The 61,311-nt window shown below is 36.7% G+C and overlaps 3 protein-coding genes and 2 pseudogenes across 5 annotated transcripts; 4 read left to right on the forward strand and 1 right to left on the reverse strand.

Annotated features, from left to right (window-relative positions):
• Nucleotides 1–13,780: 13,780 nt before the first annotated feature.
• Nucleotides 13,781–14,284, forward strand: LOC143569914 (uncharacterized). Its single transcript, XM_077055710.1, has one exon. It carries the CDS (start codon nt 13,781–13,783, stop codon nt 14,282–14,284), a length of 504 nt encoding a protein of 167 aa, XP_076911825.1.
• A 9,664-nt stretch (nt 14,285–23,948) lies between these two features.
• On the forward strand, nt 23,949–28,036 carry LOC143569907 (E3 ubiquitin-protein ligase SINAT2-like). Of its 3 annotated transcripts, none has more exons than XR_013141825.1 (5): nt 23,949–24,171; nt 26,023–26,313; nt 26,967–27,353; nt 27,482–27,866; nt 27,903–28,036. XR_013141825.1 is itself a non-coding variant. In XM_077055704.1 (4 exons), exons 2-4 carry the CDS (start codon nt 26,113–26,115, stop codon nt 27,800–27,802), a joined length of 909 nt encoding a protein of 302 aa, XP_076911819.1. In that variant the 5' UTR covers nt 23,950–24,171; nt 26,026–26,112; the 3' UTR covers nt 27,803–27,882. The 3 variants fall into 3 exon arrangements, 1 of the variants encoding a protein (XP_076911819.1); XR_013141824.1 differs by having other exon boundaries at nt 23,950–24,171; nt 26,026–26,313; XM_077055704.1 differs by lacking the exon at nt 27,903–28,036 and having other exon boundaries at nt 23,950–24,171; nt 26,026–26,313; nt 27,482–27,882.
• A 1,739-nt stretch (nt 28,037–29,775) lies between these two features.
• LOC143569904 (putative protein kinase At2g41970) lies at nt 29,776–30,984 on the forward strand. Its single transcript, XM_077055701.1, has 4 exons — nt 29,776–29,974; nt 30,066–30,328; nt 30,497–30,623; nt 30,707–30,984. Exons 1-4 carry the CDS (start codon nt 29,881–29,883, stop codon nt 30,982–30,984), a joined length of 762 nt encoding a protein of 253 aa, XP_076911816.1. The 5' UTR covers nt 29,776–29,880.
• Nucleotides 30,985–31,477: 493 nt separating this feature from the next.
• On the reverse strand, nt 31,478–47,248 carry LOC143569915 (carbon catabolite repressor protein 4 homolog 1-like; annotated as a pseudogene).
• Nucleotides 47,249–53,521: 6,273 nt separating this feature from the next.
• LOC143569908 (putative disease resistance RPP13-like protein 1) lies at nt 53,522–57,395 on the forward strand (annotated as a pseudogene).
• The last annotated feature ends 3,916 nt before the right edge of the window (nt 57,396–61,311 follow it).

The raw sequence follows: 61,311 nt of genomic DNA on the forward strand, positions 1-61,311 counted from the left end.
AAGAATTATCAAATGGCTTTAAAGGACAGCTCGTGGGTCGAAGCCATGCAAGAAGAGTTGGCTCAGTTCGAAAAAATGGAAGTTTGGACTTTGGTTGAAAAACCAAAGAATGTGCATGCTATAGGCACGAAATGGGTGTTCAAGTGCAAGAGAGATGAAAAGGGGATTATCGTGAGAAATAAGGCGAGGCTGGTTGTTAAAGGTTTTAATCAGCAAGAGGGTATTGACTACAATGAGGTGTTCGCTCCTGTTGCCCGGTTAGAAGCGATTAGATTGTTTTTGGCGTTTGCTGCATCTAAAAAGATGAAGGTGTTTCAGTTGGATGTGAAGAGCGCGTTTCTTAACGGGAAAGTTGATGAGGTTGTATTTGTTGAGCAACCTCCGGGTTTTCCTGACCCAGACTTTCCGGATCACGTATACAGGTTGAGCAAGGCGTTATATGGGTTACATCAGGCACCTCGTGCCTGGTATTCAACGTTATCAGACTACTTGCTGGAAAATGGTTTTGAAAGAGGATTGATTGACAGTACGTTGTTTGTGAAGAGAGAAGGATGTGACTTCCTACTGGTTCAAGTCTACGTGGATGATATCATTTTTGCTGCATCAAGAGTATCCATGTGTCAGGATTTTGAAGCTGTCATGAAGAAACGATTCGAGATGAGTGCTATGGGTGAACTAACCTTCTTTCTAGGATTGCAGGTTGATCAGAAGAAGGATGGGATGTTCATTCATCAAACAAAGTACGTTCATGATGTGCTGAAGAGATTCAAGATGGAGGACAGTTCTCCATATGACACCCCAATCTGCGTCAATCACAAATTGGGCGCTGAATCAGATGGTGACGCAGATGTGGACCCTACTATGTATCGGGCGATAATAGGTTCATTAATGTATTTAACTGCTTCTAGGCCCGATATAATGTTTTCTGTTTGTCTTTGTGCTCGTTTTCTGGCAAACCCAAAGGAATCTCACATGAAAGGTGTGAAGAGGATTTTGCGGTATCTTAAGGGCAAGCCGAAACTAGGGTTGTGGTACCCAAAGGGAGGAGACGTTGAACTGGTGGCATATACAGATTCTGATTATGGTGGATGTAATCAGAGTCGGAAGTCAACAACAGGAGGCTGTCAGTTTCTTGGAGGAAGATTAGTTTCCTGGCAGTGCAAGAAACAGACATCAGTTGCAATTTCAACATGCGAAGCTGAATACATGGCAGCATCCAACTGCTGCTCTCAGGTTTTGTGGATTCAGCAACAATTGCGCGACTATGGTCTGAATTTCTTACTTACTCCTATTTTAATTGATAACACTGCCGCCATCTCAGTAATTAACAATCCCGTGAAGCACAGTAAAACTAAGCATATTGACATTCGTCATCACTTCATACGGGATTGTGCTGAGAAGAAACTGATAAAGATCGAAAAAGTTGATACACTTGAAAATTTTGCTGACTTGTTTACAAAAGCGTTTGATAAATCCAGATTTCAAAACCTAATTGAGCTAAACGGGATGATCAATCCCGAGTAACCATGTCTTTGTTTAAAAAAAAAAAAAAAAAAAAAAAAAAAAAAAAAAAAAAAAAGGGTCATTTTTGCTTAAAATTAGTCGGTTACCTCAGTTTGATGGACATATCCTCGGACATGTTTTGGTCCTCGTTTTTCGACTTAGAAAATAATGATAGCCATTAACCGGAAGACTGAAAGTAACCGGGGCAGCTATGACGTGTGTTCTTTCAGTTGCTGAAAATTAGTCGGTCATTCTTAGTAAGAAGGACACATACTTGTATGTGGTCGGTCCAGTTGATCCATTGGATATTCAGGATAGCCGTTTACCTGACGACTTTGACGTGATCGGGGCGATTGAAATCAAATTTTTTTTAAACGGGAAATGAAATTACTTTTCAAGTCTGTTACTTCGTAAGAAGTTCTATGCTGTGTTTAACAGAAAATTGATCCAACCTTGGAAAATGATATATATACTGATTGTGTGTGCTTAACTAGTGAAGTTATTAGGCTTAAAAGGCTTTAGAACAGTCATTGTATGTCATGGTAATTTTTATGGTGCGTAAAAGTGTATGTGATACTAACTTAAATTTACTCGAATTTACGTGGAAACTCCTTAAGAGTTTTGTATGTCCTCATACATATCTTTTCGAAGGATAGGCAGAAAAGCGACTACCCAGTCATACACGAGCCCGTGAGTGTTCTGATTCCCGTGAAGAAAGCATTTCAAGATACTGCAGTGATCCAGATTCGGGACTTGCAGTGGTTTAGTACTCCGAAGTCGATAAAAATGTTGATTTAAAAAAAAAATATATATATATATATATATATATATACATATATATATACGTGTATATTTTTAAATACTTATGAGACATAGTAACAATCAAGACTTCTCAAGTCTGGAGTTAGAAGAAAACGGGAGGCAGACATCGTGTATCTACAAGATAATCAGACATTATGGGTCGAAGTCAATTCGGGGTGACTTGGGTATAGCCAAATACGCTTTGAGAATAGATAGAAGACATCATTATCTCTGAGTTGTTGCCAACTTAAAAGTTTGAGCTTAACTGAACCTTAATCCGTATCACAGAAACGATGAAAACCATTTAAGTTATTTACATGCTTGCAACCTGTTTCTCTATGTCATAATACAGCTAAAACACGGATCCAAGTGACAGTCACATAGTTAGTATGATTCCTGTTGGGATCTTTTCTAAAACGTAGTGGTCCCTGACTAGACAGAAATTTGATCCCTTATTTCGTTAAAATTTTTTATAAGTTGTGTTATTGTAAAACTGGTTACTTGGACATGATCATTTTTGTTTAACTCTTTTTGGAAACTTCTAATGTTAAGTGCAAGATTATTCAAACTTAAAGGGCTGATTTTGAAAATACGGGCGAAGTTGTTGAATTTGGCGAAGTTGTGCTTAACTTCGCCTAGGCGAAGTTAAGCGTAACTTCGCCTAACTTCGCCTGAACCAACTCAGCCCTATATAAGGACTTTCAAACGGAAACAGTAACATATATTGCAAATTTTTCCGGCGAACATAATATCAAATCCATATTATCCGATATCGTGTTTTCATTCCGTTTTCGATCCTTGATTTCAGTTTCTTGTGCTCATTGACGGTATGTGTGGTCAATATCATTCACATACTTACTCGTTCGGTATAGTTTTACCCGGTTCGAGACCTCGGGTCGTCGAACCTTCAAAACCATGATTTTCACCGTTGTGTTACGTGTTCATGGACGTCCTTTACGTCTAAATATCATTAATCCATGCCGTTATTCACTGATGGATCGTCAAATCGGTCCGAAAACATCGGATCTAACCCTTTGAATCTGAACAGTCGCCGTTTCGGATTCAGGCGAAGTTAAGGTTTAGGCGAAGTTATCCACAACTTCGCCAAGAGATTAATTTCGCCTGTGGCGAAGTTATCCGTAACTTCGCCTTGAAGCTTAAGTTCGCCAGTGGCGAAGTTATCCGTAACTTCGCTTTGAACTCAAGTTCGCCTATGCCATTTTACTTAACAGTTTTTAGACGAAATTATAGTTGAAGCGAAGTTGTTCCCAACTTCGCCTCCCCTATAAGTTCGCCTGTACAGGTTTAATCACAACTTCGCTCGTTGTACTTAGCGAACTTGTGAGCTGCTTACACACTGTCTAACTTGTTTTGTTTGGTGCAGATATGGCTGCTATTGGTGGTGCTGGTGGTGATGATGGTGATGAGCAACGACAATTCTTTCCAGCCCATAACCAATACATCACTTTGGATCCAGACGCACGAGGCGTTGAAGACTATAGGGAGATTATCACATTTCTCCAACGATCACGAGTTTTTCACGCGATCACAAATACACTGCCTATTTCTCTGCCTAACATTGAAGACTTTTGGCAGACAGTGTACTACGATTGCAGGCCTGAGCCTCCGGTGATGCGAGCAACCGTAAATGGTCACAACATACAGTTTTCCTCGGAAGACATACGGTTGGCTCTGCAGTTCGGTGAAGAAACTAGAGATGACCCAACGGAGTTCGTAGCTCCTTTCCGGGATGGAGCTTATTTGAGGATGGGTTATTCGGGTCCGCTGGGGGACTCACAGAGGAGGAAAGGGTTTCTGCTAGATCAGTGGCGCTTCCTGATGCATGTTTTAATAGTATGCATGTCCGGCAGGAAGGCAGGAACAGACGGGATGGGCGCGACAATGCAGTCGGCCATGATAGCGCTGACTTACAACCGCAGATATTCATTCAGTCAGCTAATCTTTTACGAGATTGATCGTCAGCGAAGGGCTGTGGCGCGCGAGCGATTCACTATGTATCCTCGTTTCTTACAGATGATTTTAAATCATGTCGCTCCGTCGCTGCCACAGAGACGCCCAATAAGATACGTAGAATGCGTGACGAAACGTATCTTTGCTCAGTGCCGCACCTCGAGCACTCGTAGCAAGCCTGAGCTGTGTCCCAGGCATACTCCTTTATTCGGGTATCTCATCAACCCGGAGTATGTTCCTGCAGGAGGGGACGAGTTCAGAGACCCCCAACCACATCAGGCGGCAGCACCTCATGCTGTATCAGCTGCGCCTGTGGTTTCTACTGTTGCCTCTGCTGCTGTGCCAGCTACTGTATCTCATGCTGTGTCTACTGCTGAAGACGTTGATCTTAATGCTGCCTTTGGCGTACATGGTGTGTTTGATATGGATGTCTCGGGTCCTCAATTTATGGATGTTACCAGAGCAGCTACTTCGGTAGTTGACTCTGATCTAGACGAGACGTTTGCTGAGGCAAGAAGACTTATGGTGTCTCGGAAACGGACTACGGGAAAGAGACCGAGAACGGAAAACGAGGATGAGGAAGAAGTTTATGAAGAGGAGGCAGTGCAGATTGTGCTTAGACGTTCAAGAAGAGAACAGAGAGGTATAGGTTCGGGAGCTGGAGAATCTTCAAGACTAGTACGTTTTGCTCCACCTGCCTTGTCTGGTATGTCTCTTATTACTACTACAGCACAGGTTACAGCGGTCGAGACGTCGGCCCCAGCAATTGTGTCCCTACCACCCCAACCGCTTAATCCACCGGTGGTAGTTGCACGATTTGTGGAGTCGACAATCACTTCTACTGCAGTGTTACCAAGTGTACCACCTGCGGTCACTTCTGCTGATGTCCCGCCAACTCCAACGCCTACTTCAGATTCCGAGAGGATTACATCACTAGAGCGGATTGTTGCTGATCAGACAAAGACCATTCAAAGCCTAGTGGAATCCAATCGACTACAAGCTGCCCTCCTGGTTGAACATGGAAGAATAATAGATGCCTTCAAGGATTACTTGGCATCTCAGGGGGAGAATACTTGTAGGGGCGATGAGTTGAGAACGAAAAGACGAGAAGATCATGACGATGATCCCAATGCACCTTCCGGTGCAGGTGATGAGCTGCCAAGAACCTCTCAGGCTCTTGAGGCTTCCACAACTGAGGGGGAGTCTACAAATGCAGCTGGTGATGAGGTTGTAGTTGTGGATGACGACGCTGATGTTGAAGACGTTATCGATGCTTTGAAGGAGTTGGATGAGGAGGAGGATGATGAGTTGATGGATGATGACGACGTGTTGCCTATGGATGAGATTGAGAGGATTGGAGAACAGATTAATGTGGAAGATGTATTAGAAGAAGGTGAGATTGTGGATGATTCAGTGGAACATGAGATTCCAGCTGTTGAGAGATCAGAATTGGGGGATGAGAGCGTGATAGAAGATACAGTATGGGAGGAGCAGCCGAACTGGAAAGAAGGCTGTGCTCAGTGGTTTGTTAAAACCAAGAAGCCTGCAGTGCCAACGATGTTCAGAAAGACTTATAATATAAAGGGCTATGCAGAGTCAAAGAAGGGAATCATATGCTGGTTGTACGACAAAGAGCTGAAACTATTTGTGATCAAACGGTACGACGGCATTCAGTACTTTAAGAGATTGTTGAGATCTCTGAATTCCTTACCAGAATGTGAGGTGAAAGATTTAGCGAGATTGGGGCTGATCAATAGAAACAATGATGATATGGCAAGAATCATTGAGAAGATCGTATGGAAAGAATCCATTAAAGACAAAAAGTTTGAACTGCTAAAGCCTCAAAAAGGAAAGTTGATAGAAGACAAAGATCGTGGAATGAGGGCTGACGGCAAACCATGGATGGTTATGAAGTATAAACCAGTCCGTCATTTGAAAGAAGTACCGATGAAAGTTATGCCCAAGAACGTCCTAAAAGATTTAAAATGGTGGTACGTAGATTGCGAGACAACTGAGGCGGTAATGGAAGATGAGGATGAACAAGAAGTACTTCGGGTTTACGACCCGATGCATCTTGTTAATCTATCGAAGGCTGATCTGAAGGCGCTAAACGAGAAGAAGATCTTCTACATTCCTGCTTGGAAGGATCAAGCTAGGAAATATCAAGGGGTAGTGTCGGTATGTGTGAGAGAAGGGGCGCACGCGTAGAGGTGAAGATTACAAGACTCAAAGATTTGAAGATCAAGATATGAAGCTACTGCCAAGGGGGAGTCTGTTGGTACATGTGTGTCAGTAGTTCATAGTCTAGCATTTGTAATCGAGTCTGTAATGTAATTATGTTTTGTTTATGATTGTTTTGTAATACGCGAAGTTGTCAACAAGTTCGCTATGGCGAACTTGTTGAATCAGCGAAGTTATGGACAACTTCGCCAATGGCGAAGTTGTCGTGTATAAAACTGTTTCGCTGAAACAGTTTGAGTGGTTGTTCGTTTTAGGGTTTGTTGCAGTTGTTCAGTGAACGTGTTCGTGTCATATTCTGTAACAGTGACCGTGAGTCACGTGTTCGGTTATCAATATAACGTGGTTGAGTTATTGCTTGTGTGATTCTATCTCTACACTCGTAACTACCTGCGCAGGGATTCCGCACCTGCGTTGTTAGCGATATCCCGTGTACGATCCGTCCAGGAACCTTCAATGACTATGGTCCCCACATCTTTGACAGTTACAGGGCCGATCACCTCGGGTGTTCCCGTGTTGACTACCTCATCTTCCTTTGGCATACCACCCACTACATTCCAACTCTCGGCTCCAGAGATTGTGTCCTTGCCACCTCCAACTCTTACTCCATCGGAGGTCGTTGCAAGATTTGTTGAGTCGACACTGGTTGCCACTGCAGGGTTGTCTGTTACGATACCACCTGCGGTTACTTTTACGCCTATTTCTGATGCGCCGGTTACCTTGGGAATCCCTCCTCCGTACGCTCAAGACATTTCCCATATGAGGTATGATTTTGATGCAACCTTATCTGACTCGGAAAGAATAGCAGCTCTTGAGAGGATCGTGGCGGAACAGTCAAGAATAAATCTGATCCAGACTCACGCTATTCAACACCTTTTTGCAGAGAATCAAATACAGTTGTCTCTCCTGATTGAGCACGGTAAACTTTTTGATGCCTTGAAACAGTTCTTGGCATCTCAGGGGGAGACGAGCTGTAAGGGTGATGAGCTGAGGACGAAGAAGAGTAACGATCGAGACGATGATCCCAATGCATCTAAAGGTGCAGGTGGTGAGTTTCCAAGAACTGAACAAGCTCTTGGGACTTCCACATCTCAGGGGGAGTCTACTGGTGCAACTGGTGAATCGGGGGGTGATGATGTGGTGGTAGTGGATGCTGAGGAGGTGTTGGATGTTGATGTTGCAGGTGACGATGATGTGTTACCGATTGAGGAGATCGAGAAGATTGGGGCTGGTATTGTGATTGACAGTGAGGTTGAAGAAGGAGAGATTGTGGAGGATAACATTGAGCATGAAATTCCTGAAGTTGAAAAGTCAGATTTGGGTCAAGATACGGAATGTGATGAGACTGAATGGGAAGAGCAGCCAAGATGGAAAGAAGGCTACGCTCAGTGGTTCGTAAAGACAAAGAAACCGGCGGTCCCTACTATGTTCAAGAAAAGTTACAACATCAAAGGGTATGCTGAATCGAAAAAGGGGATTATTTGCTGGTTATATGATGAGCAGTTGAGGCTCTTTGTGATTAAACGTTATGATGGGGTTCAGTATTTCAAGAGATTGTTGAGGTCGTTGAATACCTTGCCGGAGTGTGAGGTGAAGGACTTAGCCAAGTTGGGGTTGATAAACAGGAGTGATGATAATATGGCTAGGATTATTGGAAAGATCGTGTGGAAAGAAAGCATAAAAGAGAAAAAGTTCGAGTTATTAAAGCCGCATAAAGGAAAGCTCGTTGAAGATAAAGACAGAGGCATGAGAGCTGATGGCAAGCCTTGGATGATAATGAAGTATAAGCCGATCCGGTGTTTAAAAGAAGTGTCGATGAAACAGATGCCCAAGGATGTCCTGAAGAATCTGAAATGGTGGTACGTAGATAGTGAAACAGCTGAAGCGGTCATGGAGGATGAAGATGAACAAGAGTTGCTGAGAGTGTATGATCCAATGCACTTGGTGAACTTGTCTCACGCTGATTTGCAGATGCTGAACGAGAAAAAGATATTTTATATTCCTGCTTGGAAAGAAGAAGCCAAGAAATATCAGCGAGTAGTTTCGGTTTGTGTCAGAGAAGGAGTACATGCTTAAAGACAGGAGATACAAGATTTTGGGATTACAAGACACGTGATTGAAGATTGGGATATGAAGCTACTGCCAAGGGGGAGTCTGTTGGTACATGATGTCAGTAGTTCAGTATCTAGTGTTTGTAATCGTGTTAGTTGGTTTTGTTATGTGTGAGTTAAGTTGTTTCACAAGTTCGCCCATTATAAGCGAACTTGTGGTTTAAGCGAAGTTATCAACAACTTCGCCTAGTCTGTTAGGCGAAGTTGTCGATAACCATATAAGCTTGGCTACGGCTTATTTTGTAAAGGGGTATTATTTCGAGTACGTGTAATTGTGATCGGTGAATCACGTGTTAAGGTTGCAATACAACGTGTCTTTTGAGTATTGTAACGTGTGCTTGTGTTTGGTATTAACGTATATCGTCTCCTACGCTCGTATCGTCTTACGTAGGGATTCCGCACCTACGTACTACGAGATACTTCCGTGTAGATCCGGCTGGGAACCTACATATCGATTATCGAGAACTCAACAAACTTACTATTAAAAATCGTTATCCATTGCCACGTATCGACGACTTATTCGACCAACTTCAAGGCGCAACTTGTTTCTCCAAAATTGATCTTTGATCGGGTTATCATCAATTGCGTGTTCGCGAAGAAGACATTCCAAAAACCGCTTTCCGTACTCGATATGGACATTTCAAATTTTTGGTTATGCCCTTCGAGGTAACAAATGCACCCGCGGTGTTTATGGACCTCATGAACCGCGTTTGTAAATCATTCCTTGATAAATTCGTTACTGTCTTTATTGATGACATCCTTATCTTCTCTAAATCCAAAGCCGAACATGAACATCATTTGCGTTCCATTCTCGAGCTCCTTAGAAACGAACAACTCTATGCCAAATTCTCCAAATGTGAATTTTGGCTTGAGGAAGTTCAATTTTTGGGACATATCGTAAACGACAAAGGTATTCATGTTGATCCCGCTAAAATTGAGGCTGTTAAGGATTGGAAAACTCCAACGACTCCCACGGAAATTCGATCCTTCCTCGGTTTGGCCGGATATTTCGGCGTTTCATTCGGAATTTTTCCAAGATCTCTTTGCCTCTTACCTCTCTCACCCATAAAGGACAACCCTTCGATTGGGGTTCGAAGCAAGAGGAAGCCTTTTGTACTCTCAAGGACATGCTTTGCAATGCTCCTATTCTAACTCTTCCCGATGGAAACGACGATTTTGTTGTATTTTGTGATGCATCCCATCAAGGACTTGGTTGTGTTCTCATGCAACGAGGTCAAGTCATCGCATACGCATCAAGGAAACTTAAGGTCAACGAGAAGAACTATACGACTCACGATCTCGAACTTGGTGCCGTCGTTTTCGCTCTCAAAATATGGAGACATTACCTTTATGGAACAAAATGTGTGGTTTTTACCGATCATAAAAGCATTCAACACATTTTTGACCAAAAAGATCTCAACATGAGACAACGACGATGGGCCGAATTACTTAGTGATTACGACTGCGAGATTCGCTACCACCCCGGTAAAGCGAATGTTGTCGTCGACGCCCTAAGTCGAAAGGTTAATGTTAAATCCGTTCTGCTTATAAGCGTCATTGTTCAAAACGATCTTCAAATTCGTATCTTTCAAGCTCAACGCACCTCCGTTGAAGAAGGTAACATGTATGAAGAAATGTCATGTGGAGCCGAACTTCAACTCGAAACCAAACCCGATGGTCTTTTGTAATTTCTCAATTGTTTGTGGGTTCCCGATCGCGATGACCTTCGTACTTGTATTCTCGACGAAGCTCATAATTCGCACTATTCCGTTCATCCCGGTGCGGATAAGATGTACTTCGATCTTCGTGCTACCTTTTGGTGGCCGGGTATGAAAAAGGACGTAGCGTTGTTTGTATCTAAATGTCTTAGTTGCTCGAAAGTCAAAGCCGAACATCAAAGACCTTTTGGTCTACTCGAGCAACCACCGATTCCCATTTGGAAATGGGAAGACATTGCTATGGACTTTATCACCAAATTACCCAAAACCCAAAAAGGCAACGATAGCATTTGGGTAATCATCAATCGATTAACCAAATCTGCTCATTTCATTCCGATCCGCGAGAAGTATTTTGTCGAGCAGCTTGCTCAAATCTAGGTTCGGGAAATCGTGTGCCGACACGGTTTACCATTGTCTATCATCTCCGACCGCGATGCCCGTTTTACCTCTCATTTTTGGCGTTTACTTCAAGAAGCTTTGGGAACACGTCTCGATCTTAGCACCGCTTATCATCCTCAAACGGACGGTCAATCCGAACGTACAATCCAAACACTCGAGGATATGCTACGAGCATGTGATCTTGATTTCGGTGGGAATTGGGATTCTCATCTTCCGTTCATCGAGTTCTCCTACAACAATAGCTACCACTCTAGCATTGATGTGGCTCCTTTTCAAGCTCTTTACGGTCGTAAATGTCGTTCCTCGATTTGTTGGAACGAAATCGGTGAAGCTCAAATCACGGGACCCGAAATGGTCCAAGAAGCCACCGACGTCATTGATCAAATCCGTAAAAATCTCCTAACCGCTAGAAATCGTCAAAAGAGTTACGCCGACAAACGGCGAAAACCGATCAAATTTAATGTTGACGATCTTGTCCTTCTAAAAGTATCTCCTTGGAAGGGGTAGTCCGTTTTGGAAAGAAGGGTAAACTAGCTCCTCGTTTCGTTGGTCCTTTTAAAATTCTTGAGCGTGTTGGGAAAGTAGCGTATCGACTTTAACTACCGCAAGAACTTGCCGGTGTTCATCCGACATTTAATGTTTCGAATCTCAAAAAGTGCCTAGGCGAGGGTAATCTTCATATACCCCTCGATGAAGTTCATGTTGATGAGTCTATGATTATGGTTGAACGACCCGTTGAGATTATGGATCGCAACGAGAAGAAAACCAAGCGTAGTCGTATTCGGTTAGTAAAAGTTCGTTGGGAATCACGGCGTGGCGCGTAGTTTACTTGGGAGCGAGAAGACGCAATGAAAGAGAAGTATCCACATTTGTTTGCACCGTCGTCTTCATCTTAATTTCGGGACGAAATTTCCTAAAGTAGGGAATACTGTGACATTCGTCAATTTCGGGTCACTTTTGTTTTGTAAACCCGACCCGTTTGTAACCCGAACATTTCAAATATATAAAATATTTGATCTTGTAATTTAAAATATATAAAATATATAAAATATTGTTTTTTTTATATTATGCATTGTTTGACCATTTAAACATACCCATTTTTATGCAAACCATAAAAGAATCTTTATACTCAACCCTTCAATCCTTCCCTATATATACACACCCATCTTCTTCATTTTACTCTTGCTACATCTCCAAAAAACTCTCTCAAAATTCCATAGATTCAAGGTTGTTATTTCTTATGTATTCTTGAAGTTTTGACTTCTCAAGTCAAACTAACTATAGTCTTTCATTCTAACTTGTTCATCTAACATTACTAACTCTTGAATATGGTGGTACAACATATATATAATACACACCCCTTGTTTCCTTTATTTGTTACTTCACCGACTCTGGTTGGTTAAGTTTCGAATGTCATAAGGCAAGGCTTCATGGAGGACTTCGTGTTCTTGATATATATTTACACACACATAACTTATTATACATATCACTTATGACTAACTTCTAACCCTTTAGTTTGTTCATCTTATTTACAAGTTCCATGGTGTGGGTTTGTATAAGACTAACCTCGGTTTAACCGAAACTAGTCCAAACCGGAAACCGAACTTTTGTTTACTAGTTTTGTTAAAATAGTTGTTTAAACATGTTTATTGATAGATTTGAGTTTCAAAAATCATTTTTACAAGTTCTTTGATATTAAGCGTATGGAATCCATCTATGAACTCGTTGGGAGATGGAAACCGAACTAAACCGAAACTTTTGCTTAAAAGACTTGTAGTTAACTTTTTATGTTGTAAAATTTAAGTTTTCTTCATTTATAAACCAATATACAAGTTCTATGATATTTGGGCATGTAGAAACCATCTATGAACTATTTGTGAGATGGAAACCGAACCAAACCGAACTATACCGACTTTTACTCGCTTAAGACACACAAGTGTGTTTTTAGTTATCAAGACTTGTATATTTCTTTAAAAAAATAGTTTACAAACTGATTTTAATTATTTTCTTAAGTACTTGGAATAGTTGGATCCAACTTGATCTCATAACATAGTTTGGACCGACAAAACCGAACACTAGCTTAACGTGCGTTGTTAGTTCTAAACAATAGATCTACATACTTGGTTAAGTGTTAGTATGTTTTAATGAGTTATCTCATAACAATTAATATTTTGGAAAGTTGACTTTGGGTTCGACCATTTGTCAAGACCCGAACCGACAACCCGAACGCTCGTTAAAAACCCGTTTTAGTATCTTTAGCCTAATGGAACTTGCATTTTAGCATTTTCCCCACCTTATTACTTAACATTGGTTAAGTAAATATTAAGGTTAGATACTTTAACCCGGTTTTGAGCAAACTTACATTTTTTTAAAAGGGTTATTATTATAAATTCTTAAATAGTTACATTTTAAACCTTGAACTTTAATTGATTAGTTTTTGCAACAATTATTTTATTTAAAGATCTTCAAGACAACCTTTCTAAATCCAAGACTTTCTTTTATTTAGGCTTCATACGTTAAACTCGTCGTTCCGAACCGACAAACTTACAACAAAAGAAGGGTATATGTGATTTGCTAATGATATGGTGTTATGCCTTTTATGTAACTAGGAATGAAATAACCGAATATGAAGTACTTGAAGGGTTTGAGGCCTTTTGAGAAGTTAAAAAGCCTCGATATTTCCTATTACAATGGAAAAAATTTTCCTAGTTGGGTCGGGGATGCCTCATTTGTTTGCTTAACTCAACTTACATTAAGTGGTTGTAGAAGTTGTACATCTTTACCAACACTTGGACATCTACCGTCACTTCAAACGTTGCTTGTTCAAAGCATGGATGGGCTAAAGAGACTGGGTTTGGAGTTCCTTAGACCCTCAAACTCTTTTTATGGTGTTGCATTTCCATCACGGCTTGAAGTTTTGAAATTTGATAATATGTTTGGCTGGGAAGAATGGGCAACTAGTGGCGATAACAAAGCCCGGGTGTTTCCTTGCTTCGTGAGATGAATATATTAAATTGTCCGAATCTAAGGGTAGTGGGAATGGACTCAATTCCTTCACTTCATGTTTTACATGTAGCAGAATGTTCTTTCGCGGTGTTAAAAATCATGGTCAGTGTGTCATCATCAATTGCTAGTTTGACAATGCAGAGTATTAAAGGTGTTACTCCACTATGTGGAGAAGTATTACAACATTTTAAGGCACTCAAATATCTTAACATTTCATATTGTGATGAACTATCATACTTGTGGGAATCAGAAGCAACCGCATGCGAGATTCTTGTGAGTTTACAAAAGTTGGAAGTAAATGAGTGTCAAAATCTGATATCATTTGGTGAGAAAGATGTGGATTTGAATGTTAGCATGAAATCTGTTAGAGAAGTGACAATACGAAGTTGTACGAGTTTGGAGAGTTACAACCGCCCAGTTAGCATTGAGAAGTTGGTAATAAGAGGTTGTTATTCGTTTAAATCCTTGACCCTCCCAACAATGGACGGTGTCCCGTCCACTTTGAAGCTTCTTAGGATTGGGTGTGAAGATGTGTAGGTAAGCTGGCTTCGTAGCAACTTCATGTCAGCAGTTGGATCTTTTTACCTTTCATGGATGGTAAATCTGACGTTGCTTCCCGAAGGATGCTTTGTCCATCTCACCAGGTTAACACTTGAAGGTTGTGATGAAATAAACTCCATTCCAAGTAATGGTTATGGTTTTCTTCCATTTCTTTGCTTGAGAGAGCTTTGGATAATCGATTGCAAGAATCTGAAGTCATTTCCTCATGAACATTTGCAATCTCTCACATCTCTTGAAGAAATGGTGATAGATAATTGTCCAAGTCTGGATTATTCTTTTCCATGTGCTTTGTGGCCTCCTAGTTTAAAAATTCTTACAATTGGAGCAAGAAATCTATTTCGAAGTGGGGGCTGCAAAATTTCCCAACCTCGCTTGTTACACTAACCTTACTTGGTGAAAATTCAGAAGTGGTTTCATTTACTTCAAAGGCGGAAGAAAGTATGAATTCATCTAATTTTCTTCTTCCATCATCTCTAACTTTTCTAAGAATCTTCATTTTGTTGAGCTGGAATCACTTTCGGAGGGCCTACAACACCTCACATGCCTTCAAAAACTTAGTGTTGCGTATTGCCCGAAGCTTGGGGATCTTCCCGAGACACTACTATCTTCACTTTTATATTTAGATGTTCCACTACTCTCTTCACTTTTATATTTAGATGTTCACTCTTGTTCACCAGAATTGATTAAAAAGTGTAGAGGAAAAAAAGGCAAGTATTAGCCCATCATCTCCCAAATCCCTGAAGTACATGTAGTCTAAATGATCACCATTAATACATATGTCTTTTCTTTAAACCCATATGTTATTCGGGTTCACAATTACCTCTCAAATCCCTTTACCTTTATGTGAGAAAATGATGTAACATCCTAAAATTTATAATGTTAAATAAAGAAAGTTACGTTTAGTGATTTCGCGTTATTAATTAATTAATGTCGAGTAAAGAACGGATCATGGACTTAGATTAATTAAGATGGGTTAAATGAGAATGGGCCTTAGGTCCATGGGCTTTAAGGGATATAAATATCCCCTAAACCAACCTAAAACCCTAAACCCTCATTTCATTTCCATCATAATCTCTACACACTCAAAAACACACACATACACTACACCATATTCGGCCGAGAGAGAGAGAGAGACATCCGAGACCAAGAATCAAGCCGACCATTATTAGATCTTCAATATACGAGATAACCAAGCAAACCGCGACCACACCGAACGTATAAAAGGTATGTTCTTGACCTTTAAAGTTTACGTAGTATTGAACGTTTTTACCTTAAAGGTCCAAGCTTTATAGTATATACGGGATATATATACGAACGAAAACGGTTAGGGAACGTAGAGGGTGAAGTCGAACCATAACAAGGGTATTAAAATCGCCAAAATGCTTGATAAAAACCAAACCCGTAGCTGACCTGAACAACTTCGCCTGCAAAAGCTTAACTTCGCCTTCAAAGCATAACTTCGCCTTCAAAGCTTAACTTCGCCTACGGCCAAGTTCGCTTAAGGCCAAGTTCGCCTAACTGATAACTTCGCCTAAGGCCAAGTTCGCCTAACTGATAACTTCGCCTAAGGCCAAGTTCGCCTAACTGATAACTTCGCCTACGGCCAAGTTCGCCTAACTGATAACTTCGCCTAAGGCCAAGTTCGCCTAACTGATAACTTCGCCTAAAGCTAAGTTCGCTTAAGGTTTAACTTCGCCTAAAGTTAAGTTCGCTTAGAAAATAAATTAAAAACCTAATGGAAAATGTGTTAAGACAGTTAATGTAAATAAAATTTTTCCAAGCTGACCTGGCAGCTCGACCCCAGCCTGGGGCTCTGCCCCTTGGACCCTGCTAGGGGCTGCCGCCCCTAGACCCCGCTGCCAGGGGCGCTGCCCCCGGACCCCCGTTCATTGTGGGTAGTAGTTAAGACTAGAAAGATGATATGAGTAGTGATAGTTAATTGATATGTATACTTGTTATACAGTCAGCCGTGCACAACTGAAGAAAGGGATTACGATTAACGGTGAACGTAACCGTGTTCAGGTGAGTTTCTAGCCCCAATTATGTGTTATGTTTTCGGGGCTGTGTGCATACTCGATATGTTTGTTAATACGCTTATCCTAAGAGATAAGTGTATGCCTTATGTGAATGATGTGATATGAATGAATGATGGCCTGACGGTACGTGAACGATCTTCGGATATTGCACGTACTGTCAGGTTGTAACGCTAAGTATAAGGTAAGTATGATATGTATGCTTATGTGTATGAATGTGATAAAGTTAATAAAAGAAGGAAAGGATGGTTGTATGGTTACGAAGAGGGTACCGGGCCCTAATAATACTCGAGGTATGATGTGTGGTTGTATGGTAACGAAGAGGGAATCGAACCCTACTAATATTCGAGAACTAGGGAACCGAACCGTACTAATATTCGAAGAAAGAGGGTACCGAGCCCTAATAATACTCGAGGAAAGAGGGTACCGAGCCCTAATAATACTCGAGGAAGGAGGGTACCGAGCCCTAATAATACTCGAGGAATGTAGGGCGTAATGCTCTTTATAACGTAAGATATGAAAGTAAGTTAATACAAAAGAAAGTATGAAAGTATGAATGAAAGAATATAAGTTTATGTGTATTGTATAGTGTGTGATTAACTAGAACTCACTCAGCGTAGCTGACTTTTAGTATGCACGCAGGTGAGTAGGATGAGGCAGCTCGCTTGAGGAGACACGTGGCACTGAATAAGAGGCTGGCATCGGAAGACTCAAGACGTTTAAGTTTAATGTTTCGTTTATTTTGAAAGAAAAAATGATGTTTTAAGACAAGACGTGTTTTGTTATGAAATGTTTTATGAAAGCTTTTATATTCCGCGAATGTTTTAATTAACTCTGATATTTAGAACTGCGTTTATGAGTAAATCCAACACGAAAGTAGGGCTACCGGTAACGGGGCCTTACAAATGAGCAATTGGTCACAGTTAAATGTCTAATCCTTACTCCAGATGTTTTACAAAAGTAACATCTATCGCAAGGCGCAAAGTGTTGTTTTTCTATCTATACCAAACCATGTCCTTACTCTAGCAAGTTTCGACTACCAAAACGTTGTCACTTATATTATCAAGGTTTGTTAAAAATGGCGAAAGGGTTGTAAACTGTAATGCGATACCAGAAAATTTTGTAACTTTGGAAAATAGATGCATTAGAAATTAAACAGTTAAACATTGCATAAAAACCATATTTGTACCCCTCAACTATTTTGGAGACTTATAAAAGAAATATAAGGGGTATCTCATATACATGGGCTTGATCCAGATCCTTTAGATGATGTTTGTATTAACTATATAATCTATATTAATGATTTTGGTGATGGGCTTGTTCTTGAAAGTTTAATAGGGGTGCAAACGAGCCGAGCTGTTCGTGAGCTACTCGGAATCGGCTCGTTAAAAAGCTCGAACGAGCCAAGCTTAATCGAGCTGGAGCTCGAGCTCAAGCCTAAAAGTAAGCTCGTTTAATGAGCGAGCCCGAGCCCAAGCTTCACCTATCGAGCTCGAGCCGGCTCGCGAGCCTAAACGAGCTTGCCCTTTATATATTTTTTTAAAACATATATTTAATAATTATTAATTAATATATATATATAGTGCTATAAAAAATAAATAAAAATAACTTAATATATATATATATATATATATTATTTATACAGAAAATTATAATAGAAAATAATATATAAAAATAATTATATTATTTAAAAAATAATTAATAAATGGTAAACGAGCCAAGCCCGAGCCGAGCTCGAGCTTGAAAATCTACTCACGAGCCGAGCTCGAGCTTTGGAAATAGAGCTCGAAACGAGCCGAGCTCAAGCTCGAGCTCTGTGTAAGTTAAACGAGCCGAGCTCGAGCCTAGTCGAGCTTGGGCTCGGCTCGACTCGTTTGCACCCCTAAAGTTTAATTGAGTCATCTCATTTAACCCCATCAAATCATTAGACCCTAGTTCAGTGGACCAGTAGTCCTACACGGTTCCACCTCCTTAAAAACTAGAAAAGTATATACCATAATATTCACATTTATTTATTTGATTATTTAACAGATAAGATATTTAGTTTAAATGGATATTAGCGAACATAATATTCATATTTATTTATTTTAAAGAAGTGAATGTTAGAAAAATGTGTAGTGTTCTAAGTATTTTACAAAGGGAACAAAAATGAGAAAGATGAAAATGATATGTAATCACAATGAAAAACTCTTTAAAAAATATAATAAAAAAAATCATAACTCAAAATTTAATAAAAACAAAAAAAATGTTTTCATTGTCTTTCTCGTTCTAAAAAAAAAGACACAATTGTGAGTGAAAAAGATTATTGTGTCTTTTTGTTTGTATTGTGTTTTGTGTTTATTTTTGTCATTGATTGTTTCTTTTTTCCTTGACATTGTGTCTTTTTTTCTTAATATTGTGTTATATTTTGTTCTGCATTGTGTTATATTTTGCGATGTATTGTGTCTTTTTTAGTTATAATTGTGTTTTTTGTTTATTTCGTCATTGTGTCTTTGATCTCGGCATCGTGTCTTTTCGTCGATTTTTTTAGCGGGAGTGACTGACAGGGGAAACATTTTGGTTATTAAAATTTTTTTGTTTTTTTATTTATAATTTGAGTTATGATTTTTTTAATTATTTTTTTGAATTTATCCTTAATGAGTTTTTGTATGGTCACAAATATTTCTCACACTTCTTATTTTTGTCTCCCTTTGTATTTAACTTTTCCATTTGAGTTATTACACTAATAACAGAAACTATAATATATTTATGAAAATTTATATTTCCAATCTTAATTTGCTAAAGAAAAAATAATAATAATAATAATAATAATAAAAACACTGCTAATAAAATATTTTATGAGGGGACAAAAATGTGAGGACCTGTCTAGGTAGATACTAATTTTAAAGCTAGGATTCTGAATTTCTAGAACATCTTGATACATCAAGACCCTTGAAACTTTTTGTAAATTGCTTATCTCGGATTGAAGCTGAGGGTCTATTTGAAAATAGCATCTCTATTCTTTCAGATAGATGTATGGTTTATCTATAATCCATCTTCTCAGATCTTGTTAATAGCTTGGCTAGTATTGACGAGATTTTTACTGGGTTGGGTTTTGTTATTGTTGTTGGTTGTTGTTGCTACTTATCTTAGATATGTTTACTTTTGACCTTTTTAGATAGTTTCACCTAGTGCTCTAGATACTGACTTGTAAATATCATGTGTATTTGTGTGAATCATTCTAGATTAGTTGATTATGACTTACGAGTATAAAATGTTGGGTTCATGGGCCTTTTGAGTCAAGTGTAGATCAAGAAAAGAGGTCACGGGAGCCAGCTAGCCCTAGCCTGTTTAAGGTAGAGTGGAAGACGAGTTCATTTGCAAGTCCTCCCACAACCTCACGGGCTCCATGAGCAGGGGCGAATCTTCATTGGGGCCAGGGGTCGTCCCCCCCCCCCCCCCTTTTTTTGCGCAGTAGTGTAAATTTACCAGTTTTCGGCCAAAAAATTTTATACGTAGTGTAAGTTTAGCCTTTTTTGGTCGAAAATTTGAGCCCCCCCTCTCTCGTTTGTGAAATTATGTATACATTTTGAGCTCCCCCCCCCCCCCCGGCGCCACAGTCCATGAGTCATTCGAATTGTTGCCGGAAAACTATATAATGACTTTAAATTAGGGGTGTAAACACCCAAAAGTAAGTTTGTTAATAAACAAGTTTGAGCCCAAGCTTCATTTGTCAAGCTCAAGCCGGCTCACAAGCCAACGAGCTATTATCTATATAAATTGTATTTAATACGAAAACATATATATTCATATAATAATAATAACATACAAATTAGCGAAACCCAAGCCAAACTCGAACATGAAATACTAATTATGAGCCCAACTCACACTTTTATAAAATAGACCATGAGACAAGTTAAGCAAAAGCTCTCGTAAGTCAAACAAATCAAGCTCAAGTTTAGAGTCGGCTCATTCTTACCATGCTAAAAACACAATGGTTGAATTAATGGGCCTTTAAAATAAAAGGCTAGCATTCCTCGCATTATCAAATTTGATAATTTTAAGTTACTTTTCTAATTACCGACTTCTCTACACCAATAAGATTCATTATTATCATATTGAAACCGAGATGACGTAAATAAATAAGTTAATAAATACAAATTTATAATTTATGTACTATGTATTCTTAGATAACAAGAAGCCCAAATCTTTGAAAACAAAAGTAAATTTCTTTACTAGGGTGAGATGGTCATACTCATAATAAATGACAATAAAAGGTTGCACATCATGCTTAAATAGTGATACTGTCTTCTTCAGTTTGACAATTATAACCTTTAGGTTGCATGACATCATGACATGTATTAAGTGTGAATAAATTGATTGTGCTGGTGTGACAAAAAAGTGGTCACTAAAATGGCTGGTCCAATTGATACAGTGTGAAGGACCACCACACACTGTGCAACCAGAAGTTTCTAAATACAACATTAAAAACCGATGAGTTTTACTGTTTTGTATCAGACAGTTTACTTTTTTTAAATTAAATATATTTGTAAATTTTTATTTTTTATTTTTTAAAGTTATATTTGCTACTGTTTGAACTTCAAACAGGTTAAAATTTGATAAAGTGATGTCACACGTGTCCTAATGAAATGGATCTATATGAAATCTATGACAAATTAATAAACATGCATAGTCTATAGTCACATGTATCTAACTTAATGAAAATACATGAAAGAACTTATCGTCAAACGGTCTATAAAATTTTTAGGTTGCTTACATATCTACTTTTAGTCTCTTTCTCTTTTTGTTGCTTTATTCTCAGAGATTTTAAGTTTTAATGGATTTAGGTCTTGAGCTTGAGATTTTGTTGAGTGAACACTTGAACTGAAACAGGAAAACTATGTCATATACTACACTACGAATATAGGTTGTATGATATGCCCCTGCCCACCCTTCTAGAGCCCTATATCCCTCTTTGAGTATGTGACGTTAACCCACAACGCACAGTTTAGAAGGGAAAACGCCTTACCATTAATAAAGTCGTGGTTTTATAAGTTGTAGAATTGTAATTTAGCATTTAAGATCATTATAACCTTTTGAATTCTAGAACAAAAGCCTACAAAAACTTTCATTTTTTGAACATCAAATTTCATAAAATAATTTATAAAAAAGGCTAGCGGGAAACTAGTAAAAACCCCAAAAACAACCAACGAAGCCAAAAGGCGGAAAACACACACCAAACAAACTATTAAAAAACAAAATTACACAAGATCAGCATAGGGCTTTAAGCCATTCTTCTTCTATAGTCTTGCAAACAAGATCTTAATTGCCCTTAAGATTCATCTCTAAGTCACGAACCAACCTAATCGAAGCATCAACCTCCTCCGTTGTATAGTGGCCTATGACAATCCTTAACAACATCCTGTGACTCATAAAGCCCTTCCTCGCTTAGCACATCATCCTGGGGATGCTCTTCAAGCATACGATTATCAACAATCTTCTCCACAGTCATAGGATCCGGATGGTTAGTTTTGAAATCTTCAGCCACTAATTTATTATGTTTAACACTAGCACTAAAGTTAATTACCGAAAAAGACAGGCCCGATTTCTCCACACCCTGATTACAAGAACCGAAGTATATTATAGCTTCTCAATTAAGAATTAATTATATTAAAACTAAAACTCACTAACGTCCTTTTCTTGAGGTTTTTTAAAGGAGAGAAATAAAAGGAAAACTAAGGATAATTAAAAAATGGGTGTTTTTGAGTTTTTTAAGATGAAGAGAAATGGAGTAGGAGGAGTTTGGAGGGATTAAATTGATGTTTTTTTCCAATAAATTATCCTGGGCTGATTACTAAGGATAACTATTTTTATCCTTTCATTTCCTCTAATTTCCTTCCAACTTAAGAACACACCTAATTAAAAAAAAAATTCATTCCCTTCACTTCCATTTCTTATTCTTCCCTCTCCTTTCATTTTCTTTCATTGGTTAAAAAACTCAAAAACAAGTCGTAAAGATACAATTCAAACCTTAAATGCGGGAAATCTCATGACACGTTTTCCCATGTGACCTAAATCAAAAGGCTTAAAACGGATAAAAATCCACGTTTACTTACTTTAACTTATTATTTTATATTATTTCTTTTTGGCACACGAGCAACATGTATTTTATTTTTTAAACGGCGAATATTGTTTTTAACAAGCTGATATATATTGCAGTATGTGTAAATATATGTTATCACAAATATAAAATGATAATAATAATAATAACAATAATAATAATAATAATAAAGAAAAACGCTTACTACAGTCTTGAGCTCGTTACCATTAAAAAACAGGAGAAAAAAAAAGAGAAAAACGCTTATTACAAGTCTCGAAATCATGACATACAATTTAGCAAGAACCAAGTTTACCACCAGAACAATGTAACTTTGAGTTTAATTTGCTTATTATAAGTGTAGGCCTAAAGCCCTTGTTTGTAAGTCTTAATTAAATGTGGGCCTAAAGTCATTGTATAGTTTTGCTGGCCCATGGGCTGCCCCTGTATATGAAAGATTGAGTTTTGAAATAGTTGATTAAGGTTTAAAATGTTTGTAATACTTTGATTTGGGGCTTAATATAAGTAAAAACTTGTAAGAAAAGAGAGAGAGAATTACATAAATAGTTACTTTATTAACTTTTTTTATATCTTAATAGTGAAGTTAGAAAAACAAATTAGTGCAAATTGTAATGTGATACATGACTACACGACTCTAGAGTCATCAGTCATATATATTTTTTTTTTGCAAAAGTATGAAACCTTCATATAATGTATATCAGTTTAAATTTTAAATGCATTTAACATATGGCTTAAATTTTTGTATCATCTTTTTACTCGCATATCATCATCAATCGTCTTTTTCTCTTATAGCGAACGTATTCAATATGCGACCACAACACATCATGTACTATGTTATCCACGTTATCTCCTATTTCTTTAACCTATTCTTTTTTTTAAGAAAAAGCGCCACTGACAAGATTAATTTAAAACCATTGTTTTGAATGCGTTTAAACACTACTAATATACTACAAACATTTTATATATAAAGGAGCAAAACTATACATTTTTCTATTGAGATGACTAACACGCCCTATATAAATATACACCTTTATTTATATAAATTATATAGTTGTTTAAAATGTGTATTATTTTTCATATAAATCAACTTAAAATTTAATCTTTTTTATTTAGTCTATCTTCACTTAATAGAAAACCGAAATCCATATCTTTTTACACCGGACACGCGTTGATATTCTTAGGCCGTGAATCTTTTTCTTGACAACCAGCAAAACCCGACAACCTAAATACATCCATAGAAAAAGGCCATCAACGCCGAAGATCATACACAACATTGGTGACCCAACCCACCACCAATTCTAAAGAAAACTCACTGCCCCAAAGACCCACTATGGTAAACCATGGCTCGCACACGACAATTTTTTGTCACAAACGAGACTTGAACCGTCGACCTAGCCTACCAAAAGTCATCTGGATACCGCTAGAGCATGAAACTATAAATAAATATATAAATAAATTACATACTTCATTAAAATATGTATTCTTTTTCATACAAATCAATTCAAAACATTTATTTATTACTCATTTTCACTTTTATATATTTAAAGAAACGAAATCTATAAACCAATATGTTTTCTTCTGTATGTTTTTACCTCATCAGACGACTTTCAAAATCAAATATCAAAAGTTCAAACCCCTTTCTATACGTTTCATCCATCAATTTCCGAAGCTTCACTTCATTTTTCTTCAATTCAACACCAGATTCAAACAATAAGCTGCATAATCTCATCTGGGTATCTCTCAAACTTGAATCCTGTTATGTTTTTCACCGTAAAAATAGCTGCTTTTTGATTAATTTGTTTAAATTTTGAAATGGGTTTTGTTTAAATCAACTTTTTATTCGAAACCCATGAATCTTTATCTTATTTGGTTGATTTCTCAGATGGGTTTTGAATCTTCTGATCAAATGAATCAGTTAAAAAAAAAAACTATTTTTTTTTAATTTTCTTGAAATTTGATTGCATTTTGATTTTGGGTTCTTGAGTTGTCATTTTCTTGCATTTTGCTATTTAGGGTTTATTTGGTTTGAAAAATGGCTACTTTACACAATTACACACCCATTTTGAGTAAGCATTATGTTTTTAGGGTTTTGACATTTTGACCATTTTTCATCTGATTTAAACTGAAACCCTAATTTTTTCTTGATTATTTGGTAACTATTTGCATAAAGTTATAAGCTTTTGTGAAATTCTTACTTTGATGTCAGATCTTGAATGTTTTAGTCACTTTATACCAAGAATTGGTTTTTGATTAACTTTTTTTTTTTTTTTTATATAATTCAATTCTACCTACTTTTTTGCCAAATGCAGAATATTAGGTTGATTGATGTTAGGAACTTCACATGAATTATAATCTTGTTAGGCAATCACAATTTCTGCTTGTTTGTTTCTGTTTATATATTAGTTTTCAAGTTATTTAGTGTTAATTATTGGTACTAAAAGTAGCTAAAGTGATAGCTGAATTAGATGATCAATTAGTTGTTGGGGCTATATCTGTTTATTTCTCTATAATTAATATCTTCTCAATGATTGAAAGTATGCTTGGATTGATTATTATATGTATAGATCTACTCTTAATTTCCTTGCATTTACTTGAGTTTGGTTGGTGTAAGAATTTTTATATTACTAAATAGTAGTAGTTCAGAGTTTCACCTACCTGTCTTACTGCAATTTTTTTTTTGCTGGTTTTCTTGTTACCAAAGAGTTTTTTAGACATTTAGTTAAGGATATGATATTTGTGGTGTTTGGATGTGCGTTTAACTTATGAGAGCTCGAGGTCAGCTTGTTTCGAGCTCTATATCTAAAGCTCAAGCTCAAGCTCTGCCCGTGACTGGTTTTCCAAGCTCGAGCACGGCTCGTTTATTATTATTTTTAATTAATTTGTATACATTTGAATACATTTTTTAAACATATTTTCATATATAACATGATATATAATTTAGTTATTATTGTCGTAATTATATATATAATAATATTAGTTTTAGTATTTAATATAATTTATGAATTTATATAAATAATAGCTTGGTTTAGGCTCATGAGCCAGCTTGTGTATTATATATTAATTAGTTTATATACATATATAATTACTTTTTATACGTATTTGATTATATTTTTACATATGAACATGTTTTATGTTTAGTTATTTTTATCATAATTTTATATACAATGGTAATTATTACAATATTTAATATATTAAATAAAAGTTATATAAATAGCAGGCTCGTGAGCCAGCTCGAGCCTGATAGGGGCTCGGCTTGTTTATCAAAACTAGCTTATTTTTTGGCTCAAGCTTGATTCGAGCTGTTTGGCTCGCTTACACCCCGAATGGGGACGGGTAGTCGTTCCACTTTACGTATTGTAGACTTGTACTGTACAACATAATACTGCACAAGTTTTTAAAAATAATCGAACCCTTAATTAAATAAGCTATGGTTCTTTGATTCGCCGGCGTCGCATTGGCCAATATATTAATATCATACACATTTGGCCAAAACTCAAAGATTTTGTTATTCAATACTTTAACATCTTTGTAACCTAAACTATCATAGCATGTTCTCATATACCTCTTCACACTTTATGTTTTAGCAGATGCTGCAAGTCTTTCAAGAACACCAATACTCGAGCTAAGTTGCTACTTTTGTATTTTGGATCAAGAAAAATATTATTGGGATTTTAATGGCGCCAGGTGGCGGTGTGTGTAAAGATGTTATTGAGTCTCACCCTAAATCTTTGAAGTATGATGTGGCGACGACAAAAACTGATAAAAGCATTACAAGAATTGCAACCGGAAAACATGTAATGCAATCAACAAATGGTGTTCATGAGCTTCTAGAATGTCCTGTTTGCACTATGTTAATGTATCCTCCAATTCACCAGGTTTGTTTATACATTGTTTATCAATAAATGTGTAAATAATTGAATTCATTTGTTAAGGTTTCTTTCAGATTTAGGGGAACTGACTAATTTTTTAAGTTTTAAAGCAAAATTATATTTTTTTATGTTACGAAGAACTTTACTTTTTTGGCATTTGTTTACGATTTTAACTTTCTAATTATATGTTTAAAAGAAAATTTTGCTTGGTTTAGAGGAAATAAATACTTTTTGCAAATTTTCAAACAAAATTGGATTAAATAAATATTAAAATAACCTTTTTGACTTCGTTTCGGTTATAGAATATATATTATCATGGACATAACTTATTAGATTTTACTTTTAAATTTACATAGTTTTGTAAAAAGTTTATGTTTTCTCGAATTTTTACATCTAAATATGATGTAATGTTATAAAAGACTCTCCTTTAGGCCTTCGTTTACAGTTTTTAACAATCTCGTTGACTGTTTAGAATATTTTGCTTTGCAAATTTGAAACAATGAAATGAAACATCATATACTAAATGAAAGTTCATATCTTTAATCAAAGAAAACCATTATTCAAGATCAAAGTCAACTTTTTTCTTGCTTACAACTTCAAGATTCGCACCAAATTTATTCACCATTTTGCCTTTTATTTCTTGTTTTTTTTTCTTGTAGTGTCCAAATGGGCATACTTTATGCTCAAATTGCAAGCTTCGTGTGCACAATTGTTGTCCATCATGTCATCTTGAAATGGGAAACATTAGATGTTTAGCATTGGAAAAAGTAGCCGAATCTTTAGAACTTCCGTGTAGACATCAAAACCTCGGGTGCCATGATATATTTCCTTATTATAGCAAACTTAAACATGAGCAAAATTGCCGATTCCGCCCCTACAATTGCCCCTATGCGGGGTCCGAGTGTTCAATCACTGGGGATATCCCGTTTCTTATGACACATTTGAAGGATGATCATAATGTTGATATGCATGATGGATGCACGTTTAATCATCGGTATGTGAAGTCTAATCCGCATGAAGTTGAAAATGCCACGTGGATGCTAACGGTAAGTTGTTATGAGTGTTGCTGTCTATAACATATATAAGTCATCTTTTTTAGTTTATGTTTTGAAAATTTAAAAATTGTCGGTCACAAAAGGGTATTTTCGGAAGATAAAGTTTATGTTTTTTACAGGTATTTAACTGTTACGGACGACAATTCTGTTTACACTTCGAGGCGTTTCAGCTTGGAATGGCACCGTTTTACATAACATTCTTACGGTTCATGGGCGAGGATACCGAAGCCAAAAAGTTTAGTTATTCATTAGAAGTTGGAGGGTACGGACGTAAATTCACATGGCAAGGGGTCCCACGAAGCATTCGTGACAGTCACAGAAAAGTTCGTGATAGTCAAGAAGTGCTCATGATTCCAAGAAACTTGGCGTTGTTTTTCTCGGGTGGAGATAGGCAAGAACTTAAGTTAAGGGTTAGCGGACGGATATGGAAAGAACAGTGAGTCAATGAAAGTCAAACCGAGAGACGGGCCAGGTTTGGGTTTGTATAGTTGGGTCGGGTCGAGGGTTGACGGGTTGAGTTATGCGGATACGCGAATCGAGATGTTTATGTTGATTTATGTGGTGTCTTGAAATTTGTGTTTTGTGATAAGTTGGTTGTTTGGAAACATGAAATTTGTGATCTAGTAGTTTGTTATTGTGATGTGATAATTGTCATGGTCCATGTGGTTTGATATTGAATATTTTCTTGGTAATGACGTACAACTAAAGATGTAAAGATAAAAAGGTTTGGAACCAGTTCACTGCGAACCGACCCTGCCTGTTGGTTCTATCATTGGTTCCCCATTTGAACTACCAAGCCGATTTTAAACCGGTTTCAAATTGTACCGAATTGATTTCGACCAGTTCAACCTTTCATGTTTATAAACTGGTTTCTAAACCGAACCAGTTTGAGTCAAACCGGTTTTGACCATGGTTTGACCAAACTGGTTTAGTTTGACAAAGAAAACTGGTTTTGTACACCTCTAGGTACAACTGCATTACTATTTAATTTGACAAAAAAGAAATCAATTCAAACAAGGTAATGTGAGAAGTGTTTAAGCATGCGCAAATTTTTGTTTTTAATTGTGACTCATAAGACGGTTATATAACTGTTTACCCACTCTTTATAACTCACTATTTATACCAAACACCCTTTACAATTACATTATGTAGTTCTTGAAATTTAATGTTTAAAGCCACTTAACTATTTAACACTCCCAATCGTCTTAATGGACTATTTGGCCACCTATGTCGCACCCAAAAACGCCTCTACATGATTACACATCTCCAATAACATGGACGTTGTCTCTCCTAGTGTTATCCAAAGAACGGCATTCTCAACTCTTGAATTACACTTTCTACCAATCACCAGCATACACATACTTTTTTATTATTTTTATTGATTAATGCATTATTTTATATAATGCGGTGAAGTGAAACCCTTAGGCATCTTCATGGGCGAACCTTTAGTCCACCCCCCCCCATGTTTTTTGCTCATCAGTGTCAATTTACTCGTTTTCGTTCAAAAAATTTATTCGTTTTCGCCAAAAAATTTGAGCCCAACCTCTGGTTTATAACACTTTTTTATGCACCTCTTCGTTTTCATCCAAGTTTCATCACCAAGCATCTTCTTTGTGGGTTTTTTTTTATTTTTATGAAACCACTATGGATGCGCAGTTTTAAAACTACAAATTACGCGTCCAATGCATCATGCATGCACAAGGAGACTCATCTTGATATGATTATTTGAGTTTGTGTTAAATGTTATTGATAATAATAATAATAATAATAATGGTATTAGACAACTGGCTTATCACCAACTACTACTATGAATTCAAGATTCCATTCCATGAACGTGCAAGCATGAACAACCCACACATATTACAGATATATATATACTACATCAACATTCAACGTTCACCAAAACACAATCTTGCTTTTGACTTTCGGCGATTTGAGGTATGTAATTGTTACTTTGTTCATCTAGATTAGTTCAAGTTGCAGGGTATTTTGGTGTAATTTTGTTAAGGGCTGCAATGTAGTCGAGTCGTGCCGAGTCAGGGTGTCACCGAGCTCGAGCTAGGCTTGTTTCAAGCTCTTTTTCTCAAGCTCAAGCTCGGATCGTGAGTTGTTTTTTGAAGCTCGAGATTGGCTAATTTATTATTTATTAAATAATTTATATGCATTTTTAATTATTTATATATAGTTTTTAATTGTAGATTTTGTAATTAACATAATGTATATAATTTAGTTATTTTATCATAATTTTATTTATAATGAATTTTACTATTTATTATATAAATATATATTTATTACATTAACAAAAAAAATTATATATATAACGGGCTCATTTAGGCTGGCAAGTCAACTCGAGCTCGATAAGTGAAACTCAGGCTCAAGGGTTCGTTTATTAAACAAGCTTATTTTAAGGATCGAGCTAGGAGCTATCTCGAGTAGCACACCTATAAGTGATTATCATGTTTTAATCATTTCAGGTTAAATCACAGACAAAAGTATATTGTTAAGTATCCTTTCAAGAATGTCTTGTTGTGGAGGTTCTGTAGAAGATGACTATGGCACTGGGCCCACAAACAACGTCACCACAGCACCGCCTCGAGGAACGCCTTACGGAGGTAACTAACAATATACAGAGTTTTTATACATTTTTATAAACTTTTTATAAAAAAATTATAATTTTTTTAAAAAAAGATTTTGTGATTTAAGGGAGTAATAGAGGAGAACCAAGGAGTTCAGTGCCTGCAAGAAGTGGGGCCCAGCAAAAAGTGTTGCCGATCAAAACACCAGCGTTATCGTTAAACGAGTTAAACAAGATTACGGGTAGTTTTGGTACAAAATCTTTGGTTGGCGAAGGTTCATATGGTCGAGTTTTTTATGGAAAGTTAAGTACAGGTGAAGAAGTTGCAGTTAAAAAACTGGATACCAGTTCATCAACTGAGTCTGATAATGAGTTTGCAAACCAGTTTAGAGTTTTGAAAATTTTTATTTTTTCATAATGTTAAATTAATTGAGTTCGCCCCGTTTTGACCGAAAAGATTGACCCGTTACAGCGTTACTCAACCTGCCCGTCTTGCCAACTCTATAAATATACGTAACAACCAACTGTTAACATGCACGTTTCACTCGTTTATTTGCAGTTATCGGTCGTTTCAAGGCTTAAAAACGAGCATTTTGTTGAGTTGCTCGGTTATTGCTTAGAGGCAAACAACCGCATCTTGGTATATCAGTATGCATTGATGGGCTCGTTACACGACGTATTACATGGTACATACATTACATACATGCAACTTGTCTTAATCTTTATTTTTAACTTATAGTTTTAAGTTTTGGGTATTTTGTAATTATAGGGAGAAAGGGTGTAAAGGGGGCGGAACCGGGCCCGGTGCTGAGCTGGACTCAGAGAGTTAAAATCGCGTATGGTGCAGCAAAAGGGCTCGAGTATTTACATGAAAAGGTTCAACCTTCGATTGTGCATCGTGATGTTCGGTCCAGCAATATTTTATTATTTAACGACTGTCATACAAAGATTGCTGATTTTAATTTGAGCAATCAGTCGTCTGATGCTGCAGCTCGGTTACATTCGACTCGAGTTTTGGGAACATTTGGATACCATGCTCCAGAGTAAGTATATGTTAAACATGTTAGTTTTCGCCTTTCAGCCTGTTAGTGATTGGACATATAATATCACGAAAATGAAACTGGTAATATAGAGTGTGTTAGTAATTTGTTAATTTTTCAAAGTTTTGTATCATTTTAGTAATTACATTGTTTGATCTGTGACGGTTTATTTCAATTGTGTTTGCCTATACAGCTACTAAATACACACATGTTTTATGTTCGTGTTTTTTTTAAAGCATTTTTAACAATACGCGAAAATAAAGTAGATACTCAAAATCATTTCACCAATCTTATAATTATAAAAGTATAATATCGTCTACTCCCTCAATTATTAAAAAGTACAAATTGAGTCATTTATGTTTACACCAAACTGCAGGTCTCATCCGGAAACCAAGAATACTATATAAGTTGTCTTTTATTTCAAATGATGTAACACATTAACCAAAAGTTGAAGAAGGTAACGTATTACAACATAAAATAAGTATGTTGGATGATAATGTTTATAAAGGGTGGCAATAAAATATGTAATCAAGGCAAGGGTGCCAATAAAATCCCTAACGGTTCGTTTGTAGCGGGGTCCACTCTCTTCTTTTGTTGCTCATAACCTCCAATTCTTGCAAACGCACTAATACAATTTCATGAAATTAAAATATTAGCTGAATATTTATATTACCAAAGGCAAAGTATTTAGTGATAGGTCCCCGAGTGGATCAACTGCTAAATCCGGATGCATTGGGTCAACTTTCCCCATTGCTAAAACTAAAAGTGCATGAGGAGCACTGCAAAAATCAAAATGGTCGTTTTTAACAATTTATATCATTATGAAATTAAAAAATTATTATAATTGATTAAATACAAAACAAACCTTCCGGGAACCGAATTAAAATCTCCACAAACTAACATTGGTATATCTGCACTCGCGGCTATCTTTTCTAAACCTTTTAATTAAGTATGAACCTGAAATTAATAACATTAACTAGAGTTAACTACACAATTGATCCCTGTAGTTTGCCCATATTGCTGAGTAGTCCCCACTTTTCTACAATTACACAACTATTCACTCAACCGTAACACACATGGTCTCTGGAGTGGATGGAGGCTAGCCTGTAAACGAACCCATCCGACACAGATGGGCTTGTACGTTTTTGTTCATTTATATTTAACCGAACAAACATACAAATTTTCTTGTTCATGTTCATTCCTTTTATAACAAATAAACATGAACACGGTTTTCTGTACATTTAACTAAACAAACGAACATGAATGCGTACCCGTTCGTTTCTATCCATTCATTTATGTCCGTTTGTTTAAATATTGGTTCATATATATATTACTAATATTAATTTATAATCAACTGGAATTTCGTATTTAAAATACCTTTATTTGGATATCTTTGTTTATTTTTGAACCATTGAATGTAATGATCATGGTATTTTAGACTTAAGGAATACGTTTACTTTTGATAGGTGTTCGTTTATGCTCGTTCGTTTTCTTAACGAACAAACACGAACACGGATGAACATTAACAAATCAACATGAACACGTTCATTCATTCATTTTCTAGTTATCACACGTGTCATTTTAGAAAAGTGGGGACTGATCTGCAATATGGGCCAACTAAAGAGACCATTCATGTAATTAACTCTATTAACTAAAACTGTTTAATATCTATAAGTAGAGGTTAAAAGAATAACCTGCCATAATTTAACATCCTTTAGATCTTGTTGAACATTCACATGAGTGTTCGCCTACACACCATAAGAAAAAATATATAAATAAATGTGAAGACTTAAGTGAAATTAAAATAATTAAAAATATACATAAGATGTCATGTCATACCACGCAAACAAGTTGTCGTTTCCCAGGAATATCAACACCATAGTTACTGAACTTTGCTTCTAGAACAACAATTAATGCAACATTATCCTGTTACACGTCATAAAAACAACATAAAAATAAAAACAAGCAAAAATTAAACATGAATTAGAAAAATGATATGAAAAATACCTTAACGAGCCGATTTAGAACGGTTTTCTTCTGAGCACTGGGAACTAGAGCATCTGTTAAAGATTGTGCAACTTTATTAAACTCAACCTGCAAATTTAGACCTATATTTAATTAGTAAATCAATGGTGCTAAAATGTTAATTAATATAATACAAATATATATATTTATACCTCATATTTTTTGACATGTGAAAATCTATCTCGACGGAAAAATGCGCCATCGATGGTCATAACACTGCCATTGAAAACCTGCAACCAAACAACAATCACAAGAATCAATAATGAACCGTTTTTATCTATTTTTAAATTGTTAAAAATATATATGTTAAATATGATTGAAAAAAAATCAATCATTACTACAATAAAAACCCATTTAATGTAGGCCTGTAAACAAAAGCGAACTGTTCAGCGGAAGTTCGTTCATTTACATTTGTTCAGATAGACTCATTTATGTTTGTTTATATATACATTCAAGTTTGTTTATAAATATATTAATTTTGAAATTAATTTAAATTTAATACTTTAAAACCTTTTGTTTCGATATTTTTGTTTACTTTATAAAATGCTGGATGTGAAGATAATGATATTTTAGACTTTAATTTGGATAATAACATTTAGTTTTAATTGATGTTGGTTTATTAACGAACAAACATAAATGAGCACGAACACATTCATTTTCTTAACGAACATTCGTTTCCGTTCGGTTAATATTAAATAAACATGAATAAGCTCTATTTGTGTTCATGTGGTTCGTTTACGGCCTAGTTTCTTAAATGTTTTTATCAATTTGTTAAAATAAAAATATAGACTTGTCACCTATATATCTAAACTACTTATATAATTGAAACAATAATAAAAGGATGAAACATACCTCGGTTGTTTTCTTCTTATATAGAGCCTGATAACCATGTTTGTCGAGTTCAGGTGCAAAAAACTCCTCAAAATGATCACTTTGTATCTGAAAAAAAGCTAAAGCATTTTTAGCTTAGCTTTTTAACCATCAAAATCAACTTAGAAATATGCACATTTAAAATGATTGTCATTATAATGTATCAGAATTAAATAATCAACCGTAAGCATTTGACAAATTCTAAATATTTAGAAAAATATCACCTAAAATGAGCAAAAAAAGCAACATTTTGTGAAAGGGGGACAGCGTGTCTTGTGAGAATGTAAATGGAAAAAAAACACAAATTAAGATCCAAAAGGGGTAAAAACACATTTGTTTCGCTTTTTTTACCCTTCACTAACCAGTTTTGTTGAGTCTAAAACAAGACCAATTTGCTGTTTGAAGTTGGTAATAAATCAACTGTTTTGAGTATCTGAAAATTTTCTGATTATATAAGAAAATAATACCTAAATGAGACATTATCGTAAAGAAAAACCAGTACTTATGAGATGGTACCAAAATAAAATTCTCAAATTAGATTTAACATATTTATTTTACCCCTCAAACCAGTTTTGTTAAGTCTAAAACAAGACAAAACAGCTGTTTAAAATTGGTATAAAAAAAGATAATTGTTTTGAGCATTTCAAAATTTCTGATTATTTGAGAAAATAATACCTAAATGAGCAAAAACAACATTATTGTAAACCAAAGAAATACTACTTGTGAGATAATACAAAAAAGCCTCTCAAATTAGTTTCAAAAACGATTATTAAACTTTAACTCTATAATCAAAATCATCAAATAATCAAAATTCTACCTCTTGAAGACAAAACGATATCCGCTCGATAACCAACAATTTCACGTAACAAATTTTGTCTACGACATGGCCAAGAAAGGGCCCACGAGGGACAATAACCGAACGCATCACCCGTAGCAAACGTATCCGATAGAATATTATACGACAACACAGTAAACGCCACGTCAGCATTACTAACCGGAACCAACCGCCGCCGGGATCACCCGTGACGTCATTACAGTATTCACTGATCCAACAGTTAACTTTGACTCCACATCAACCACCACACATTCAAACTTCAAAACGTGACCGATATCATCAGCGGTTGGTGTGTAGGTTTTTAACCGCCCGACTTCAAACCATGTTTCACCGCTGTTCCTCTGTGTCACAGCTGCAGGATATAACGGTGTGGATGCACCGTTTGTTAAGCTTTGATTAATATTACTATTGCTGTTGTTATTGAATCGGCCAAATATTTCTTCTTCTTCATTTCCGTTTTCGTTAACGGCACTTGCATCTGAAAAACATTTGGGAGAACAGTGGTAACTTTTAGCAGCGGGAATTTTGGCTTTAACGCAACCTAAACATTGTAAAGTAGCTTGTTCCGATGGATGATGCTGCTGCAAATTGTGACCTTTGTATACGGTACCTGCAAAATTAGATAAGGGACTGCTAAAATATGTGTTTTATCTGTTGTGAAAATTTGTAACAATCAGATGATTACTTGTTTAAAAAATCTAGTTAAAAAGAAGAGATGAATTTTATATATAAAAATAAATCTCGCTTTTCGTGACTACTAATACAAAAAAATACAACACAAATGAAGTAAGAAATCTAGGGCAATACTTACAGAATAGTAAAGGTGTTGGGTTTCTATGAAATTAACAAACTTAGTTAACCATTTAACTAGTGACAATTAAGGCGGAAGCGTGATATTTACAAACTAAACATATGTATATGTTCATGAATAACCTAGTTTATTCATGTTATAAGATTACCAATAATCTATTTACTAGAAACCCGAAGCAAGGATCAAATGATACGGAAAAGCTAAACTATCAAGCTAGTAAATACTTACATTCTTAACCCTTTAAGAGTTTAGTAGATGGTTGAAGAAGATGATGATGTGAATGCTAGACTTTCAAAGGAAAACCCTCAAACGGAATATACCCCGAGTCTCCAACACACACCGAGCTATGCTAGGAAGCTTGAACACGAAAAACGAGACCCGAGCCCTTCCTTTTTCTTTTGGCCGTAAACAAGAAAGAAAGAAAGGAAGAGTTGTGTTTTTGTTACTTGAAAGTCCTTTTTAATGTTATCTTTTTGATCATCATTTATTTTCATCATACATAAACATACACCCATGATGTTAGGTATATATGATCATGTATCCATTACCAAATATATGACATGATGTGATCAAGACTATGGGGTGTGGGGCCCACCCAAAACCGGCCCCAATTATATCTTTTTTTTTTTTTTTTTTTATTTTATATTTTATAAAATATATAAACACCCCATCTTTTATAAACCATTTTATAAAAGAATACATAGTTAAATAATTATTCCAATAATAATTATTTGAATAAATAAATTAACCAATGAATTTATTTAACACTTTCAAGTAATTATTCAGAAACCCGATTTCTGAATGTGTCGTGTTCTGTATTTGTTTTATAGATCATATCTCAACAAATACATAATTGGTGTGTGTCTAACTCGTTATTGGGTATGACCCGACTTGGATCAAACACAACTAGCCACATTAACCTAATTACGTGTCTCGGGCATACGATATTCCAACAATCTCCCACTTGCACGAGACTCATAGGTAGTTAACGCTAATGGTGAATACCGCCTAACAACAGTTCACCATCCCTAGTGTGTTTGACTAAGTGCCATTCAATAACATCATCCCCTTCAAGTCCATACTTGATATGATATAGGTAAGTCTTATCATTACATCCCTTTGTTGCTAGATGTCCTGTCAAATCGAAGAGACACAGATTGATCATTCTCTCATTGATTTAACTTAACAGGCCTTAGACATCTAAACTCTCAACACATAAGAGGAACAAATCCCATCTTGACTGCATACATCCTTTTTGACATCTCGTATGATATCTGAGCTCTTTCTTTTACGTCATCGTGTTACCGAAAAACAAAGAAGAGAGTCAAGTTATCAGACTTGATGAAAAGACCAGATCCAATATGCATCTCAGGTCAAAGGACACAATGATACTCGCCTTTACTCAAGGATTACTTATGATCAGTTGCACTAACTCTATGCAGTGATCCTTGAGAGCGGATCATGTCCAATATTTGTATCCCACAAATATCTATGAACCTTGGTGGCAAACCTATGCCTTATATTCATCACATGAATATCAACCAATCCGGGTTCATAATAGTCTTACCTTCATACTTGTTCCCACAAGCATGATCGACTACGGACGTTTAGAACAACATAAGTCATTCATGGATTAAACATGCAAATATAGAACATAACTCATTTAATAATTAAAATATAATTAATTTTCATGAGATACCCATTACATTCGTTCTTATACAAACACTAAATACAGATTAAATCCACTCACTAGAATACCGAAGTCCTAATGCACAAACATGACCCTCATGCTTTGGCCTATCGAGGAGCTTCGTGAGTGGGTCCGCAATATTTTGATCGGTATGAACTTTATGAATACATATCTTTCTCTTTTCAACTTCATCCCTTATGTAGTTGAATCTGCGCTCAATGTGCCTCGTTTTCTGATGAGCACGAGGCTCCTTAATCTGTGCAATAGCACCCTCATTGTCACAGAATATCTCTAGGGGCTCCTGAATGGTAGAGATAATCCCTAGATCCATGATGAATTTTTTCATCCATGCAGCCTCTTGGGCTGCCATTGAAGCGGCGATGTACTCAGATTCTGTAGTGGATAACGCGACAACATCCTGCTTCGAACTCTTCCAATAGACAGCGCCTCCATTCAAAATGAAGACATATCCCGACTGTGATCGAGAATCATCTCGGTCAGTTTGGAAACTCGCATCCACGTAACCCTTTACGACGAGTTCCTCCTCACCAGACCCATATATTAAAAACATATCCTTAGTCCTTCTAAGGTACTTTAATATATTCTTGACAGCCATCCAATGACTGTCACCTGGGTTGTGCTGGTATCTACTCGTTATGCTTAAAGCATACGAGACGTCCGGTCTGGTGCACATCATTGCATACATAATAGATCCTATTGCCGAAGCATAAGGAACATGCTTCATCCTATCCTGCTCTTCCTTAGAGCTAGGACTTTGGGATGAGCTCAACACGGTTCCTCTAGGAATAGGTACCAAACCTTTCTTAGAGTTTTCCATCCTGAACCTTTTCAGGATTTTATCAATGTACGCACTTTGATTGAGTCCGATCAATTTCCTTTGTCTATCCCTATAGACCTTTATTCCCAAGATATATGTCGCTTCTCCAAGATCCTTAATTGAGAAACAACTACTTAACCACGCTTTAACGTTTTCCATACTTGGTATATCATTTCCAAATAAAAGTATATCATCGACATACAAAATAAGGAAAATGATTATACTCCCACTAGCCCATTTATACACACACGCCTCATCACCGTTTTGGACGAAACCAAACGCTTTGATTTCTTCATTAAAACGATGATTCCACATTCGTGATGCTTGTTTCAACCCGTAGATTGATTTCTTTAACTTACAAACTTTATCTGGATTAGATGGATCGACAAAACCTTCAGGCTGAACCATATGGACATCTTCCTCAAGATATCCATTTAGAAAAGCGGTCTTGACATCCATTTGCCATATCTCATAATCAAAATGAGCTGCAATGGCAAATAATATCCTGATCGACTTAAGCATCGCGACCGGCGAGAAGGTTTCATCATAATCAATCCCTTGAGTTTGCGTGAAACCTTTTGCTACAAGTCGTGCTTTGTAAGTATCTAAATTTCCATGCATATCGGTCTTCCTTTTGAAGACCCACTTACATCCAACCAGTTTGGAGTTAAGTGGACGATCAACCAATTCCCAAACTTGGTTATCGTGCATGGATTGCATCTCGGCGCTCATGGCTTCAAGCCACTTGTCACAATCAGATTGTGACATAGCATCTTTGTAGGAGATCGGTTCATCCGAATCGACCAAGTAACAATCATCCACAAGAAATCCATATTTCTTGGGAGGTCGACTAATCCTATTAGATCTGCGAGCAACGTGTGTATGATCAACCATTTGATCATCTTCAACATCCTCGTGTTGAAAGCTAGTATCGACCAACTGTGTATCATCCAGTGATTCTTGAACCTCTTCAAGTTCCACTCTCTTTTCACTAGGTCCTTCCATAAGGAACCTAGTTTCTAAGAAGTATCCTTTGCGTGAAACAAACACTTTTTGTTCACTAGGATCATAGAATATATATCCTATATCATCCTTTGGGTATCCTATGAAGATACACCTGATGGATCGAGCCTCAAGTTTATTTGGGGTGTCACGTTTAACATAAACTATGCATCCCCATACCCTTAAATATGAAAAGGATGGAACCTTTCCATGCCACACTTCATAGGGTATTCGATCCACCTTTTTGGTCGGGGCCATATTCAAAATACGAGCCGCTGTGAGTAGCGCATATCCCCAAAATGATGGCGGTAGTGAGCTTCGTGCCATCATTGATCGAACCATGTCCAACAGTGTTCGATTCCTCCTTTCGGATACTCCGTTATGTTGAGGAGTTCCAGGAGGAGTGAGCTGTGAAATAATCCCACAATCTCTAAGATGACTTTGAAAAGCTTCACTTAGGTATTCGCCTCCTCTATCGGAGCGGAGTACCTTGATTGTTCGGTCGAGCTGATTTTGTACTTCATTTTGAAATTCTTTGAACATTTCAAAGGCTTCATGTTTGTGTTTCATTAGATAAACATACCCATATCGACTAAAATCGTCGGTAAAGGTAATGAAGTACCTTTCACTATTCCTACTAGTTGGCTTGAAAGGTCCGCATACATCCGTATGTATGATACCTAACAAATCCTTAGCCCTTTCATTTGTACCTTTGAAAGGCTCTTTGGTCATCTTGCCTTGAATACAAGATTCACACTCATCAAACGAACCTAACTCGTTTGTTTTCAAAAGACCTTTCTTTTGGAGAGTATTTATACGATTCTTGTTTATGTGTCCAAGGCGACAATGCCAAATGTAGGAATCACTCAAATCCTTTTTGAGTCTTTTAGTAGAAGTTTGATATAATGAGCTATTTAAGGTATTATCATGAACCAATTCATAAATACCGTTGTTTGGTACAGCTTTAAAATAAAAGATACCATTAGATGATACATGCATTTCTGATCTTACAAATTTAAAGTCAAAATTACATTGTCTAAGAAGGTGCACAGAAATAATGTTCCTAGTCAAACTAGGAGCATACAAAACATTTCTCAAAACAACTTCCAAACCACTTGGAAGCGATAAAGTGAAGTCTCCTCTAGCGACCACGTGCACCCTTGCACCGTTGCCCATGAAAAGATTCACTTCGCCCTTCTTTAAGTCTTCATTCTTTTTGAACCCCTGCAACCAATTGCAAATATGAGTTCCACATCCGGTATCCAATACCCATGTGTTAGAAGAAATAAGATTTAGCTCAACATTAATCATAAAGACATTACCCGAGGTATGCGCCGCATTCCTCTTGTCTTTTAGCTCTTTTAGGTAGACCGGGCAATTGCGTTTCCAGTGTCCGGTCTCCCCACAACCAAAACAAGGATCATCCTTATGACCCCTCGGTTCCATAACCTTTTGTTTCTTTGCCATAACCGGTGATTTGCCCTTACCCTTAAGATGCACAGGAGGACCCTTTCTTTTGGCTACCTTAGCCTTAAGATTGGGTTGAGATCGATTCTTGGATCTACCTTCATTGATCGCAAACATGGGTAAAACCCTTTTGCCCATGCTCGCCTCGGCTGTTTTAAGCATTGAGTGAAGTTCTCCAATGGTTTTGTCCCACCCGTTCATGTTATAATTTAACACGAATGTGTCGAACCTTTTCGACAAAGAGTTAAGGATCAAATCCGTTGCTAACTCTTTTGAGATGGGACAATTGAGCTTGGCGAGGCGATCAATGTAACTTTTCATCTTAAGTACATAAGTTGAAACTGGTTGATTATCATCCATTCTACATGCATGCAAGGCTCGAACCGTTTCGAACCTTTCAACTCTTGATTGCTTAAGGAACATTTCCTTAAGTTGAGTAATCATGTCGTACGCATTATGGTTTTCGAAATCCTTTTGGATTTCGGGAACCATAGTCGCCAACATGAGGCATGACACTTGAATGGAATCTTCCGTGAGTTTGACCCAATTCATATATTCGACCTCACTTCCCTCTTCCGGTTCTTCGGGGATAGGTGTTTCCAAAACATGATATAATTTTTCTTGTTTTAGAACAATCCTTAAATTTCGGAACCAATCCGAAAAGTTATTGTGGTTAAGACGGTCTTTAGCGAGAATAGATCGGAGAGAGACATTTTGGACGTTAGGGATTATGTTGTCGTCGACGTGTGCGGCCATCTGCAGAATTTTAATTAAGTTCATTTTAGTGTTTTACCTTTTTAATTATTAATACCCTTTTTATATATACCAAATATAATTAATAATTAAAATCTAGAATCCAACGATAAACCTGACTCCGGTTAGGTGACCTTTTTCCCATTGTCGGTTTATCAAGGTAGTTATTCATAACAATTGCAAACCCTTTTGCAACTTCTAGAGTTTATGGGACCGGTTCGAAATCATATTTCGTGTCGGCATGTTTATCCCATCAACACCTATTAGACCCCATGCTTGGGTGACCCTCTTCACATGGTTCTAATTTAAGTCGTCCTACTTGTATCAACTTGTAATATTAACATACAAACGGTTAGGTGACCTTTTTCCCATTTATATGCCAATATTACCTCAACATATTAATTTACTCTACGCAGTTAGGTGACCTTTTTCCCACTAAGAGCTTACTAATATGTTAAGCGTTATACAAAAGGATGGTGTTTTAACTTATTATCCTTAATTTTAAAAGGGAATTTTTAGTTTTAATAATTCTAGTTGTAAAACTTTAAATCATGTTCTAACATGCATTTAGTAACACGATATTTTGAAACCATTTTTCAAAATTCTAATTTATAATAAAGCCATTTTATTATGGGCGTGAGACGGCTAGTTAATAAATCCATTTTATTAAACTATGTGTCACGTAATTACCGATAATTATTAGAACCCGTTTTATGCTTTGTTAATTAATTCTATGTGACGAAGTTGATATCCTAATATCTAACAACCACACAATCAAACAATCAATTAATTAACAAGCATACACAATTATACTAGACACGAGCCACTAAATTAGACCACACTTGTTAGCCGAAACAAGTGTGTGTCTTAGGTCCAATCCTAAGGGACACATGACACATGGATGTTGTAGCTCCCACTCGATCCCGCATCCAAATGCTTCGAGCATCTTCTTCAACCCCGTTGTGATCCACTGGGCTTGAACTTGGGCCTTAGCTTCCATAAGCTTCCATTTGGGCTCAATTGGTGGGCTTAGGTCCTTTTGGGCTTGAATCCCTTAATGGGCTTGTGAGACCCATTATTACCATACCCGGCCCAATTAGGCCCAAACTTCCAATTTTGCAATCTTCTTTATTTTACAAAACAAATGTCCTAATACATTTTTCTATAAAATAAAGATATTACAAATAACCTATTTATTACATACCCATATGAATAAATAATTACAAAATTACAAAATTGCCCCTAATTAATTATTACAAACCGAAACTTGAATAATTAACTACAATCACAACATCAACCACAAACAAACATCCACTTGGTCTACGGCTCGGTCTAGTATTAACAAACATAACCCGTTATGTCTTAGGAACCCGTTCCAAAACCCCTTGGCTTTATCGGGCCTAGCCCAACCCAATTTGGGCTTGACCCAATAACGTGATTATGGGCTTCGGCCCACATGTGCAAAACACATGGGCTTCGGCCCAATTAAAAAAAAACTCACGGGCTTCGGCCCATTTAACCAAAAATGGGCTTCGGCCCATATAGCTTTTCCCTTTTATTTCCGGTTAGCCCAATAACCATATCCAAGTGGGCTTCGGCCCAAAATCACCCGATTTGGGCTTTGGCCCATATAATCGGTTTTATATTTTTTTTTTTTTTTTTTTTGAACAAAGCCAAAAATATAACAAGATTAAATACAAAAAAAAATATGCATGTTAATTTTTGTATAAAATCTTTCAAGGGGAAAAAATATAAAACCGAGAACCCGAAGCTTAGTTTCCCGTATCCCGGCTCTTGATGCCATTTGTTGGGTTTCTATGAAATTAACAAACTTAGTTAACCATTTAACTAGTGACAATTAAGGCGGAAGCGTGATATTTACAAACTAAACATATGTATATGTTCATGAATAACCTAGTTTATTCATGTTATAAGATTACCAATAATCTATTTACTAGAAACCCGAAGCAAGGATCAAATGATACGGAAAAGCTAAACTATCAAGCTAGTAAATACTTACATTCTTAACCCTTTAAGAGTTTAGTAGATGGTTGAAGAAGATGATGATGTGAATGCTAGACTTTCAAAGGAAAACCCTCAAACGGAATATACCCCGAGTCTCCAACACACACCGAGCTATGCTAGGAAGCTTGAACACGAAAAACGAGACCCGAGCCCTTCCTTTTTCTTTTGGCCGTAAACAAGAAAGAAAGAAAGGAAGAGTTGTGTTTTTGTTACTTGAAAGTCCTTTTTAATGTTATCTTTTTGATCATCATTTATTTTCATCATACATAAACATACACCCATGATGTTAGGTATATATGATCATGTATCCATTACCAAATATATGACATGATGTGATCAAGACTATGGGGTGTGGGGCCCACCCAAAACCGGCCCCAATTATATCTTTTTTTTTTTTTTTTTTTTTTTTATTTTATATTTTATAAAATATATAAACACCCCATCTTTTATAAACCATTTTATAAAAGAATACATAGTTAAATAATTATTCCAATAATAATTATTTGAATAAATAAATTAACCAATGAATTTATTTAACACTTTCAAGTAATTATTCAGAAACCCGATTTCTGAATGTGTCGTGTTCTGTATTTGTTTTATAGATCATATCTCAACAAATACATAATTGGTGTGTGTCTAACTCGTTATTGGGTATGACCCGACTTGGATCAAACACAACTAGCCACATTAACCTAATTACGTGTCTCGGGCATACGATATTCCAACAAAAGGTTCATAGCATTTGGTTATGCAAAGGGTTAGCTGGTCATTATATTTCTATACTTGCATTAAACAGTAAATCTGTATATCAAAGAAACCACACTTCCCATGTGGCTAGTGGCAAGAAATCTAGTACGTATCTATGAAATTTAGTCACAACTTATAATTAGAACTGAACTTCTCATTTTAACCTTTTACCAGTATAAACGTATAATTGTATGAATGTACTAAACATGAAGTTACAGCACAAAAAACTTCATGTTTCATGTTACTACTAGCTATCATCAAAATTTTACTCCAAAATTTAAAAAATAAGTTATTGCACGTGCTAGACCAAACAACAACACTTTTTATATTCTTGGAGCAAAACTTGGCGTTGTGTTGGCAGAGGGGCGTTCATTTCAGTACCAATAATATGCTGAAAACTGCAAAAACCTAATAATGCCCTTGTATATGGTGCTCTAAATGTGATGCACTTGACAGTTACTTAACCACCAGTCCACCACACTTTCTTTCTCCCAATACTTTGATTATCTTCCATACACAATTTACAAGTGTTTTATGCATAATTGCTTCTTGCATTTCTCAACATATTATTGGTTCTATAATCGCACTCATAGCTAAGCTACTAGTATCGTATAGTCTAGTAATCCATATATCATAAAACATAGCTAAGAAAAACAACACAAACAACCATGCATGAGTACTAATAATGAAAAGTTGTAAACTACTGAAATGTAACTATGAGCAAAACAACAAATAGACACAAAAAAGCACTAAACCCTACGCAAGTACCTGTACACTACCCTAAAAGGTCTATATAACAAAAGTATACACTCCCAAAAACAGTAAACTTCCTTAATCATACTAATCACATCAAGAAACAAGCTTTAATATCTAAAATTGCAAATTAATGCATAGTGTGCCATAAAGCAACAAGTTTTCACAATCAAAATAGGCATAAAAAAGTAACAAGACTAGCCGTTGTGGGCCGTATGGGGCTTTAAAGGGGGCATTATAGGCGAGGAACACCGCCCCGGGGCTGTATAGTGGGGCGGTAAGGGGTGGAGATGTATCCAGACGAAGGACGGTATGGGGGAGGTGTGATGGGGCCATGGCATGCTTTTCACTCTCTCTCGCTCTCTCTCTCTCTCACGCACACACATACATATATATAATGGGGTGGTAAGGGGACTTTAAACCAAAATGGGGCTTTATGGATGAGGGCTTTAAAGTTTAAACGTGACACACTTGACAGTTACGTAACCACCACAGTTCCTTTCTCCCGGTACTTTTATTATCTTCTATACACTATTTTACAAGTGTTTTACACGAATCTGGTTCTTGCAGCTCTCAACATATTATTGGTTCTGAAATGAACGTGCTCGGTGTTACTATTGTCATATTCTATCAAACAAACTTACCTGATATAATCTCACTCACAGGCTCATATCTAAGCTACTAGTATAGTATATACTCTAGTGAACAACCATGCGCGAGTACTCATGATTGAAAGTTGTAAACTACCGTTAACATAAACAAACTTTAATATCTTTAAATAGCAAACTAATGCATAACATACCATAAAGCAACAAACTTTCAAGCTCTAAACAAGCATTAACCAGTATAAAACTTCCAAATTCAGTTAAAACCACATAACAAACAAACAACTAACCACTTATATCTCAAGAACTGCCCGTCAACCGGCGCAGACTCCGCCACATCATCCGCAAACACAGTCTGATCAGCACCACGAAGCAGTACGTACGGCGAAAGCTCGCAGCCGACAATCGTGATAGCTTGAGATTAGAACAAAGAATCTTTAGGGAGAGAAAGGAATATTCGTCAAACAAGCTACCGATCTTATTAGTTAGAGCTGGTAATATAGTCGGTTAACGAACAGATCTCGCTAACTAACAGTTTACAACTAACTAACAGTTTACAAACTAGTCCCTGTCTTTTAACAACTAATACAAACTAGTCCCTGATCTATTTGACTATTGGTAATTCTAGTATGAAACTAATACAAATGTAACAATACCCCTTCCCATTGACTTTTTTGACCTCAAAAAACAAAAGAGGGAAAACGAATTCTAAGTGCATCCGCAAATTCCCATGTGGCTTCAGAGATTGGTAAATTCATCAAGTGGACTAAAACTTTTGCAACAGCTTTATTTCCTCGACGCACCACTTTATTATCTAAAATCGCTCGTGGTTGAAAGTGGAACCGAGGTCCTGAAGGTAGAGGATAACTTGGTTGATGACTTCCATGAGCTGACTTAAGAAGTGAGACATGAAATGTGGGGTGTATAAGAGAATCTCTTGGTAGATCCAGACGATAAGCCACTGCACCAATACGTTCCAATACTAAGAAGGGTCCATAGTAACGAGGACTCAACTTCTTATTATGATGCAGTTTAAGTGAAGATTGAACATAAGGCCGCAATTTGAGGTAAACCAAGTCCCCAACATTAAACTCCCGATCAGTTCTTTTCTTATCACATAACTGTTTCATACGATTTCGGGCCCGTTCTAAATTCTGCTTTAATTGAGTAATCATGTGTTCTCTGTCTCTGTGGACTTCTTCCACAGCTGCAATTTGTGTGTCCCCTGGTATATAAGGAATATGGATTGAGGGTTTGAACCCATATAAAGCTTGATACGGAGACATGCATATGGCAGAATGCCATGATGTATTATACCACCATTGAGCTAATGGCAACCACTTCAACCATTGCAATGGAGTGTCCATACACAGACATCTTAGGTAAGATTCTAGACACCTATTCAACACTTCTGTTTGCCCATCAGATTGGGGATGATAGGCACTTGAGTAAGCTAAAGTAATACCCTGCAATTTCATAAAATCTCTCCAAAACTGACTGATAAAGACAGGATCTCTATCAGATACAATCGAATTAGAACACCCATGAAGTTTGAAAATGTTATCCAAAAATACCTGAGCTATCATAGCTGCAGTATAAGGATGAGATAAAGGAATGAAGTGTCCATATTTAGTTAGCCGGTCTACCACTACCAAAATTGTGTCTTTACCCTGCACTTTAGGAAGACCAGAAATGAAGTCCATTGACACATCACTGAAAATGGTCAATGGTAAAGGTAGTGGCTGGAGTAACCCTGGAGATGCCAATGTCTCATATTTAGCCCTTTGACAAATGGTACATTCTTTGACAAATCTATGAACTTCTTTACTGCATCCTTTCCAAAAGAACATTTCTTTAACCTTGGATAGGGTAGGAATGAACCCGGAATGGCCTCCATATGGTGAATCATGACACCACTTGATAATGTCATTTCTGAGTATAGAATTATTGGGTACCAATATCTTGTTTTTTCTTCTTAAAATAGCACCATCCCAAGTCAAATTCTTTATAGGTTTCCTTGCAGAATTTGATTTATAATATGTTGTAAACTCTTATCAGATTCCCACCCTTGTTTCAGTTTATCTAATAAAAGTGGTTGAATAGTACTCAATGTAAGAGATAACAATCCCATACCTTGAACTCTAGAAAGGGCATCAGCCACACGGTTATCAGAACCCTTTATGTACACTATTTCATAATCATACCCCATAAGTTTGGATAGCCAAGTCTGTTGTAGTGGAGTAATAATTTTCTGATCGAGTAGATGTTTGAGACTTTGTTGATCAGTCCTAATAATGAAGTGTTTCGAGATCAGGTAATGATGCCAACTTTTTACTGCTAACAGAATAGCTAAGAGCTCTTTTTCATAAACAGATAGAGCCTGTTGTCTAGCAGAGAGAGCCTTACTAATGAAAGCAATAGGATGTTTATCTTGCATAAGGACTGCTCCCAACCCTTTTGCAGAAGCATCTGTCTCTATGACAAACATTTTAGACATGTCAGGTAAGACAAGCACAGGGGGAGTACTTATAGCCTTTTTCAGTTCATCGAAAGCACTTTGAGCTGCAGGGTTCCAATGGAAGGCGTCTTTTTTCAGAAGTTCGGTTAAGCGTTTGGCAATAGTCCCAAAGCCCCTAATAAATCTTCTATAATACCCTGTTAAACCCAGGAAACCCCTTAGTTGTTTAAGGGTAGCAGGTGGTGGCCAATCCTGAATTGCTTTAATTTTGGTAGGATCAGTAGCAACACCATCTCCTGTGATTATATGTCCTAAGTATTCCACCTTAGATCCTCCAAAAAAACATTTGGATCTTTTGGCTTTTAAGGAATTTTGTCTCATAAGTTGTAGTACCCTTTCCAAGTCTATAACATGCTGGTCCATTGTTTGGCTATAGACCAAGATGTCATCAAAAAAGACTAAAGTACATTTCCTCAAAACATGTTTAAAAGTTTCATTAATCAACGACTGAAATGTTGCAGGGGCATTTGTCAGCCCAAATGGTAAAACTAGAAATTCATAGTGGCCTTGATGTGTCTTAAAGGCAGTCTTGTAGATATCATCTTCATACATTCCTATTTGGTGATATCCCGATCTTAGATCTAGTTTGGAGAAAACTGTTGAACCTCCTAATTCATCTAAGAGTTCTTCAATTAAAGGAATGGGAAATCCATCCTTAACGGTTGCGTCATTTAATCTTCTATAGTCTATGCACATTCTCCAAGACCCGTCCTTTTTTTTAACCAAAACTACCGGGGCTGCAAAAGAACTGGTACTGTTGCGGATAACTCCAGTGTCCAATAATTCTTGTGTCATTTGTTCAATGACAGTCTTTTGAGTGCTAGGATACCTATATGGCTTAAGGTTTAATGTGACATTTTCATCCTTAAGTTTGATTCTATGATCACAGCTTCTAGAAGGAGGTAATCCTGTAGGCACTTCAAAGATATCTTGGTACTGATTCAGAAGGTCATCAATGGTTTTATGAGTTCCAACATCAGATATGTGAGGCTGATGTTGGAGTTGTTCAGTGCCTTCTGTTTTTAAACTGAACAATTGGCCACTAACAATTTTGTTTGGATCTTGAAACCAAACATTTAACCTCTCCATAGAACATAAACTGACCCCATTAGAAGTGGATCCTTTTAGTTCAAAGGTATGACCATTAATGGTGAATTTCATAATCAATGATTTGAAATTCCATATAATATCATTCAAGGTTTGTAACCATTGAATACCCAGTACAAAGTCATAGTTACTAAGTGGAATGACCATCATGTCAGCCTTAAACCAACTCCCTTGCATAACCCATTGAAAATCCTTACAGACTATTAGTTAGAATGGCCCACGTATATATCACATAGACGAATACAAAAAAATTATGTACAACACAATACGGATTGGCTATAAATAGATTAAAAACAGATTAAACAACACAATTTAGTAAACATATATATCCAGGTCAACTAATTTAGGCATAGTCAAAATAGAGATAGGTCTCCGACCATCACTACTACTAGATGAAATTTCAATTAAGGTGAATTAACTTTTCTTTTGAAGAAATTGTTAAGAGCTCCTAACTAAAAAACGAATATAAATTATTTTTCACAAACAAAAGTATATAACAATCAACACGATTATACAAGAGGGTAAAAAATACGCTTTTTTTAACTTGAAAAGATATTAATACTAATCCAACCAAATGATCAAATCAATCACCCATGCAAATGTAAAATATGTATTAAAATCACGTTAGTAAATTTTAAAATAAAAAAATATAAACTAAATAACAAATGGATACTTGTCAAATAAAGAAAAAAGTCATCGATAGTATCTATTATGCCTAAGAGCATTCCTAGTGGGTTCTTTATACACATCTTTATTTTAAAAATTTTAAAAAATTATTTAAATAACCACTTCAACCCATTCCCTATTTTCAAACTCCAAATAGTATAAGAAACCTTCAAATTTAGAGCATTGTCACAACATTCCATTTTCAACCACCCTTCTATAAAAATATATTATAAATCAATTTATATTGAAAATGATAATAAGACAAAATATTTAGTAGTTAAAATTATAAATGGAATAAAGAGAAAAACTAATTAAAACAAAATATAGAGATGAGAATGAAGAATAGATTGGGGAAGATTTTAAGGAAAAATGATGTATAAATTAAGGAAAATTTGTTTTTTAGTTAAATTTTAAAGATGTGCATTCAAAGGTGTTTGTTCATGAGCCTATGCTAAAGTTTCAATCAATTCCTGCTAATATCCACAACAAGAAATTAAAAACATAAATCCAGTAGCCCAAACCGGATGTCCAATTAAAAACATCCATGCCCGATAAACTATTTATACCAAAAGGATTATATCCATTAATAAGTTGTGAAGAGTTTAACCATAAATAATCTCTTAATCAGCCCATCAAATAAGTGGAAGATTAATTAAACTGTGAAACATTACCCTGCCATTATGTAATGTGCTTCCGATGCAATAAAAAGTAACTCATCCAATGGTATTTAACATCCAAAAAAACTGCAAAATAAAATGCGTCCCAAGCCGAAATATCATAAGTACCATCTCGTCATGGGCCATCGCACGGAAAACTATAACCAAAATCCTTTTTATCTCGCATTAATTTGGAACCACGTGCATCTAGTGCACCTTTTACTAAGATCAACGTAGTTGTATGTAAACCCAGAGCAAGCAATAACATGATAAACCAAAAAGTCTCCGTAACATGATGTTAAGAATAGTGAATTACTATTCTCATTAACCGCATTTAACCAACCGGGAAACCATATGTTTCGACCCCAATTGAATGTCGGGCCGTTCGTTGAAGATAAAAGTATAGCGAACTCATATGAAGTTTTACCATGAGCAGATTGTATCCATTGAGCAAATATAAGTTCGATTAAGATTTGTTTTTCCAGAGTACCAAAGGCAAGCATGGCATTATTATGTACAATTGAACATAGTCCCAATTATAGAAACCCAAAAAGAGGCTGCCCAACTTAAATGAGATATGATAGCTTCTTTATGCTTTAACATTTTGCCAATACATTATCATCATTCTGTTCTGGATTGTAATCCCTAATAAAAAATATAGTTCCATGAGCAAAAGCTCCTGTCATGATGAATCTTGTGATGTATTGGTGATAAGTATATAACGCAGCTTGGATAGTAAAGTCGTGTGCTATAATGCATAAGCGGGTAAAGAATACATGTGTTGAGCTACCAAAGAAGTAATAACCCCTAAAGAAAGCAATGAATCGAATTATTAATTGTGTCATAAAGGCCTTATGCCCACGTCCCAATCTCCCTCCCGGAGGGATATGTGCATCTAAAAGATCTTTCATACTATGCCCAATCCCAAAATCCGTTCTATACATATGCCCAACAATGAGAAAAAATAAATGCAGTATCTAAGGTTTTGTGGATGGAATCCCCCGAGAAAGGTTAAAATGGCAGTTCCCGCTCCTTGGGAGGTACCAAATAAAATACTACTTGAATCAGGATTTTGAGCATAAAGATTCCACTGACCTATAAAAAGTGGGCCTAACCCTTGGGAATGTGGTAATACATTTAAGAAATTATTCCATCGAACCCCATCTGGATGTTGGAATAGCGACATGGACTAAATGCCCTGTCCAAGCCAAGGAACTTATGCCGAAGAGTCCTGATAAATGATGATTGAGATGAGATTCTACATTTTTGAACCACGGAACGCTCGGTTTCCATTTCGGTTGTACGTGTAACCAACCCGCTATTAAAGATATGGCAGAAATGAATAATAGAAAAAGAGCACCGGTGTAAAGATCTTTATTAGTTCGTAAACTGATCGTATACCACCACTAATAAACACCAAAATAGGCGATATTCACTGCCCAGGAGCACTCTTCATTAGTTCGTAAACCAAAAAGTCTCTTATATCCTAATAGCAACTTTAGCATGGAGATGAAGAATCCATTGAGAATGCTCTAAAACTTTCTGTTACATGTAAAAGACTGTGAAATGCTTACATTTTATTTTAGCATGCCTGTGTATGAATATATATGAAATTGAATCTTTGTAAATTATTTGGTGCTAGAATTACATAAGTGGACGTGTTTTTGATTGTTTTAACTGTGCTCACAATGTGCTCGATGAAATGCTTATGTTTTATTTTGATATCATTATGTTACTTCCATAAAGTTGGCTATTAGGAGATAAAAGACTGTATGGTGTCTTGTGGCTTCTTACCTCTTGATGGCATTCATCTAATTTGTAAAGTTAATATTGTTCGCCATATATGCATCAGTTATATATATATATATATATATATATATATATATATATATATATATATATATATATATATATACAAAATTGAAACAAAATTATCATTAAAGTTAGGAAAAATGACCAAAATGGTTCATTTGACCACACAAATTATTAAACTAATCCCCAAAACTTAATAATACCCAAAATGGTCATATTCTAAATGGAAGGATCCACCATAATAGAACTGATATCAGATAGATCTATCTATCCACCATAAAAAGTTAATGTTTTGGAACGGACAGAATAGATGTGAAGGCCGTCAGAATAGATATGTTGGTTGACGGAGTAGATATGAAGGCCGTCTAAATAGATATGTTGATCAACGGAGTAGATATGAATGTCCGAAAAAATATGTATGAAGGCCAGACGGAAAAGATCCGTTGGCTGACCGTTTATTAAACCGTCGGACCGACTGTTTAATAACCTTCGGCGCCAAAACTAAACGATTGGTTTTTTAAAAAGCATTCGGACTGACCGTTAAGTGTATATGTATCAAGATGTGATTGGTTAAAAAACGGAAGGGTGTCATATCTCACGGATGTCATTTCTATTATGATGAATCGTTCCGTTTAAAAAGGGCAATTTTAGGTGTTATTTAGTTTGAGAGGTTAGTCAAGGAATTTGTGTGATCAAATAAACCATTTTGGTCATTTTCCCTTACGCCCTGTTCTTGAGTTTTTTTAAATGAGGGAAATGAAAGGAAAACTAAGGATAGTTAAAAAATGGGTGTTCTTAAGTTTTTTTAGGATGGAAAGGAAATGAGTAGGAGGAGTTAGGAGGGATTAAATTAATGTATCTTCTCAATAAGTTATCCTCCCAAAAATGGGATGATTACTAAGGATAACTATTTTTTAACATAGTTATCCTTTCCTTTCCTCTACTTTCCTTTCAACTTAAGAACACACCTGATTAGAAAAAATTTATTTCCCTTCCCTCCCCTTTCTTATCATTCCCTCTCCTTTCCTTTTCTTTTCTTGGTTAAAATACTCAAGAACAAGGCGTTAACCTAAAGTTATGATAAACGGACAGAACCAAAACAATGATTTTTTTTTCTTCCAAAAATACTAAATGCTTCATGTGAGATAAGTTTTCTGACAAAGACAAATGCATATGGAGTCTTATCCATTATGATGACTAATTTAAGATTTAAGGTAGACCTGAAGTCTCCTCTCATGATCATCCACACAAATTCAATCTCTTAATTATCCCTTTGCTTCATCTTCGTTTTTCATACCAAACCATTTTTTATCAGAAATAAAAACCTATCAACAAACAAACTATCTTTCCATTTTAAAATTCTAATGGCTATTGGTGAAGTCTTTATTGGAGCATTCATCACTGTGTTGTTCGAGAAGCTAGCCTCGAGTGACTTCATCAGCCTGGCTCGATCTGCAGGAATTGAATCTGAGCTTAACAAATTAAGAAAAAAACTGGCCCTGATCCGAGCTGTACTTGTCGATGCAGAAGAGAAGCAAGTAAAAGACACATCAGTTCAAATTTGGTTGAACGAACTCAAGCATTTGGCTTATGAAATAGACGATGTGCTTGATGATTTGGCCACCGAAGCTATGCGGCGCAAGTTGAATCAAGAATCACACGCCAACACCAGCACAAATAAGATATTAAAGTTCATTCCAACCAAATTTCATGCACTTAAGTATGGCCGTAAGATGAGTTCTAAGTTAGATGAGATTACGACCAAATTGCGTGCTCTAGTTGAGGAGAAAGAACTTTTGGGTTTGAATGATAAGATTGAATTAAGGCCAAATAAAGCTAGTAGACGGTTGGAAGAAATATCACTGGTTAATGAATCCAAAATTATAGGGCGGGAAGGTGATAAAGAGGCATTGTTGGGAAAGTTGTTGGGCAGTGAAGCTTCAAGTAGTGAAAATGTCAACTTCGTGTGCATAGTTGGTATGGGTGGGATTGGCAAAACCACTCTTGCTCAACTTTTATACAACGATAAGAAAGTTATTGATCATTTTGAACTCAAGGTTTGGGTTTGTGTTTCTAATGAGTTTGATATATTTAATATTAGCAAGGCCATTTTTAAAGATGTTGGTGGGGATGACAGAAAATTTGAATCTCTAAATCAGCTTCAAGTGGCTCTAATAGAAAAACTTTCACAGAAAAGGTTCCTATTTGTTCTAGATGATGTCTGGAATGAAAACTATTATGAGTGGGAACTACTCCAACGACCTTTTAGTGTAGGGGCTTCTGGAAGTAAAGTTCTTGTGACAACACGGAAGCCCATGGTTGCATCAGTGATGGACTCTGTTCAAACGTACCCTCTCGAGCTTTTGTCGGATGAAGAAGCTCTATCTTTATTTGCTCAACATGCCTCGGATGAGCAAAACCTTGATCAGACTCAAGCACTTAAACTCCATGGTGAAGATATCATCAAGAAATGTGGTAAGTTGCCTTTGGCTTTGAGAACACTTGGAAGGGTATTTAGAACAAGATCCAGTTATGAAGAATGGGAGGACCTCTTGAATAATGAGATTTGGAATGTACATAATACAAGTGAGATTCTTCCAGCTCTTAGGCTTAGTTACTATGATCTCCCACAACATTTGAAACAAATGTTTGTGTATTGTTGCTTATTCCCTAAGGATTATATGTTCGACAAAAATGAACTAATCCTTTTGTGGATGGCTGAAGGATATTTGCATCAACCAAACAAAAACATATTAATGGAGAGTTTTGGAGGGGAGTGTTTTGAAGAGCTAGTGTCGAGGTCATTTCTTCAGCATTCAACCAACGATAAATCACGATATTCAATGCATGACCTAATAAATGACTTGGCTACAAGTGTTGCTGGTGAATTTTTTTTTATGTTGGACGTTAATGATCAGGATGGAGCTATTGAGAAATTCCACCACCTTTCATTTATTCGTGAAGGTTTTGAAGCATACAAAATGTTCAAGGCACTACGGAGAGCTAGAAGCTTGAGAACATTTTTAGCCATGTCGGTTAATCTGTTAAGTGATTTGAACATATTTTATGTATCAAAAAAGGTTCTTATAGAGCTACTTCCTCAACTGCAATTGCTTAAGGGTATTAAGCCTAGCTTATTATAATATTGCAGAGGTTCCACAGTCCATTGGTAGTCTTAAGCACATGCGGTACCTCAATCTTTCAAACACTAGTATCATATGTTTACCAGAACAAGTCGGTGACCTTGTTAATCTACAAAGCTTGTTGTTGTCAGGTTGTCGTAGGTTATCTACATTGCCAAAGAGTACTCTTAAGTTAACTAACCTACGACATCTTGACATCGCTGATACTTCATCATTAAAAACGATGCCATTGGGACTTGGTAGGTTGACTCGTCTACAAACTCTATCCAGAGTCATTATTGGAGGATATGGTGAGTGTAGATTATCCGACCTTAAGGACCTAGTGCATCTTCGGGGTCTGCTTTCCATTGAAGGGCTTCACAATGTGAAAAATGCATTCCACACAAAGGAGGCAAACATTCAACAAAAGAAGGGAATTTGTGATTTGAAAATGGAATGGAGTGATGTCTTTGATGATTCTCGGAATGAAAAGACTGAATACAATGTGCTTGAAGGGTTAAGACCTTCCGAGAAGTTGACAAGCCTCGAGATTGTGTACTATATGGGAACAAAGTTTCCTACTTGGGTCGGGGATTCTTCATTTGTTTGGTTAACGAAACTTACATTACGTGGTTGTAGAAGTTGCACACGTTTACCAACACTTGGACATCTACCTTCACTTCAAAAGTTGTTTGTTAAAAGCATGGATGGATTGAAGAGTATGGATTCTGAGTTACTCAGACCTTCTAATTCTTGGCATGGCGTTGCATTTCCATCCCTTGAAGTTTTGGAATTTAAAGATATGAAGAACTGGGAAGAATGGTCAACTAGTGGTGGTGACAAAGTTGGATCGTTTCCTAGTCTTCAAGAGATATCTATAATTAACTGTCCAAAGCTAGATGTAGTGTCTTTGGAGTTAATACCGACACTTCGGATTTTAAGTGTAGAAGGATGTTCTTTAGCGGTGTTAAAAACCATGGTCGGTGTGTCTTCATCAATTACTAGATTGACAATGAATAATATTAAAGGACTTATTCAGCTCCATGGAGAAGTATTAGAGCATCTTAAGGCAGTTGAGAAATTGTACATTTTCAGGTGTGATGAACTCATTTATTTGTGGGAATCAGAGGCAACTGCATATTCGATTCTTGTGAATTTAAAGAGGTTGGAGTTATCTTGGTGTAACAACTTGGTATCATTTGGAAAGAGAAAGGAGAACATGGTGATTGGCATAGAATCTTTTATAGAAGTTAGAATTGAGTGTTGTCCGAGACTAGAGAGTTACAACTGTCCCAATAGTATTAAGGGGTTGAGAATATGGGAGTGTCCTTCAGTTACATCGCTGACCTTCCCAAAAATTAATGACCTCCGATCCACTTTGAAGTATCTTAAAATTTGTAACTGTGATAACAATGTGGAGGTAAATTGGCTTCTGATGCCATCACTTGAAGGTCTGTACATTTGGGGAGTGTCAAATATGAGGTTATTTCCAGAAGGATGCTTAGCTCATCTCACCACATTGGTCCTTGGCGGTTGTGATAAGATAGAATCCATTCCAGATAATGGTTATGGTTTTCTTCCATGTCTTTGCTTGAGAGAACTTGAGATTAGTTACTGCAAGAATCTGAAGTCATTTCCTCACGAGCATTTGCAAAGTCTCACATCTTTGGAAATAATGTCGATAACTAACTGTCCAAGACTGGATGAGTCATTCCCATGTGGTTTGTGGCCTCCTAATTTAAGTCTATTAATAATAGGAGGGTTAAAGAAGAAGAAGATATGATGATGAGTGCAGGTTCATCATCATCTTTTCTTCTTCCTTCATCTCTCACTTGTCTATCTATCAATGATTTTAAGGAGTTGGAATCGGTTGCAGATGGCATACAACACCTCACCTCCCTTCAACATCTTCATATTAAAAGATGCCAAAAGCTAAGAGATCTGCCGGAGACACTGCTCCCTTCACTTTCACGTTTGACAGTGTTCAATATTAATTCGACCCGTGAATTAAGAAAAAAGTGTAGAAGAAGTAGAAAAGGAAAGTACTGGCCCATCCTCTCCCAAATCCCACACCTGGAGTTGCCTAAAGAATGATCTGAAATTATGTCTTCACCATTAATTAATTAATTATTCACGTTTACTAAGGCTTCTATTTGGGATTCATAATAAAGCCAGGTATGTAAACTACTAATTGTATTTCTATAATTCATGACTATCATTTATTTGTTTCATAAAGTTGTCATTATCTATTTGAATTGATGCATCCTGTTCATTTTGTACACTGTATTTAGCATGTGCCTACAAGTTGTTCAATGAAATGCTTCTGTAATAATTAATATGCATGAAATTCAAATATATTCTTCACTGTAGACATTGAATTATGTATCCAGTTCTTCTTTTTGTACAAGTATGTTTTAGGGAGCTAATGAGGTGCACGAATGAGGAGGAGCGAGTGGATTTGAGGGACAACTACAAAACGGCCAAGATAGAGGCAAAGAAGGCAGTGGCGGAAGCAAAGAAGGCGGCCTTTAAACGGATGTATGAAAGTCTAGAAACAAAAGAGGGGGAACATGCTATGTTTAAGATTGCCAAAGCCAGGGAGCGTAGAAGGCAAGATCTAGGACCGGTGAAGTTCATAAAGGATACAGATGGGCATGTACTGGTCAAGGAGCAGGACATCAAGCTAAGATGGCAAACCTACTTCCACAATCTTTTTAACAATGGGAGAGCTTACCAAGAAGAACATGACAACACAAACTTTCATCGACAACAATCGAATAACTGCTACTGCCGACGGATCACACGAGAAGAGGTGAAGGACGCACTTAGGAGGATGGGAAGGTCTAAGGCGGTTGGCCCAGACAACATACCCATCGAGGTGTGGAAGTGTCTGGGGGAGGAAGGAGTCATGTGGTTAACTACTCTGTTCAATAGTATTCTCAAATCAGGTAAGATGCCAGACCAGTGGAGGAGCAGCGTTGTAGTTCCTATCTATAAGAACAAAGGAGACGCCCAATGTTGTGGTAACTACCGAGGAATCAAACTACTAAGTCATACTATGAAGCTATGGGAAAGAGTGATTGAGGTTAGACTTAGACGAGAAACTCAGGTTACGGTCAACCAATTTGGCTTCATGCCGGGGCGTTCCACCACAGAGGCAATACACCTTATAAGAAGATTAATGGAAAAGTATAGGGAGAAGAAGCGTGATCTACATATGGTGTTTATTGACCTAGAAAAGGCCTACGACAGTGTGCCACGACAGGTGCTCTGGGAGTGCTTGGTGGGTAGAAGAGTGCCCAGGAAATACATAGAGATAATTATGGATATGTATACCAGGAGTGAAACAAGTGTCCGTGCGCCAGTGGGGGATACTGATTTCTTTCCTGTAGAGGTAGGTCTTCACCAGGGGTCAGCGTTGAGCCCGTTTCTTTTTGCAGTAGTCTTGGATGAGTTGTCAAAGTCGATTCAGGGGACTCTCCCGTGGTGCATGATGTTCGCAGACGATATTGTGTTACTTGCTGAGAAAAAACAAGATCTAAACATGAGGCTTGAGGAGTGGCGAACAACCTTAGAGACAAAAGGTTTAAAGATTAGCCGATCTAAGACGGAGTACCTACACTGTGATTTTGGTGAGATAAACGACAGTGAAGACGCACACATCACAATTGAAGGGCAGGTGGTCCCGCAGGTAACGAAGTTCAAGTATTTAGGATCATTTGTACAGAGCGATGGGGAATTAGACAGTGATGTGACCCACCGAGTTCAGGTAGGATGGTGTAGATGGAAAGCAGCCACAGGTATATTATGCGACAAGAGTTTCCCGACTAATCTGAAGGGAAAATTCTATAGGGTGGCAGTTAGACCTGCAATGCTATATGGAACAGATTGTTGGGCCATCAAGAAGGCACAAGTGCGGAAGATGGAGGTAGCAGAAATGAGAATGCTACGTTGGATGTGTGGGCACACAAGGCTAGACAGAATAAGAAACGTTGTGCTTCGCGAGAGATTAGGGGTGGCGAACATAGCAGACAAGATAAGAGAGTGGAGATTGAGATGGTTTGGACATGTAAAGAGAAGACAGACGACGAATCCTGTTAGATCCGTAGAAAACATTACTATAGAGGGGAGGAGGGGTAGAGGACGACCGAAATTGACTTGGGATGAGAGGATTAGGCATGATTTGATAGACCTAAACCTCTCCGAGGACATGGTTGAGGATAGGAATTCGTGGAGAAGTAGAATTAAAGTTAAGGATTTTTAGAGAGAATTGAATACCTTAGGGCTTAGACTTAACTTATTTAGGTCACATACCATAATGGTATTTCCCTTACATACTTTATTATTATTATTATTAGCTTTTATATTGCGGTTAAACTGTGACCTTTTTATTAATATTATTATAATTAGTAGTAGTTTTTTATATAACTGTTAAACTTTGATTTTCTTTTTTGCTTCATACACATGTTCTTAGAGCCGAGGGTCTCTCTGGAAGCCACCTCTTTATTCCTTTGGATAGAGGTACGGTGTGCCTACATCCCACCCTCCCCAGACCCTACCTATAGCTCTGCTGTCGGTGGGATTTTACTGGGTATGATTGATTGATTGATTGAATCATTTTCTTTTATTCTTATTTTAAACATCTTTAAGCATTCTAGTCAATAACAGGCAAACAATAATTTATTTAGTGTTAGAGTCAAAACAATATATTCTTCACGGTAATGGCCCGAGGATCGGACCGAATATTCATAAAACCTGGGTCCATGGTACAGCATAGATATAACATTATATCCGGGTTTTGTTTAAAACCGGACCGGTTTATTGCTTTTTTTCGGGTCCAGGTCCATCTTAAAACAGTTTGACCGAAACGTCATTAGACCCGAAACCAACCAACCCCTCTCTCCTAGCCCATTCCTCAGGTTCCATAGTTACAGTTAACGGTCTTATTCCCGAGACAGTCCAAGCTATTCTTATTGCTAACTGGTTTGATATATTGAATCAGGGTGGTCAAACGTTTGTTGACGATGTGGTGGATGTTTCGGCTGATTTTGATGAAGAAACGGGTCTTTATAAAGATAAGAAAGACGAAGTTCTTGAGTAAAGATTCTCGAGAATTCGCCCCCCAATTTGTCATTGATAGTTGGAAAGAGAAGCAAAAATTGTTCTCTATAAGCAATGTGACATTCATACTAAGCCAGGGTGCAATTTTCATGTTTATTGGATCAAGGGCAAAGAATTAATATTGGTGGTGGACTTCAATATATTTCTTTGTATAAAGTTGCATTATAATTATCAGCAGCAGTTGATAAAAATGGTTATAAATATCATTGCTAAAACGTACTCCTAATGGTGATCTAATTAATGGCGATGCAACTTGTTGTCCAATTATATTTTACAATAAATGGAATTATAGTTATTGAGTTATCTAGTCAGATTGACAAATAGTTATTTGAATTGATAAATTACGTTTATATATGTGCTTAGACTTTTAAATGATTTAACAATTTATCAAAGTCAGTTTGGTGAATTTTAAAGCTAGTGGGCCTTACAGTTGAGCAACTTAATGAGTTAATTCCACTCTTGACTAACTACGACACATGAAGCATCTAAAGAAGATCACATAAGTGATAAGTTGGCATAAAATCAAGTTGATCTTAAAACAGACTGATTGAGCCCGCATTAGAGTCGAGACCAACCCCCTCGTCCAGTCCTCACTCCTCAGGCTCCATATATATAGTTAATGATCTTCATCCGGGGCGGTCCAAGATATTCAAATTGCTAATGGGTTTGATATATTAAAACCGGGTGGTCAAGCGAGCGTATGATGACAACGTGGAAGATATTTCAGCTGATTTTGATGAATAAATGAGTCTTAGAAAGATGTAGTTTCTTGAGTAATTGATTTTCTAGAATTAACCCTTCAAAGTGTCATTGATAGTTGGAAAGCCAAGGCAAAATTGTTCTAATATAATTTATAAGCAATGTAACATTCATAATATGGGTGTACTGGTGTAGATTATGCAGTAGTTATT

The sequence above is a fragment of the Bidens hawaiensis genome, unplaced genomic scaffold, assembly GCF_021521415.1.
Source record: "Bidens hawaiensis isolate Kalapana, Puna unplaced genomic scaffold, B.hawaiensis_p1.1 tig00024799_1, whole genome shotgun sequence".
Lineage (NCBI taxonomy): Eukaryota > Viridiplantae > Streptophyta > Magnoliopsida > Asterales > Asteraceae > Bidens > Bidens hawaiensis.

Bases quoted from the DNA above. Each gene is read 5' to 3' on its own strand.
- LOC143569904 (XM_077055701.1), top strand. From the start codon at position 29,881: ATGTCTTGTTGTGGAGGTTCTGTAGAAGATGACTATGGCACTGGGCCC. The intron at 30,329-30,496 runs GTTTTGAAAATT...GTTTATTTGCAG, and splicing joins AGTTTGCAAACCAGTTTAGA to TTATCGGTCGTTTCAAGGCT. The intron at 30,624-30,706 runs GTACATACATTA...TTGTAATTATAG, and splicing joins GTTACACGACGTATTACATG to GGAGAAAGGGTGTAAAGGGG.
- LOC143569907 (XM_077055704.1), top strand. From the start codon at position 26,113: ATGGCGCCAGGTGGCGGTGTGTGTAAAGATGTTATTGAGTCTCACCCT. The intron at 26,314-26,966 runs GTTTGTTTATAC...TTTTTCTTGTAG, and splicing joins TGTATCCTCCAATTCACCAG to TGTCCAAATGGGCATACTTT. The intron at 27,354-27,481 runs GTAAGTTGTTAT...TGTTTTTTACAG, and splicing joins ATGCCACGTGGATGCTAACG to GTATTTAACTGTTACGGACG.
- LOC143569914 (XM_077055710.1), top strand. From the start codon at position 13,781: ATGGACTCAATTCCTTCACTTCATGTTTTACATGTAGCAGAATGTTCT.